The 70737-nt window shown below is 32.4% G+C and overlaps 4 protein-coding genes and 1 pseudogene across 5 annotated transcripts; all 5 read right to left on the bottom strand.

The window, feature by feature from the left end:
* Positions 1-10424: 10424 nt before the first annotated feature.
* Positions 10425-19040, bottom strand: LOC112014230 (nucleoside hydrolase 3). Its single transcript, XM_024046614.2, has 12 exons — positions 18727-19040; positions 16568-16747; positions 16257-16367; positions 14725-15003; positions 14343-14522; positions 13861-14145; positions 13469-13591; positions 13050-13247; positions 12527-12780; positions 11708-11891; positions 11204-11509; positions 10425-10894 (listed from the first exon to the last, which is right to left on the bottom strand). Exons 1-12 carry the CDS (start codon positions 18949-18951, stop codon positions 10589-10591), a joined length of 2631 nt encoding a protein of 876 aa, XP_023902382.1. The 5' UTR covers positions 18952-19040; the 3' UTR covers positions 10425-10588.
* Positions 19041-28192: 9152 nt separating this feature from the next.
* On the bottom strand, positions 28193-35993 carry LOC112014231 (nucleoside hydrolase 3-like; annotated as a pseudogene).
* A 10975-nt stretch (positions 35994-46968) lies between these two features.
* Positions 46969-48543, bottom strand: LOC112008717 (peroxidase 5). Its single transcript, XM_024041047.2, has 4 exons — positions 48331-48543; positions 47823-48014; positions 47564-47729; positions 46969-47336 (listed from the first exon to the last, which is right to left on the bottom strand). Exons 1-4 carry the CDS (start codon positions 48541-48543, stop codon positions 46969-46971), a joined length of 939 nt encoding a protein of 312 aa, XP_023896815.2.
* A 2538-nt stretch (positions 48544-51081) lies between these two features.
* LOC112004216 (peroxidase 5) lies at positions 51082-53224 on the bottom strand. The gene is given in 5 exon segments (XM_065771113.1): positions 51082-51675; positions 51760-51920; positions 52013-52134; positions 52137-52203; positions 52775-53224. Coding segments are annotated over 5 exon segments (981 nt in total). The 5' UTR covers positions 52988-53224; the 3' UTR covers positions 51082-51257.
* A 6789-nt stretch (positions 53225-60013) lies between these two features.
* LOC136061293 (disease resistance protein RUN1-like) lies at positions 60014-61629 on the bottom strand. 2 transcript variants are annotated; one of them, XR_010628076.1, is made up of 4 exons: positions 61467-61629; positions 61065-61337; positions 60589-60963; positions 60014-60491 (listed from the first exon to the last, which is right to left on the bottom strand). XR_010628076.1 is itself a non-coding variant. In XM_065771112.1 (3 exons), exons 1-3 carry the CDS (start codon positions 61587-61589, stop codon positions 60649-60651), a joined length of 711 nt encoding a protein of 236 aa, XP_065627184.1. In that variant the 5' UTR covers positions 61590-61629; the 3' UTR covers positions 60014-60648. The 2 variants fall into 2 exon arrangements, 1 of the variants encoding a protein (XP_065627184.1); XM_065771112.1 differs by having other exon boundaries at positions 60014-60963.
* Positions 61630-70737: the final 9108 nt, after the last annotated feature.

Genomic DNA, 70737 nt, shown 5'->3' with positions numbered 1-70737 from the left:
AATCATATATATAATTTTGCATGTAACGCTAGCTGACATGCAAAACTCGGTAAGTAATGAAAGAAAGTAACACCAATCGAAAATGGGAATACTTAGCTGCATGTGTTATACATTCAAAAGATTCATATATATGAACTTACTTCCACCTTAAACTCTGATCTGTTTTGCTTCAAGAGGTACAACAGAGCTAAGAAATCATCAGTATCAACATCTGTATCCAAAAGAATTCGATGTGGGATTGGGAGGCACTCCACGTTGTACAAATTATAAGCTGCAACAACTCCTATAATTAATAATACTACAACCCAGAAATTCCCATGCACCACCATTAATCTCATGATTTCAAATTAAAGCCCAGAATTCTCTTCCCTGCAAAAAAAGAAATCGAGAAAATGCTCCTCGTTCCTGAAGCATAAACCAAAGAATAACAAAACACACAAAAAATAATGTGAATAACAGAGTGTGAAGATATTTGTACAAGAAGGACTTTGTTTGTTGTGTGTGGCTTGACTTTGTCTTATACAACTATTGATTGGGCTTTAAGCCATAGCCGACCTATGCCATTATATATGAAGTTAGTGTGCGGCAATAGTTTATTATAATGAGAAAGAGAGACAGCCGCATATTAGTACTTGCAAATTAATATAACCATGGTTTTTAAATGCAGACCGAACCGTACGATCCAACCGAGAAAACCTCGAACCGCTCAGAATTACGGTCCGTTTAACATCAAAAACTGCTCCATGCAGCAAAAAACAGGAACCCATACGAACCGCTGTCCAACCGCCCGGTTTTGTGAACCGTGAGCGGTTCTAGCGGTTCAAATCACAGCTATTTTTATTATAAAAAAAAAAAAACATTACAGACTCAAAGCACCAAATCACCATTGTTGAAGCTTCAACCATAACATTCTGTCAAACATTGAACTCGCATCAATGTTCTAGATATTTTGAGGCGAAAATTTCTTTTCGGCAATGAGAACTTCTGCGAAATTTTTTTTAAAAAAAAAAAAAAAAAAGAAAAGAAGAAGAAAGGAGCAGCCACTGCATGGTAACAATGTAATGCTTTGCAAGAGTTTTTGACAAAAAAAAAAAAAAAAAAAAACCATGATTGTTTCTGTGAGTGAAACTGCGAAGGAGGCAGAGGAAGAGTTTTTTTAATTTTTTTTGACCAAAAAAAAGAAAAAAGAAAAGAAGAAGAAAGGAACAGCCACTGCACAATGACAATGTAATGCTCTGCAAGAGTTTTTGACAAAGAAAAAAAAAACCATGATTGTTTCCGTGAGTGAAATTGAGAAGGAGGCAGAGGAAGAGTTTTTGTGAAGAAGAAAGAGTAAAGAGGGCTCATCAAAAATGAGAAAGTTAGAAAGATGGCATACTGAAGAAACGTCAAACGTGTAGGCAACTCTAGGCATTGGGAAGGTAAAAGAGCATTGGGAAGGCAAAATTTTTAAATGGGTGGATGGGAAAAATTGAAGATATTAGTAAAAAAATAAAAGAAAAAAGAAATAGATAAAGATGTAGAATTATAAACGGTGGAGGAGACAAATCAATCAATCAAACGGTTGAGAAAAAGGAAGAAAAAATAAAAGAAACAGAAAAAAGAAAAATAGATTGTACTTAGGCAATTTGAAAAGGGGAAGCGCTACGTTCACAATATTTTTACAACAAATTATAGGTAGTTAGTTATTATTGGTTCAAATTTAAATTTAGCACTGAAATTACTTTTTTTAACTCAACAATAACAACCAGTAACAACCTGCCATTTAGGATTTGTTGTAAAAATATTATAAAAATGTTCTGGACATATCATTTCTCTTTGAAAAGTAAAAGAAATTTAAAAAGAAATGAAATGTCCACAATATTTTCATATCAATATTAAAGTGGATGATATAATGAGTATAAAACTTTTATACTTATTATATCATCCACTATAACATTGTTATATACTTATTTATTTGTTTATTTATTAGGTTTGCTTAAGATTTAATATTTTTTATGTATCTTATGAAAATTATGATATGAAAAATATATTTGAAAGATAAATCTCATATTTATTTGGAGACTATTTTAGCTAATTTTTCTATTTTTACTAATTTAATGTATTTATTTATATTTGAAATAATTATTAAATTAATCATGACGTCATCACGGTTTGACCCCGGTTCGACCTCGACTCAACCTTAAAAACCTTGAACCTCTCCCTTTTACGGTTCAATAAACGGTCCGGATTTCAAAACCATGAATATAACTAGTCACTAATCCGTGTGATACACGGAAAAATTACTGATACAAATTAATATAACTGGTTACTAATCCGTGTGATGCATGGAAAAATTATTGAAAATGAAATCTAATGAATGCTAAGCAATTATGCAAAATACCATTTAAATTAAAAGATAAATATTAGTGGATGTTGTTATCCTTAGCTGTTTGTGTTACATCTAGAGTTTCATATCAAGTTACTACAATACTACTTGTAGCAACTGAAGCTAACAATATAAGTATATTACATAAGGCCAAAACTTATATTATCTTTAAGCTCCCCTTGGCCTTATAGAGTCCCCAACAAAATTTCTTTTGTATTGAATTTGATTTCAGAGGACTTATTCAAAATTATTTGAATTAAACCTCACAAATTAGAAAGAAAAAATAAATAACATTACAACATTATAGCTAATTAATATACAAATAAACTACCAATTTAACATGATAAATCACAATTAGTAATTTAGAAAGCAAAAATTAACAAAATTAAAGTTGTTACCCATTTAGCCTAAAACTTTTGTTCATGCTGTAAAAAATTTGAGAGAATAACACAACAAGCATCTTAAACTCTTTCTTGCTTGGATCCTACAAAACAATATATATATATATATATAACAATGGAAACAGAACATGCCATCAAAGAGACAACCAATTATGATAGTGTTGAAGGAAAAGTAAAAGATTTAAAAAAACTGAAGAAGCAAGCGGTTTGGCTAGCATACCAGCTAGTTAATTTATATCAAAAGACATAAAAATCCTACAATCAACTAGAATCCATCTTAAAAGTAAATAAATACATGCAGTACAATCAGATAAATAAAAGGTTTGTCAAGATGATCAAGTCTGACAATGAAGAAGACATAACAGCTATTGATGAGGGTAATCTCTATCTTATACTTGTGATGGTGATGAAGATGCAACAACTACTAATTATGCAGATCTAGCATAATCTTATTTTGATTTAATTACAACAAAAATGATGATAATTACCATAAAAAATTATTAAAAAAAAAAAAAACAGCCCTTTATGATATAGCACATCAAGGGGAATAAATAATAAAAAAACCTATGAAGTAAACAAATTGCAGAAACATATAAACATAAGTAGAACACCCACTAAAGTGTTTCATTTCCTTAGACAATGTGGCTCAAGTGACAGTAAGCCCTGAAATGAAAAATTATGAAGATAAAAAAGACATTGGATGGAGACTGTTCCATTAGACGTTAATGCATTTTTATTTGCTGATTTTCTAGCTTCTTAATCAAATTTCAAGCGTAGTCTTTTTCCTCAAAAAAAAAAAAAAACACTAAACACATAAAGAAACAAAAAAATTTGTGTCTTGTGACTTCTTTTGTTATTCTTTTAATGATAAAATGATAAACTTACCCTAATAAAGACGTGAAACACTATGAACATCATATCATCAAGAATATATCCTATTTACTTTGTTTCACTTGAGCTGGATTAATACAAAATATTGCATACTAAACCAAATTAAACAACTTCAAGACCACCAAAATAAATAAGGATAATGAAGTGCTAAAATTTTGTTTTCTATTTCTTTGTTGTATATCTGATGCTCTGCACAAAATCCGATATTTCTCTTTTGCTACAAAGGACATAAGTTTCTGTTCTACATAGACACTTGTAGCAAAGGATATTCATCCTAGCTAGTTCATGAGAATAACATCAACCCCCAATTATTATTAGTATTTGAGAATACCAACAGTTCTTCAAATTCAATTTCTATTAGAAATTAGGACAATTTAATTTCCATCAGACTATATATTCATGTTGAATCATATATTAAGTTCATAAAAATTGAGCAAATCCACCTTAAATAGAGGCCCAAGAAGGCCAACATCAAGAACTTCTGATATGTAACTACCAATTTTTGTGGGATTCACCACGCTAAAGAAAAAATCTTTTTCCTCAAAAAAAAAAAAAAACACTAAACACATAAAGAAACAAAAAAATTTGTGTCTTGTGACTTCTTTTGTTATTCTTTTAATGATAAAATGATAAACTTACCCTAATAAAGATGTGAAACACCATGAACATCATATCATCAAGAATATATCCTATTTACTTTGTTTCACTTGAGCTGGATTAATACAAAATATTGCATACTAAACCAAATTAAACAACTTCAAGACCACCAAAATAAATAAGGATAATGAAGTGCTAAAATTTTGTTTTCTATTTCTTTGTTGTATATCTGATGCTCTGCACAAAATCCGATATTTCTCTTTTGCTACAAAGGACATAAGTTTCTGTTCTACATAGACACTTGTAGCAAAGGATATTCGTCCTAGCTAGTTCATGAGAATAACATCAACCCCCAATTATTATTAGTATTTGAGAATACCAACAGTTCTTCAAATTCAATTTCTATTAGAAATTAGGACAATTTAATTTCCATCAGACTATATATTCATGTTGAATCATATATTAAGTTCATAAAAATTGAGCAAATCCACCTTAAATAGAGGCCCAAGAAGGCCAACATCAAGAACTTCTGATATGTAACTACCAATTTTTGTGGGATTCACCACGCTAAAGTACTTAATATCATATCACCGATAAATTTTAATTATTTCAACCAACCCAAACAAGTAAAGAAAGCAATAAAAATTCTCACCAACAACTGTGAGTTGCAATACAAATTCTAGTCACCAACTGCAGTGAGTTGCAATACAAGTTTCTGGTAATTCATGCCATGCTTGAGTTATACTAATGCAGCAACAATACAAATTCCCAATGTCAACAATACTCTACATGAACTGTTTAGCCTCTCTCATTAAACAATATCTACATAAACTGTTCAGCCTCTCTCACTTGTAGTTTCTACTTCAGTAGACAATTCTTTTTCAATGTCAAGGATACTCTACATATCATCCACTTCGGAGCCAAATATTCTTTTGGTTACCTTAATTATTTGTCCAACAATGGAATCTCCTTCCAAAGCAATAGGTGTGTAATCGCTTCGTTTATATCCATGTGATGGCCAATAGTACAATCAAAGACAATCAAATCTAACAAAAGGAATTTTAAATCGATTCCAATGATGAAGGAGGGATTCACTTAAATGAGGAGACCGAGAGAAAATGAGAAATATCATGATCTGAGTATAGTATTGAATTTTAAACTTTATAATTCAATTAATTCAATTTGCTAACTACTAAAACACCTTATCAAATTGAATTTCTACAGGCACGGATTACACCATTCAATTGAATTTTTGTAGGCACGAATACTTGTTAGGTTCTAAAAGTTTAGAACAATTGGCAAATCGTGAACACAAACTTGTCTAGATATAGATCTTAGAGTCTATAGGTATTATTAGACAATGCTCAAGGTGATTCAAGTTAAGATTCAAGAACAAGTAAGCTGCAAAAAGAAGATTTCAGAATTTGCCTAGTTCGACCGATCGAAGAACAGGCTCGACTGAGCAAAATATGGGCCTACAGAATTTTAAGTTCGGCCCAACAGCAATTCAAGCCTAAAAAGGATTAGGGTTTCAGATCTACTTCTCCTAGTATATAAATGAAACCCTAAGCATGTTTTTATAAGGCTTTTTAAAGAGAGAAGAGTATGCCTCTTTTGTATATAGGGTTTTGTACCCAAAAAGCTCTCTCATATCTTCTACAGGTGTTATTCCTTAAAGAATCTCAAGATTCGGTGTTGTAGAAGTTGCTTTCTTCTCTAGTCATCAAAGGTGTTGATGATCTAAACCTTCAAGGGTGGTATGGAGTTACAAACAGGAGAGTTTGTGTTGATAGTCACAAGTGTGGGTGCTTGTGTTGCAAATGCCAAGGAAAGAAGTAGTCCGTGAACTCGGAGGTATCATGGGGTTGTGGTAGTAAGTTCTATATGTGATAGTAATAGGATGTTAGTGGTCTAAGTCTTATTGTAAACTTCAATTCTTTCTAGTGAATTTGATTTTTACCTTAAGGATAGTTAGGTTAAATCCTCCCTAGGTTTTTTACCGGTTTGGTTTTCCTAGGTGATCATATCATTGTGTTCTTTATTTTCCACTGCTTTATATGATATGACTTTATTGTTTTAACCTAGATCTGAATAATAAATCTAAGTATTCACTTGATTAATTAATTAGGTTAAACAATCTAGTTTACAGGGATCTAAAAACCTAACAATACTACTAAAACTTTATCATTCAATTTTCTAACTAATAAAACTTTATCACACGAATACTGCTAAAACTCTATCATACGGATTACACAATATAAACCAATAATGTTACCATCTCAAACATTTAAAAAAAAAAAAAACACACACATCACTTTTACACACACACACAAATCAATTTTAAACCTAGAAACAAACAATCATATATCAGTACAAAAACCCAACCTAAATACATAAAAATCCATTTATGACCCACAACACAAAAGAGGGAGTAAAAAATTAAAAAAGAAAAAGAAAGCTGCAATAATAAATAACAATACTATTAATCTAATCCTGACATTGAACTATTATGCAGGACAGTCACAAGAATAAAGGTCAAGAGCAACTGGGATTTAGAGATACTTGAATTGAGTCATCTAGCTTTTCAGTATTAATACAATGTGAGGAGAGGAAGAGGTGAAGGAGTTAGAAGTCCAAAGTCTAGCATTAGAAAGCTAAAGGGTTGCTATTTGGGATTGTAACCATGGAACACAAAGGGTTGCCGTTTGAAATTATAACTGTGGAACACAAAGGGTTGTCATCTAAAATTGTAACCGTGAAAGAGATAGGGTTGGGAATTATATTCTTTTTATTAGTATTTTTAAATTTAGGAAAACTATTTTTAAGTAGTAAGACAAATTTAGGAAAAAGAATGGTAATGACATGGCTACTGATTTGGCTCAACCAGCTAAGTGTAACAACATTAAATGCTATGCTTTAGATACTACTAAAACTCTATCACACAGATTACACAATATAAATCAATAATGTTACTGTCTCAAATATTTAAAAAAAAAATCAACTTTAAACATAGAAACAAACAATTATATATCAATACAAATGCCCAACCTAAATACATTAAAACCCATATATGACCCACAATACAAAAGAGTTAGTAACCAAAAAAAAAAAAAAAAAGCAATAAAAAAGAACAATACTATTAATCTAATCCTTACATTGAACTATTATGCAGGGCAGTCACAAGTATAGACGTCAAAAGCAACTGAGATTTAGAAATACCTGAATTGAATCATCAAGCTTTTCAGTATTAATATAGTGTGAGGAGAGGAAGAGATGAAAGAGTTAGAAAGCCGAAGTCTGGCATTAGGAAGTGGAAGGGTTGGGGAACACAAAGGTTTGCCATTTGAAATTGTAATCGTGGAATACAAAGGGTTGCCGTCTAAAATTGTAACCATGGAAGAGATAGGGTTGTGAATTATTTTCTTTTCTTTTTTAAAGTATTTTTAAATTTAGGAAAACTATTTTTAAATTATAAGACAAATTCAAGAAAAAAGGTGGTAATAAAATAGCTTTTGATGTGGCATAACCTAAGTGTAGCAACATTAAATGCTACGCTTCAAATACTACTAAAACTCTATCACACAGATTACATAATATAAAACTCTAGCACGTTAATTCCATAAAAACTAGTAATTCTTTTTCAAGAAAGAGTTCTTCTATGGCCATAAGAAAATCTCACAACAATTTTACAATAATCTAATGTGTCAACTCATCACAAAAGTCAAACTAAAAAAAGATTATACCTGGATCAACCGCAACTTAAAAAAAAGGTTGTCGTAAAAATATAGAGATTTAATTGTGCCCAAGACTTTCAAGAAATGACAACTCTCCATCTTAAAGCTAATGGAGCAAATCTTAATGGGGGTAGGGTGTAGGTACTATTTTTGTAAATTTTAACCATTAAAACCCTCTCCATTAAATTCTCAAAAAAAAAGAAAAAAAAAATTGAAGAGAACTCAAAATTTAAATATAACAGCAAAAATATAAGTTATTTTAATTAGTACTTTTTTAATTTTTTATATTAAAAAATTTAATAATTAGAAGAGATTTGAACCCTTGATGTCTCCGTTAGAAAAACTAGAAAGTGCCAATGAGTACGCTACAATGCTCTTGTGGAGCACGTTAATTCCATAAAAACTAGTAATTCTTTTTCAAGAAAGAGTTCTTCTACGGCCATAAGAAAATCTCACAATAATTTTACAATAATCTAAGGTGTCAACTATTCACAAAAGTCAAACTAAAAAAAGATTATACCTGGATTAACTACAGCTTAAAAAAAAGGTTGTAAAAATATAGAGATTTAATTGTGCCCAAGACTTTCAAGAAATGACAACTCTCCATCTTAAAGCAACTGGAGCAAATCTTAATAGGGGTAGGGTTTAGGTACTATTTTTGTAAATTTTAACCATTAAAACCCACTCCATTAAATTCTCAAAAAAAAAAAAATTGAGAGAACTCAAAATTTAAATATAACAGCAAAAATATAAGTTATTTTAATTAGTACTTTTTTAGTTTTTTAAACTAAAAAATTTAATAATTAGAGTAGAAGAGTTTTGAACCCTTGATGTCTCCATGAGAAATACTAGAAAGTGCTAACGAGTATGCCACAATGCTCTTGGGGAGCACATTAATTCCATAAAAACTAGTAATTCTTTTTCAAGAAAGAGTTCATCTACAGCCATAAGAAAATCTCACAACAATTTTACAATAATCTAAGGCATCAACTCATCACAAAAGTCAAACTAAAAAAAAATTATACTCAGATCAACCGCAACTTTAGAAAAAAAAAGGTTGTCGTAAAAATATAGAGATTTAATTGTGCCCAAGACTTTCAAGAAATGACAACTCTCCATCTTAAAGCAAATGGAGCAAATCTTAATGGTGGTAGGGTTTAGGTACTATCTTTGTAAATTTTAACCATTAAAACCCACTCCAGTAAATTCTCCAAAACAAAAAATTGGAGAGAACTCAAAATTTAAATATAACAACAAAAAAATAAGTTATTTTAATTAGTACTTTTTTATTTTTTAAATTAAAAAATTTAATAATTAGAGGAGAAGAGATTTGAGCCCTTGATGTCTCCGTTAGAAACACTAGAAAGTGCCGACGAGTATGCTACAATGCTTTTGGGGAGCACGTTAATTCCATAAAAACTAGTAATTCTTTTTCAAGAAAGAGTTCTTCTACGGCCATAAGAAAATCTCACAACAATTTTACAATAATCTACGGTGTCAACTCATCACAAAAGTCAAACTGAAAAAAGATTATACCCGGATCAACCGCAACTTAAAAAAAGGGTAGTCGTAAAAATATAGAGATTTAATTGTGCCCAGGACTTTCAAGAAATGACAACTCTCCATCTTAAAGCAACTGGAGCAAATCTTAATGGGGGTAGGGTTTAGGTACTATCTTTGTAAATTTTAACCATTAAAACCCACTCCAGTAAATTCTCAACAAAAAAAAAAATGGAAAGAACTCAAAATTTAAATATAACAGCAAAAAATAAGTTATTTTAATTAGTACTTTTTTAGTTTTTTAAATTAAAAAATTTAATAATTAGAGGAGAAAAGATTTGAACCTTTGATGTCTATATTAAAAACACTAGAAAGTGCCGATGAGTATGCTACAATGCTCTTGGGGAGCACGTTAAGTCCATAAAAACTAGTAATTCTTTTTCAAGAAAGAGTTCTTCTATGGCCATAAGAAAATCTCACAACAATTTTACAATAATCTAAGGTGTCAACTCATCACAAAAGTCAAATTCAAAAAAGATTATACTCGGATCAACCGCAACTTAAAAAAAGGTTGTCGTAAAAATAAAAAGATTTAATTGTGCCCAAGACTTTCAAGAAATGACAACTCTCCATCTTAAAGCAAATGGAGCAAATCTTAATGGGGGTAGGGTTTAGGTACTATTTTTGTAAATTTTATCCATTAAAACCCACTCCATTATATTCAAAAAAAAAAAAAAAAAATTTGGAGAGAACTCAAAATTTAAATATAACGGCAAAAATATAAGTTATTTTATATTTAGAAGCTGAGTGCTTGACTGTCGTTGCTCATATTGAGATTGACTGCCGTTTCAGATGTTATCATCTTCTCTATGGAAATCTTTAACTTCAATCAATCTTTTTCGATGGCCAACTTGCAAATATTTTTGCCGAATCACAACCAATTGCATTCACACATCTCTCAAGTCAAGCTCATCTTTTATATGCCATCTTGAGTTGAGTTGAATTCTTTATTGTTTTTTTATTTTATAGATTGTTTATGCTTTTATTGAGAAAAATACAAAGCAGAGTGACCACTTCCTTCATGAAACGTGGTCTTACTAAAATTTCTCTGTCAAAGTTACTAATTTGGGCTGTCTAACCCACAGCCTTCTCTGTTCATCAGAACTTCCCATCACAGCCGACTGCTTCAGGTCGTTGAGCCTGTTTGCAAATAGATCATAATAAGCTGTATAATTCACATCTTCCAATATTTTGACTAGTTTTCCATCTTTTTCATCAATCATAGTTTGTCCATCTGTGGACTCAACACCTTCAGCTAAGACTTTGACAGGTTTTACTTGCATGGTTGGCTTCAGATCACCAGTAAGTACAAGTGCACCAAGGATTTCCTGGGAGAATATATCCTGCAGAATATCATTCAGTCAAGCAGCTAAGCAGTGGAAACAAGAAGTGGGGCACAACCAAGATTTTTCAATTCAGGGAGATCCAAAATACCCATGTATCCAATTTGTAACCATCTGCTAAAGTATAGTTTGTTAATAAAATTTCTGTGAGAAAAAAAAAATGTTGAAATTGGGTTGGATCTCTCTGCAGGGATGCCAGCAGCACTATAATTGTATTGTGTGTGGATGAGAATGCTACTCTTAGCATGAGAATCATGGAAAGTGTAGGAGTAGCAGTAAGTACTTCAATTCACAGATTAAAATATTTACCACATGATGATATAAAACGTGACTTTGTTGCAAGCCATATAGCATTGACAGTAATCTGCTGGCGAACTTAGCTTCAGGTGTCCTTTTTGTCTCCTGCAACTTTTCTAAGATCCTTGGTAATGAACCAAATCTACGCTGGATTCCAAGTGGGATGAGGGTGATGTTAAGGTTCGAATCAAAGACTGTCTTTGCAGCCAAAGGGTCAAGAAACATATTGAATTCTGCCAATTCATTGGAGTGAATAGTAAAGACATTTCCTTTGTCCCAGTCACCACGGCTGATGTGTCCTCCAACTATATACACATCCTGCAATGAGATTTGAATATCATCAACTAGCCTATCCTCAGATACTTGATTTATTTTAACATAATTTCAAGGAAAATGTTGAGCTAAAACTCATGTATAAAGAATTTAGGAGCATAACATTCAAAATCTTTAGCTTGCTCATGTACTTTTCAAATTTAATTTACATAAGAGATTAAGAAGTATATGAAATTCACTTACTTGATAAATAGAGGTGGTATTTTTCTCTGATAGAATAATCTTTGCCAGATTAGTAAGGGGTCCATTGGTCAGTATGGTAATCTTAGATCCTGGATCAAGTGTTTTCACTACTGACTTCCAAACTTCCAATGCTAGAGGCTGCTTCTGAGGTGTTCCATCCCTTAAAGAGTTCGCTTGTGTGTACCTGGTACAGTAGTCCAGATTTTGGGTTCATGCTCAGACTATTCAACCCACAAATAGGTCAGACAACATAAAAACACTACATCATTACTAAACTGACCATGACCAAGTTAGATATACACATGCACATGATGCAAGAGCCAGAAATTATTCTGATGGGCGAGGGAAATACCGAACAAGTATAATATCACGCCAATGTATTAAGGAACTTATGTGAATTACTTTATATTAATCACTGAATAATCAATCTTATATTAAGCTCCTAATGCTCTGTTGCATGAGCATGTTGACTTATCATCTGCTTATATACTGGCATATAATATATTGATATGTCTCCTTAAAGACACATAAAAAGAGATGGATATTTTCCTGTTAAGTATTTAGGAGGGAATGTTTCCTTAATGGGAAAAAAATCTCATAACAGTGGCAACCCAAGAGATCATAATTCCTACTGGTTGTCATGCCCTTTGAAATAAAGCAGACAGTTCAATTCACATTGCATATTCCATTTAAAAATATTTTAAAAAGAAAAAAAGAAAAAAGAGAGAGACTAAGAAGTAGAAATGTAACAAATTAATGCACCATGTATTAAACAATAGCCTTTGTGTGTACTTCTTATAGGAACATAATTTTAAGTACCTCCTAGGGCTTCGTGGCAAATCTCGCGCCAGACCATAGAGAGTGTCAGAGTCAATAAGTCCACCACTCCCATGTGGGATAGCCTTAATGTATTTGCAGTCTCCAACACTTGAGAAGATTGCATCAGATTGGTTCATTGCAAATATATCTCCAAGACCAACTGGAATGTCATCACGACCCATCATATGAAGTAAATCATAAATGATGTCTATTGTTGCAGCATTTGCCCAACCGGTTGGACTTACTATTATTGCCTAGATGAAAGAAGAAATATAATGCACATAAAAACTGTTGCTTTTGTTATGAATTGAAATCTCACAACCAAAATAGTTGCGATCTTAATTAGGATCAAACCTATGTTGTGCAATATTTTAAGCATGAGCTGTAGTATTTAAGCTGAAAGAAACTTGTACAAAGTGCTCAAATTATAGATTGTTAGAAAGGTGTGACAACTAAACGGTAAACATAAAAAAAGAACCTAAAATAGGAAGCCAGGTGAAACATGAAATAAAGAACACTCTACCTTGAGATTGATCACTTCCACAGGTACTTTAAGGATATAAAACAGAGTTAGAAAATCTCCAGCACTCATATCCATGTCAAAAACAACAGATTTTCCGAGTTTGTTTGATCCAAAATCTGGTTTGTAAAGAGCTTCTTTGTAATAAGGAAATTCTGTTGTAAAATTAAATCTTCCCGTATGTTGCGGGCAGTTTATAACCTGCACGTAAGTGCATTACAATTTCATCAACATATACCTCAACGTAGGATGTAAAACAATTTCAATGAGTTATGAGAGCATGACAGTACTTCATGATACAGGTAAATATCACTGCATGGAAATTGTGTGAGTGTGTTAATTTGTTTCAAGCATAAAATAACAAATCTCCCTTGAATTAAATTCAAGAATTTATAAACAAAAAGAAACACAGGAAAACTTACATCCAAGAAACTTCGATAAAATTGTCTGTTTAGTGTGCTGTCATTGTTCTGATTAGGTTTTGCATAAGTGGCAACTAGCATGTGAACTGCTTCTGGACCAGTTACCTCTGCCGTATAACCATCCTATTGGATTATTGCATGGTGCATGAATTTTAAACAAGACAAAATATAAGTCCAAGTAATATTATTACTTATCTACAAATGAAGAAAACTACAATTCAGCTTGAGCATAAGTATTATATATACATATATTTATGCACCTACCAAAGCAGAATTATGGAGGAAGAGAAGGAGAGCTTTGGTGGGTGAGAGATAAAAAATGAGTCCAATTTGGGGTAAGTGGTAACTATAAAGAGGTTGTCTATGGAATGTTACAAGACTAAAGCTACTACCTGACATTTTCCCTTCCCATTCTTCACAATGCAGAATGGATCTCTAAGTCCAGTCTGAACATGACCACTATGTACTCCACCCTTTGTTAAATTGAATCTTGGAATGTCACGGCCATCGAAGAATAGATTGGAGCCATCATTCACCCCATAAGGTTCGTTTGAAGTAACTACAGTTATATTCATATACTCCATTTCAGCAAATTCATTTTCCCCATTTGGCTTGTTTGATTTACTCATGATTGAAGTTGCCACACCAGATGCAAAGGAATCCCACATAAAAAATTTCTGCAACAAGTTAAATTTTATTACCTTAACTTAGATAATCCTTGAAATTGATGAAAATAATATGTTTAATAACTTTGCAAGTACGTATTTATATATCATACTCATAATTCACAGTCAAAGGAAAAGTCTTGAATAGAGTAAGATCATGTTAACATAAATTGACTAGAAGTCAACATCAAGCACCTTTAAGAAATTACCGTATAAAATTTGTCGCCAAGCTGCGATGCATCACGAGCTGCTTTCAATGACTGGAAGCAGTATTGTGCCTCATATGTATTCTGACTCTGCTCAAATGTGTTAAAGAAATTCTTACTTATTGGGATGGAGTTTGTTGCATCCAGAGGAATAAGGGTGATGGGAATACCAGAATGAAAAACCTGAGAGGAAAGTAGTCATTATCAAAGGCAGTCACTTTTAGCTTCAAGAGATACTTTAATAATAAAAAAAGCATATACTATGCTGATGTAGTGAATTTTCTTTTGTCAAAAAAATAAAACTATATGTTAATCTGTCAACAAAATCATTGATTACATAAAGAAATAATGATTGGTTATTAGTTAGTCCTAAGAACTGCCTTACCTGGTATGCAGCAAAGGGATCACCAAATATATTAGACTCTGCATAAGGATTACTAGCAAAATCTGTGAACAAATTACCAGTCGGGTTCTTTGTCCTCACACCACCACCCATGATATAAATATGCTTGATGTTTTTCATTAGATGTGGATTACTCATAAGGAAAATGGCAAAATTTGTACATGTTCCAATAAGAAGTACAGTTATGGGACCTGCTGATATTCTGTCAATCATCACTTGCTGAGCAGTTGGTTGCCAAAGAGGATTATAATTCCTTCTCCCCTAATTACATGACAAATAATCTGAGACATGTAATAAATGATATGACCATGTAGAATCAAGAAATGAACAAACCTTTATTCTCATGTGAACTAATAGAACCGTTATTGAAGTTCAGATATGATATTTACAAACCCATTGTATAAAGATCTGGTTTGGGTTTCAATATCAAGGAACAGGACAGTTGAATATGGTTTGTAAATAATAATGATGGGGGCTCAAAAGACCATTTACTTTTACCTTATGTAAAATACAAGAAACAATCTCTCTACTTATTAATATAATTTTTTTTGCTGAATTCTCTGTTTTGGACAAAATAGTAAATATACATTTAGTGAAAGTACATTTGACATATGAACAAACCATGAACCAGCATCAATTTCAGAAAAGCAAATATTTTTCCTAGCAGTAAACAGAACAGTACGGCTAAAATTATTTTCATTTCCTGGTAAGAATGAATTTACTAACCCTAGCAAAATTTACCAATTAGAGGTTGGGCCTTGGTGCAATGCCAATTTCCTTCCACCAAAAGTAACAAGTTACAAGTTTGAGCCTGAGAATTAGCCTCTAAAAAAAATTAAGGACTGTCTAGCAGTCACCTCTCCCTGAAATTGCAAAAATGAAAGCTTTGTGCACCGCAATTTACTAATAAACACAAGACAAACTCAGTGGGAAAGACATCTTTATGTGTCTGTCTTATACCAGTTCACCATGATTTCAATTGAGAACTTCAACTTATGGGAGTGATCCTTTGGTAAGTTTCTACTTTGAACAAATTAATCATGTCAAAATTGAAAACTCACACGAAACCGTATTGACATAAGACAAAAAGTCAGCATTTTCATTTTTCAAGAAGCACAACATAAGGTCAAAGACTAAAATTTCACTGTTGGAATATTCACGCGTGAGTGGTGTGTTTTGCTAAGCAGTGAAATCCCATTTTGAATACTAATGACATAAATGAGTAGTTAATATAAAATAATTGGGACTAAACTATTGGCTTAAGCTTTTATATTGTTATTTCATCAGCATGCCGTAATTTATGGAGTGGTGTGTTTTGCTAAGCAGTGAAATCCCATTTTGAATACTAATGACATGAATGAGTAGTTAATATAAAATAATTGGGACTAAACTATTGGCTTAAGCTTTTATATTGTTATTTCATCAGCATGCCGTAATTTATGGAATGCAGATCCACAACAGGCACAAGCAATAAAGATTTCATCCAAAATAGAAATAACTGTACAAATTCATACCTGTGGCAGGAAAGCTTTTCGGATTCCAAAGTTGGCATCAAGATCTAACCGCCCTCCTCGACCAACAGGATTAGCTTGTCTATATCTACAATGTCCTGCAGTTGTATATCCCTGATAAATTAAACTCAGTTAGAACCATACACATAATAACACATTAATTTATGTATTCATTATGATTTTTTAAGCCAAACATTCACAGTTGAGGCTTTAAAAATTATTAAAAAAGATGTAGTTTAGTATGTCAATGTACATGCATACGACCTTTCTAGTAAATTGTACATATAAAATTATTACAGAACACTTGTTCACACCTGTTCAATAAGAGGAAGATAGCCTCCAACATTTGGCAGTATTGTACCATTTTCAAGTATCCCACCATTGCCTCCAACTCCAACCGCAATATCATCACGGTCCATCATGTAAAGAATGTCATAGATTTGATTCACAGCATGACCAGCATCTGACCATCCATTTGCATTGATAGTGATTGCCTGCACCAAGTTAATACCAGAGTCACTATCTTCCCATTGAGGGGAAAAGAAAAGGTCACTATATTCTTTAATCACAAAAATAGTAGGTGCTTTTGGATGTGAAATGGATAAATTGTAGCTGACATCAGAGCAAATATGGCTGGTGATATTGATCACAAACTTCTAGTGTGTGCTTGATTTTTTGGTAGTGGTAAATTCATACTTAATGTGCTTACACTTTACAATCACAAATATGGTTGATGATGTTGATTCTAGAAAGCCTACTTTAGATAAGATAACAAAATCGTTGCCTATGAGGAAGCTTCAGACTTGTAGAAGAAAATAGGCATGGTGGAGCACCTAACATAATCAGATAGTGAGATTTGTTAAAAATATTTGGTATTTGTTTTGGAAATGATTGTTCTATACCTATTATTTCATAGTGGAAGTTTTGATTGGACTAAGTCCTGCGGTTTTTTCTTGCTTATTGGAGGTTTTTCCATTAAAAACTTCAAAATTTTGTTTGTGATATTGTGTTAGGTTTTAGATCATTGAGAGTGTTGGCAAATTGGGACTGGGTCTCCAATGGTTTTACCATTTTACTATTAAAGAGTTTCTTAATTGGTTTTCCACTTTGTTACGAAATTTGTGTCTTTTTCTATTTTATTATTATTATTTAGATTTGTAACTTTACTATGGTTGATAAATTTGCAATTATGTGGAACTAAAAATAAACTTGTTGAATTAATTTGTTTATTTCAATACATAAATTGATTGGGGGTCTAAATAGAATCTTTTCAATTTGCATCAGATAAATTAGAACACATAGGGGGCCAACACAATATTTTTCAAATTGTAGTTGATTTTTCCGTTAATGTAGATTATTGTGTTTGGTTAATTTATTTGAAGTACTTATTAAATTTGTAAAAAGAGAATAAAAGGAAAATATATATGTTTTGCTTTGTTTTTATTATTGCCTCTTTTCTCACAAAAAACAAAAACATTTTCCACTGTTTTTGACTCACGAAAAGTGTTTAAGATATAAAGTAGGTGCGGTAATGCTAAAGGTGGTGATGGTGGCAGAAACAGTGGTGTGGTAACAGCAATAGTGCAGATGGTTTGACATTGGTGCAATATAGTGATAGTGGTGACACTAGGGGTGATTGTCAGCACTCAGCAGAGATAGTGGTCATGATTATAAGGAACACATTTAGGGTTAGTGTTCTTTGATGAGGAAACTCTGTTCTTGATGATTTTGTAGTTGTATTTTATGTGTTTAAAGGTCTGGAATTTCAATTATGTAAGGTTTAAAATGGTTCCTGATGAGGAAATATCACTAGGAATATTGATGGATGATGGAAATGCTTGTGACTTCTTGGAGAGAGTCATGTTCTCTATTATGATATTGCTTCCAAGGAATATCTACCTTCAAGAGAAAGAAAAGACAAGAGAGGAACACAAACAAAACGCAACAACTTGACTAAATTTCATTCAAGATTACTGAAATAAGAGTTAAAAGCATACATTTAAGGATGATTAGCCTAGTACAACAAGTGATCATAAGGATTTACATGTGTTTATACCCTAACTAACTCAAGCTAGTCTATCTCGAAATAACTAATTTGTAACTGACTGAGGTCTTAATTGTCAACCAACTGAGCTCTGAACCACAGGTGTCAATAGGCACTAGGGATCAGAAACTCAAATCTTGAGTTTCCGCCTTCGTTTGCAATTCGATCAAGCTGGCTTGAACTTGAAGCTGTGACAACGTTTATGGCAGCAATGGTGGTAGTTTTGGAAGCAAAAATGAATGAAAGAGGATGAGGACACAAGGGAACAGTAGAAGATATTTCAAAAGCGGAAAACATTTTCCATTGCACCAGATATATATGGGGGAGGTGGGAAACATCTTTCGAAAAAATAAAATTTGCCTAAACAAACTAGCTTAAAAGGCAAGAAATTTAACGTTGAAATAGTTTATGAGTTTCATCTGAACTTACTTCCACGTTAAACTCTGATCTGTTTAGCTTCAAGAGGTACAAGAGACCAAGCAAATCATCAGTATCAACATCTGTATCCAAAAGAATTCGATACGGGAGACCCTCAATACTGTACAGATTAGCTCCAGCTGAAGAATAAAATAAAAAGTAATAGAGATTAGCTCCAACAACTCCTATAATTATTAGTACTACAACCCAGAATTTCCCTTGCAGCAACATTCTCATGCTTTCAAATCAAACCCCAGAATTCTCTTCCCTGCAAACGACAAAAATATAAGCATCAAACATTAAAAGCATAGTATAACAAAAACATATATACAACAAATAATATCCAACACAAGCTGTACATTAGAGGTATTCATATATCACAGAATGAGAAGTTAGCACAAGAAGGACTAGATTGAATAATGGATCAAGATTGTCTGAAGTTCATATAGTAACTCTACCATATATAGAATGAAACAAGACTAGATTTCTATGGATTTATTAAATCACTCATTTAGTAAAAGTGGTTGGAATTTTAAGAACTTTATGAGATAGAGTTACCCTAAAACTCTGAAGGATCTTAATCCAATGAATCAGGTGAAAATGCCTGGAACATGAGTCATAACACAACTGCATAATAACTGTCACTAGCAGTCTAGCAAGACTTCATTTTATTGTTAAGATTTAGTTTTCAATAATACATGATGTGGCAAATAAATAATGGTAACTGATTTTAAATTTTTAAAGATATATCGACAGCCACTTCCTGACTCAACTTAAATGTTGTGTCATCATGTACTCTCCATTTTAAAAGTAAATGAAGAAAATCCTTTTCACATCAAAAGACACCTAAGCAGTTCAGTTTTCTGTCTTCAAAGGCTAATAGTCACTACTAAATTGTGTCTTTATTTGCTTACCTAAAAGAGTGTGGCTTGCATCCAATGCAAGTCTTGCCCTACATTAAAAAATAAAAAAATAAAAAAAAAAAAAATAAAAAACAAAACAAAATATCTTTTTATCTCTACAAATATATCTTTTATTATTATTATTATTATTTTATGTTTGATTAATATTTTTTTAAGGTGAACCATATTCTTCTAATTTCTGTCGTATTGTATTATATTTGCTTAATATACAACTAAACTTTATAAGTTTCAAATTTATTATGCAAATTTCTCACATCTTAAGGAATAAAGAAATTATCATAATAATCAAAACTCATTACAAAATTACATTGTTATCTTAACCAAAATTAAAATGAAACTAAAGGAATAAATAATAGGCTTTATAATAATTTATTACTCAAACAATTGGTAAGCATATTCAAATTTATGTTTCCAAAAAAACTAAATATGAACCCAAACTAAAATTTAACCAAAGCTATAAGAGAGAAAGAGAAGGCTTTATGATACGATATTAAAACACACACACGCGCGCGCACACACACACACAAACACACAATACCAAAACACATATTAAAAAAAAAACATAAACCTTAATTAGAGTTATAAGAAAGAATAAAAATTTAGAGAGAGAGAGAGAGAGAGAGAGAATCACAGTTTTATATGGGAAAAATATGGATTGAATGGGAAAACGATATCAAATTTATACAAAATAGAATAGGTAGAAGAAGAGTTAAAATATAAAAAAGATGAAGAAAGTATAACGGTAAAGTAGTGGGAAAAAAGGAAAGAGAAATGTTGGAAAAAGTGTGACAGTAGCTATATGAACTAATAGGGAGAATAAGATTTACGCAGCCCGTGGTGCAGTCAGATTTACGCAGGAAGTTGGCATTACTGAGTCAACTTTAGAGGAAGATTCTCTTTCCATAATCTCGGCTCTAAAAAATGGGAATAGGTTGAATTCTGCTATAGGTCATTTGATCAAAGATACATTATCTTTTGTAACCTCCAATAGGAGTTTGTCTTTCTCCCACGTTCGTAGGCAAGGGAATAGGGTAGCTCATGCCTTAGCTAGAAGAGCTAAATTTTGTAGTGATTATGAAGTTTGGATGGAGAATGTTCCTCCAGACATTTCACATTTGTTACTAGCTGATTCACTAGCCAACTGAATAAAAAGCAAAAGTTTGATTCTCAAAAAAAAAAAAAAAAAAAGGGAGAATAAGATTTTTTTTTTTTTGTTGAAAATAGGGGGAAGAAAAGTTTAAATAGAGAAAAGCAAATATAAATAATAAATGAATGACGTCGTTATTGATGTGACTCAACAGGAGCGTAGCAACAATAAATATTAAATTTCAACTTTTATTAATATATATATATATATATATGTAGATATCTTATAGTGGCATTGTCGTAATGCAAAAATTCAAAAGCTTATGAACGAATTCCAATTACATAGTACAATATGATAATATCAATCTGAAAAAACAAACAACTGATAGATGATAGATCACAAAAGATTCACAGAATACCAATTGCATAGTACAATATGATAAGATCAATCTGACAAAGCAAAACAAACAAGTGATAGATGATAGATCACAAAAGATTCACAGAATACCAATTACATAGTACAATATGATAAGATCAATCTGACAAACAACTGATAGATGATAGATCACAAAAGATTCACAGAATACCAATTACATAGTACAATATGATAAGATCAATCTGAAAAAACAAACAACTGATAGATGATAGATCACAAAAATTCACAGGTCCTTCCTATATTAAAAAAAAAAAAATATATATATATATATAACAAATATATATTAGAAGCGTGGAGAACAGCCTCGTCGTCCATTTCGACAAAGACATATTTCCTTAAGTTTTGTTTGATAGCCATCCCATGTTCCCCACACGGTTTTCTACATTTATGAAGAAATTGACACTCGATTATTTTTGGTTTATGTTCAAGATTTCTGGGCTTAGTTTTTGGTTTGGGTTTATGAGTTTAAACCAAAAATTAAACCCATAAATTTTCAACATAAACCCACAATCATTGCAACAAAAAGTTAAAACTAAATCAAACACACCATAAATTTCTTTCGTAGTCTGTTGGTGCAAATACAATGATAATGGAAATAACACAACAAGAAACTGAATAATACTTTTGAATATTATTAATGTAAAAAAAGGAATTACATAACACTATTTGGACTGAGGCGCGACACTCGCTCTCTTTAAGAAGATTTAATCCTTTGGTTGGCTAAACTTTGTAACTAGTGTAGATCTTCTCTGACTTGTCTCTCCCAAGATACAACAGCCTAACAAGTGTCGTATGGCTAGAACAATCTCTGCACAAAGCGTTCAAGCCCAAAGCGTTCAACACCCTTCCTTGTCAAAAATCTCTCTATTTTTATTTATTTATTTTATGTGTTGTAGTAACATGGATTGGGTCTGAAGGAGTCTATTTATAGGCTCAATGGGCCTCATGAAATTACTATCCAATTTATTCTAATTAATTAGGTCCATTATTTTAATTAAGTGGGTGTTACAAGTTTAATTATTTAATATTAAAATGCTCCAACAATCCCCACTCATTTTAATATTAAATTTTTTAGTTAAAGAGAGATTACTAGGCAAAGACAGGTCACTATGCATCATGAAGGTGTGCTCTGCATTGAACCTTCACTTAGTAAAACAGAGATCTCAACTCCAAAGTCGTAGTGGTTTTCGACTTGAACTAGGACTACTTTAGGGAAATTAAGTGTCATTGCTTACACATAATAACCCATGTGTTGACATGAGCTTTTATAGTTAGCACTTTACGGTTGTGTGCTGATCCTAGTTTCATGAGTGTATTTGAGATTAAGTCCAAATCTCATAGGGAGCGGCCCCACCCCACACTTAAGGGTGGTCCTGTAATTTTGACACCCAACTCATACAAGCTACAAATTTCATTAAGAGTTTTTTACTCAACCTCTCCACATTGCAGGATAAATGCACTTACATCATAGGGATGAACAATTAAAAAATTATTTACAAAATAAATAATTAAAAATAAATAAATTGTACATTTCTTACGACTATCGTATGATTCGTTTTTCCCATTGAACCCAATTCTTAGGATCTCTGGTCCTTGGGTTAGGTATCCTCATACATGGCTCATGATTCTATGGACTTTAGTCCCATCTCCCTTGATGTATTCCAGACTCTATCTTTTGCCAAGGCCTTGGTAAATGGATCCGCAAGATTATCATTAGATTTAATATAATCCACAGTTATGATGCCACTACTTAAATAAGATCGCACGGTATTGTACTTTCTTCTTATAGGTCTGGATTTATCGTTGTAGTAACAGTTTTTAACTCTACCAGTTGCGGCAGTGCTATCAGAATAAATTAATATAGGTGGAATTGGCTTTTCCCACAGTGGAATTTCATATAACAAATCTCTAAGCCAATTTGTCTCTTCACTAACTGAAGCTAATGCTATTAATTCAGCTTCCATTGTTGAATTAGCAATTATTGTTTACTTTTTAGATTTCCAGCAAATAGCACCACTACCTAAGGTAAAAATATAACCAGTGGTAGAGAGAAAATCACCTGACAAAGTATTCCAATCGGCATCACTAAAAGCTTCAATCACAGCAGGGTACTTTTTATAAAATAAGCCATAATTTTTTGGTACCAATTAAATATCTCATGACTCGCTCAATAGCTAGCCAATGATCTTTACTAGGCTTGTTAGTAAATCTGCTAAGCACTTCTACTGCATATGCAATGTCAGGTCTAGTACAATCAGTAGCAAAACGCAAACTACCAATGATACTAGCATAATCATTTTGATTAAAAATCTCATCATCATTATTCACCGAAAATAAATGAACACTAGAATAAAAAAGAGTAGCTACACTTTTGTGATCATGAAAATTATATTTTCTCAATATTTTCTCAACATAATGTGATTGATCAAGATATATTTCATCACATGTTTTTGTAATTTTCATGCCCAAAAAAAAATTAGCCTCACCAAGATCTTTCATATCAAAATGGTTTTTAAGCATATTTTTTGTCTCATTTATAACATGCATATTTGAGCCAAAAATCAACATATCATCCACATAGAGGCTAATAATAACATGTAAATTATCCCATGATTTAGAATAAATACATTTATCACATTCATTTGATTTATAACCATTCTCAATCATGCAGGAATCAAACTTTTCATGCCACTGCTTAGGTGCTTGTTTTAAGCCATATAGGGATTTAATTAGTTTACATACCTTGCTTTCTTGTCCAGGCTCTACAAAGCCTTTGGGTTGATTCATATAAATCTCTTCCTCTAGGTCTCCATTTAGAAAAGCAGTTTTTACATCCATTTGATGAATTTTCAAATAAAAAATTGCAGCAATAGCAATTAACAATCTAATAGATGTAATTCTTGTTACCAGAGAAAAAGTATCAAAGAAATCAAGAACAGCTTTTTGTTTAAAGCCTTTTGCAACAAGTATAGTTTTAAACTTATCTATTGACCCATCTGGTTTCAACTTTTTTCTAAGGACCCATTTACAACCTATGGTCTTACAACCTGATGGAAGATCTACAAACTTCCAAGTTATATTAGAAATTAGAGATTACATCTCATCATTTACAGCCTCTTTCCAAAATATAGCATCAGGTGATGTTAAAGCCTCTTTTAAATTTTGGAAATTTTCCTCAATGTTAAAAACATAATAATCAAGATCAAAATCCTTTTCAACTCTAGCTCTTTTACTCCTTCTAGGTTCGATTTCAAAATTTTCTTTATTTTGTAAATGTGAAGTAGAAGAACTAGGTTGTGACAAAATATTTTCTTCACCTCCACTATTTTTCAATTTAAAAGGAAATTTTTCTTCATGAAAAATTGCATCATCAGATTCAAAAATTATTTTGTTTTCAAGATCAAAAAATTTATAGGCTACACTATTAATTGCATAACAAAAAAAAGCACAGGTAGTAGCTCTTATTCCTAATTTAGGCATTTTGGGGTCAGTAAGCCTTACATAAGCAAGACAACCTCATACTCTCAAATATCCCAAATTTGGCTTATATCCTTTCCACATCTCAAAAGGTGTGGTGTGTGACTTTTTATATGGCACCCTATTCAAAACATGACATGCAGTTACAATAGCTTCACCCAAAAATGTAAAGGTGCACCAGATTCAATTTACATGGCATTTGTTAACTTAATTAAAGTTCTATTTTTTCTTTCAGCCACACCATTAGAAGCAGGTGAATATAGTGCAGTAGTTTCATGGATAATTCCCAAAGACTGAACAAATGAGTTGAATACACCTGATTTATACTCACGGCTTCTATCACTTCTTATTCTTTTTATTTTTCTACCGAATTGATTTTCAACTTCTTTTAAAAATTCTTGAAATTTTTCAAAAGCATCATTTTTATTTTTCAACAAATAAATAGTTGTATATTTTGAGAAATCATCAATAAAAGTGATAATATATCTATTTTCTCCATGAGTTAAAATTCTCTCAAATTCACATAAATCAGAGTGAATTAACTCAAGCAATTCAGTATTTGTTACAACACTTTTATGAGGCTTTTTTGTAATCTTAGCTTGACTACAAGTTTCACATTTTTCAAAATCTTTTGACAGTCTTGGAATTAATCCTAAACTACTCATGATTCCCACATATCTACTATTTATATGACATAAACGAGCATGCCAAAAATTAATAGAAGAAAGCATATAAACTGAACTGGTAGATGCTTTATTATTCTCAACATTCAATTTAAACATTCCATCACAAGCATAACCCTTGCCTACAAATAATCTATTTTTAGTGATTACATAATTATCAAATTCCATAGTTTGCTTGAAGCTAGCCTTGTTTAGCAAAAAACTTAACATCAAATTCTTCCTCATAGACGAAGTATAAAAAACATCTTTCAATGTTAGCACGCGTCCAGAAGTGAATTTCAATTCAACCTCACTACTTCCAAGAACCTTGGTTTTGCTAGAGTCACCAAGCATAACAGTTTTTTCTTCTTCAAAAGGAGTGTACAATTTGAACCAATTTTTGTCATAGTAGACGTGCCTATTAGCACCAGAAACTACCCACCACCCTTCAACATATTGCACCATATTGATGTCTGTAATCATAGCCACTAAAGGCTCTTCAGTAATGTTAGCCTGTGGGACAGATTCACGTTTCCAAAATTTGTAAAATCGAGCAATATGCCTACTCTTGCCACAAACAAAACAAGATCTATTAAATTGATCTTGTGAAAGGGGTCCTTGGTTCTTATTGTAATTTTTATTTGGGTTTCCCCTTCCTTGAGGTCTATTATTATTTTTAAAGGCTCTCTTTTTGGACTTCAATTGACTATTTCTAGGAAAATGATTTTTGGGCATATTATTATTGACTGAAATAAGGTTTACTTTTGTGGTGGAATTACCATTGCTCTCTTGTGTTATGAGTGCATCTTGTCCTCTAGCCTCCTCCTTCACACGGATGCGTGTGATCAAAGTCTCCAAGGATGTATCCTTTTTGTCCCGCAAAGTCTTTTGGAACTCCCTCCAAGATTGTGGTAGTTTATTAATTATGCCAGCTACCACCGTCTCCAATCTTTATGCTTTCGGATCTCAATTCTGCCACAATCATTTGGAAGTCTTGTGCTTGATCCACCACCGATTTTCCATCCACCATTTGGTAACGAAAAAATCTACTAGCAGCATACTTCTTTGCACCTGCCTCCTCGGTATCATACTTGCTTTGTAAAGCTTTCCAAATTTTCTTAGCAGAATTTTAAGTTGTATCATAATAATCATAGAAATGATCGGCAAGACAATTCAATAGATAAGAGTGGCAATTATATTCATCTTTTGTATACTTATCTGTTTTTATTTATTTATGGAGAATATATTCTTTTTCACTCATCTCATCGGTAGGAACTTTTGATGGATTTTTGTCAGTGAGGATGTAGGAGACTTTGAGAAAACTCAAGTAGAAAAGGACATTTCCTTTCCATCTCTTGAAGTAGACTCCCTTAAAGCGAAAGAGCTTGTTAAGATCTCCAATAGGCTCATTTGGTTTCTCTTGTGTAGGCTCTATGTGTTGAATCTCTCATTTGGTTTCTCTTGTGTAGGCTCTATGTGTTGAATCTCTTTAAAATTGTTAGTGCAAATACAATGACAATGGAAATAATACAACAAGAAACTGAATAATACTTATGAATATTATTAATGTAAAGAAAGGAATTACACAACATTATTTGGACTGAGGCGCAGCATTAAGTGGGTTAATGGCTCTTCTTAAGTGGGTTAATACCNTATAAAAAAAAAATGCTTGTAGAAATCTTTTTTTTTTTTTTTTAATAGACAATACTTGAAGTAATGGTTACTTTTTATATACTACACCTCATTACATATTATTTATATTCCCACGCATCACGTAGGTCTGTGGCTAGTTTATTTAAAATTTAAAATATTAAAAAAAAAAAAAAAGAGGAAAAATGCCCCTTATTGTATCAAATAGTCATATGTCCCCAAGCCATGTACTTTTTCTCTAATTCTTATCCAAAAATCTTCCATTTCTAGACCTTCAAATAGTTGGGACTTTTATTTATGCAGTATTGCTACTATTGCATTAGATTGTATTTACTATTTATGTTTCTAGAATTTTTGAACATAAACCCAAAACAAAAACTAAACCCAGAAATGTTGAACATAAACCAAAAATTAAACCCATAAATTTTGAACATAAACCCACAACCACTGCAATCAAAAACTAAAACCAAATCATATACACCACAAGTTTCTTTCTCAATGTTTTCTATCCCCTTGACAGTTTTGTTTGGACTGATAGGCTTTAGAATGTTCAGGAAGAATGTTCACAATTTTATAAATAAATAAAAAGCTTTTAGATCTTGATTTTTATGTTTTTGTTATGTCTTTTGTGTTTTTAATGATGAAAGTACAAGGGTGGGTTATAGATGCCTAATGGAGTGAGGTAAGGAAGCCTAACAAAGTGATAGGTGAGTTAAACCACAAGTAGGCAATTTAAATTTTGACCAATCCACAAATAAGTAAAGTTGTAATTTGACAAAAGTGTGGGAAAATTGAAGTATATACTGGCTGCTAATACAGCCAGCAGCGCATGCTCATGATATATATCCAGCTATATATTAATAGTAGGATTCTGTTGCCTTCATAGAATTTATCTAAAGCTAATAATGCATCGTAGATGGGAAGGGTTTCATCACTCTTTGTGTCAATATGGTTTGTGATTTGCTTTCTCCTTCTAACTAAATTCGCTTTGTTTTTCTTGTACTCCTATATTGCTATCTTCTGTGCGTTTCTGTATGAATTTATTGATCTTCTTTCTTATTTTATAGATTAGTTGTGCATAAACATGGAAATATTGTAGCTGGTCTCATGGCTCTCAAGAAAATAACACGTTTAGACCCCAAATTACGGCTTATATCAATTTCAAGTTAATTACTAATTTAAGTCCAATTTTTAATATGCTTAGCCAATTAACATATTCATTGATACACAAATGCAATAGCAAAAAATCAATTCCTGTTATCACAGAATTTTTAACCAATTGACTTAAAGCCAAAGTTGTTTTGGTGGTGTACTCTACTCCACAGCCTTTTCTGTTCATCAAAACTTCCTATTATTGCAGACTGCATCATATCGCCAAGCCTATTTGCAAATAGATCATAATAAGCTGTAGGTTTCACATTTTCCAATATTTTGACCAATTTACCATCTTTTTCATCAATAACAGTTTGTCCGTCTTTAGATTCAATCCCTTCAGCATAGATTTTGACGGGCTTTACTTGCACAGTTGGCTTCAAATCGCCAGCAAGTGCAACTGCACCAAGGATTTCCCCAGAGAATATATCCTGCAACCAAAAATCATGAATGCTAATATGAAAATCATGGAAAGGGGAAGAGGGTCCGGGCAGTAAGTGCTTCAATTAAAATATTAAAATTTTGGCTAAATCTTGTTACACACTCCTTATTGCTCACTCCCGTACACACTTCCAGTGAAATTATTTTTTCAAAACATGATTCCAGCCAACGTGTGTACATTGAATGTGCAATAGCTAGTGTGGGATAATCATCATCCTAAAATTTTTACCATATGATTATATAAATGGTGCAATTGTTGCAAGTGGTGTAGCCATGACAGTAATCGGCTCGCAAACTTAGCTTCAGGTGTCCTCTTTTTCTCCTGCAACCTTGCTAAGATCCTTGGTAATGAACTGACACTACGCTGGATGCCAAGTGGAATAAGTGTGATGTTAAGCTTTGAATCAAAGACTGTCTTTGCAGCCATAGGGTCAAGAAACATATTGAATTCTGCATATTTGTTGGAGCGAACAGTAAAGACATTTTCTTTGTCCCAGTGACCACGACTGATGTGCCCTCCAACTATATACACATCCTGCAATGAGATTTAAAATCATAGGATAATGTTAATATCATAAATATGTGTTTTATCCAATACCTGATTTATTTTAACATAATTTCAAGGGAAATGTTGAGCTATTTCTTCCAGCTTGGCAATACAGCACTTTGTGTAACGAGAAAAGAACAGCATGCTTCTCCTAGACATCTCTATATATATTTCTGCAAAGATTTTGGGTGGTAATTTTACTTAACTCTTAAGAGAAGATTAACATCCATCATAATAGTTGGATCATAATCTTAGATTGCCCATCCACTTTCAATTCCTTCTCAAATTTAATTTACCTAACAGATTAACAAGTACAGTTACCTGGATAAAAGAGGTAGTATTTTTCTTCGATAGAATTATATTTGCTAGATTAGTAAGGGGTCCATTGGTCAGTATGGTAATCTTAGATCCTGGATCAAGTGTTTCCACAACAGACTCCCAAACTTCCAATGCAAGAGGCTGTCTGAGTTCAGGGTGATCAGTGTTTCGAGGGGCTCCATACATTACAGAGTTCTCTGCTGTATACCTGGTACAGAACTCTAGATTTCAGCCATTTTCAAGACTCTTCACACCCAAATATATAGACAACAGCAAGAAAACACTAGCAACATGACTATGACTGAGATAAGATATAAACATGTGCAAGATGATAGGGCCAAAAGTTATTCTGATGTTGACAAAAAACTGAACAAGTATAGGATCATGACAATGCACAAACGTATAAATCTTGTGGATTACTTTATATATAAAGTTCCTAATGCTTTGTTGCATGAAGACATAATCATCTGCATCTTTAATTTATACCGGATATCGATTTGTCTCCTCAAAGACACCTAGAAAAAAATGTATTTTTTCCTATTAAGTATATAGGAGGGAAATGTTTCCTTATTCAAAATGAAAAAAATATTTATTAAAATGATGACAAAAAGGTTGTGCAAGTGAAATGAATACTGAAACAAAATAAATTGACCAATGACACTATAATAGATATATGTTGTGAAGCAAAAACTGGAAAACAACAAAACATTATTAAGTGTCAAGACTCAAGCAGTCAAGGAAAACAAAAAATAAAGACTTAGGCATCGTTCAGTCAGTCTGGAAGGAATCTATTTGACATAATTTAGAGAGTTTGCTATCTTACTCAACAGTACAATGAGTCACCTCTAAATATTCGAGCTCACTCACCCAAGTTTAACCTTAGTGTTTCCTAGTCAATCAAGGGTAAATTCTTGCTCTCATTGATTACATGGGTTCCTTTAGTACAGAACATTTTTCATAGGAGATATTAAATTAAATTCTTTACTTATCCTAGCAGTATTCACCATGACAAATTGCATCTTCTTCAACTAATAAAGTACATCAATAATAAGTCTCTGCCTTTTATCAACTCTAAATGTGCAACAAAATGCTTATATATACAATAATGGAACATTAGAGTTATTGAGCAAAGTGTTAACAAAATATTAATGATTTATGGCAAAGAAGGAAGTAACTGTACAAGAGTGGCTACACAAGATAAAATAATTATTGCAGATTGTCATACTTTTTAAAAAAGAAAAAAGCAAACAATTTCTTTCAAATTATATGTCCCTAAAGATCTAAAAACTAACAAATTAATGCACCATATATAAGAGTAGCCTTCATATGCAGTTGTTATAGGAACATAAGTACCTTCTGGGGCTTCGTGGCAATTCTCATGCCAAACCATAGAGAGTGTCAGAGTCGATAAGTCCACCACTCCCATGTAGGATGGCCTCAATGTATTTGCAGTCTCCAACAGCTGAGAAGATTGGATCAGATTGGTTCATTGCAAAAACATCTCCAAGAACAACCGAAATATCATCACGGCCCATCATATGAAGCAAATCATAAATGATATCTATCGTTGCAGCATCTGCCCAACCAGTTGTGCTTACTATTATTGCCTGGATGAAAGAAAAAAGATAATGCACATTAAAACTGCTGCAATTGATATAATTGAATTTTAACAACCAAAATAGTTTCCATTTTTAGTCACACATATTTTGTGCAATATGTTAAGAATGAGTCAATGTGTTGTAGTATTTAAGCAGAAAGAAACTTGTACAAAGTACTCAGAATTACAAATTGTTAGAATGGTGTGGAAACCAAAAGCTAATAGTCATAAAAGAACCTAAAACATGGAGTCAGTGAAAGATGAAAAATAAAAGACCACTCTACCTTGAGGTTGATCACTTCCACAGGAACCTTAAGCAGGTAAAACAGAGCTAGAAAATCTCCAGCACTCATATCCATGTCAAAAACAACAAGTTTCCCAAATTGTTTACTTCCAAAATCTGGCTTGTGGAAAACTTCTTTGTAATGAGGAAACTGTGTTGTAAAATTAAATCTGCCAGAATGTTGAGGGCGGTTTAGAGTCTGCAAAAAAAGTGTAATATAAATTGATCATATACATGTCATTGTAAGGATGAAAAACAACCATAATGAGTGCACAAGTGTACTCCAGGGTACAGTTACACATGAATTGTGCACGGAAATCTTGTGTGCGTGTGTTCAAGAGTATCATTTGTAAAATATTAAATCAGAGATGAACGAAAAATATTCAAGAATATATGAAAAAAATGAAACATAGATAAACTTACATCCAAGAAACTTACAAAAAATTCTGTGTCTAGTGGGCTGGCAATGTTCTGATTAGGTTTTGCTTTTGTAGCAACTAGCACGTGAACAGCTTCTGGACCAGTTACCTCTGCTGTATAGCCATCCTATTGAATTGTTGCAATAGATAGCACATGAACATTTGAACAAGACAAAATAAGTCTGAGCAATATTATTAATTCTCAACAATAGAAGAACACTACAGCACAGCCTGCATTTAAGTGTTACATATGTATTTATATATGTATCAATGTATGTATATTTGTATTCCCCCAACCAAAGCAAAATCATGCAAAAGAGAAGCAATAGCTTTGGTGGGTAAGATGGAACAAAAATGAGGCCAATTGGTGGCAACATCTAAAAGGTTTCTATGAAATGTTACAAGACTAAGCAAGAGATACTACCTGGCACTTTCCCTTCCCATTCTTAACAATGCAAAATGGATCTCGAAGTCCAGTCTGAACACGAACTCCACCCTTCTTTAACTTGAATTTTGGAACCTCACAGCAATCAAAGAATGGATTGGAGCCATCATACACCCCATAAGGTTTGTTTGAAGTAACTACAGTTATATTCATATACTCCATTTCAGCAAATTCATTTTCCCCATTATGGTTGTTTGAGTTACCCATGATTGAAGTTGCGATACCAGATAAAAAAGAGTCCCACACAAAATAGCTCTGCAATAAGTTAAATTGTATTACAATAACTTGATCCATTAAATTGATGCAAATCATATGTTTTGCAACTTTGTATGTATGTATCATATAGATAACTTGTAGTCAAAGGTCTTGAAAAGAGCAAGATCATGTCAACATACATTCACTGAAAGTTAAGCTTAAGCGATTTTAAGAAATTACCTTATAGAATTGGTCATCAAACCATGTATCACGAGCTATTTTCAGTGACTGGAAGCAGTATTGTGCCTCATATGTATTTTGATTCTTTTCAAATGTGTCAAAGAAATCCTTATTGATGGGGATGGTGTTTGTTGCATCCAAAGGAACAAGGGTGATGGGAATACCAGAATGAAAAACCTAAAAGAAAAGGAAACATTGTCAAAATGCTGGCATTTTAACTTCTAGAGATACACCAATAAAAGAGATATACTATATTGATGTAATGCCATTTAAAAAAAAAAAAAAAAAAAGGAAAAAAGAAAAAGGAAAACCTGTATGCTGTGTTACTCTGTCAACTAAATGAATATACTAAGGACAATGGTTGGTTAATAGTAAGTTTTACAAAATTCATTACCTGGTATGCAGCAAAAGGATCTCCAAATATATTGAACTCTGCATATGGGTTACTAGTATAATCTGTAAACATATTACAACGGTCACCACACTGCTGAGGCATGCAAGATGAACTTGAGTTTTGAGGGCAACAACCAGTTGGGTTCTTTGACCTCACTCCACCACCCATGACATAGATATGCTTGATATGTTTCTATAGATGTGGATTATTCATAAGGAAAATAGCAAAATTTGTATGTGTTCCTATAAGAAAAACAGTTATGGAACCTGCTGATATTTTGTCAATCATCACTTGTTGTGCCGTTGGTTGCCAAAGAGGAGTATATTTCCTTCTCCCCTGATTACATGACTAATTATGTGAGCCAGAAATATAAATGACATGACCATCATGAATCAAGAAATTAAAAAAATTTTAGTTTTCTCATGTGTATTAATAGAACAGTTATTGAGGTTTAGATACAATATTTGCAAACAAAAAGCATACAGATGGTTTAGGGTCCTTGGCTACTACTATAACACCTTTCCAAAATCAAGCAATAAAACATCAACTTATGATTTGTATAATAATGATGGGAACTAAAAACTATTTACTTTTTTTATATAAGTAAGGGGACTAAAAACTATTTACTTTTGCCTTATGTAAAATACAATAAACCTAATTTATACAAAAAAAATTGTTGAATGCTTTGTTTCATACTTAAATAGTAAATATTATTGTAGAGGAAGTACATTTACTATATGAACAAACCATAACATCAATTCTACAAAGGCAGAGATTTGCCCTGTTTAGGTGTCTACATTATTCCATGACCTTATTTTGCCACTCTGGTCACCATGATTTCAAGTCAGAATTTCAACTTATGGGAGTAATCCTTTGGTCAGTCTGTTTTTTCTTTTTTCTTTTTTCTTTTTTGGAGAATGTTCTTTTTCATGTTTCATTGGTACTTTATGTTAGGATTTTTCATTTCTGTTTAACAGAAATATCCTTGCCACTTCCTTCCTCGGACCATTTCATTTGCACACTTCCAACTCCCACATCATAATCAATCTGGCAACCTACAAGAATTTGGGGCCTGGACTCAGCTTGCTCAATCAATCACAATGTCAATCTATAAATAACTTTTGCTAGACATTTTTATTTTTTTGATCATGTACTTTTTTTTAAGCGAAAAAAAAATAACTCCATTAAAAAAACAGGGAGGAAGCTTAAATAATATGGAAACATTTACTGTATCTTATGCTCAAGGTATCCAACTCTAGCTGACTTCTACATATAAAATGGTTTCAACTAAATACAAATTGAACATGAGTCCTGAATCCTAATAGAGCATACAGAAGGAGGATAACCATTTACAGAACATTCAATGAAAGTTCTATACTTACAAATGCAAAGTTAAAAGGATAAATACAAAGAAGTAAAGCATGATACTGAGACAAACTTCCCCAGCCAAAGCAAAGCCGTATCCACAAAATGCAAAGTATCAGCCAACATGTTTCAAGTAAATTATTAAAACAAGACTGCTGGGTCAATGCGCAAGTAAGCCTATCAGTTCTAGTTGCTATGGAAAATCAGACAATGAGTTGAGCATTTCAATTGCTCATGTGATACCTTATTTTTTTCTAAACCATTGTCAACTGAGGACGCAAAGAGTCCATGGAGAGTATCATTATGCAAGTAGATCAACATGCTGTAATTTATAGGGATGCATATCCACAAGAAGCACAAGCAACAAAGATTTCATGCAATATTGAAATTACTGTACAAATTCATACCTGTGGGAGGAAAGCCTTTCGGATTCCATAATTGGAATCAATATCCAATCGCCCTCCTTGACCAATAGCAATAGCTTGTCTATATCTACAATATCCTAAAGTTGTAATTCCCTAGTACATTAAGCTCACGGTTAGACCATGCACATAAGAACATGGGTAAAATTAAACCATTACATTGTGGATTCATTATGGCTTTTAAGCTAAGCATCCAGAATTATGGATTTTAAACTCAATATAGTGTAAGGATGCTTTCAGACTCATTAAAGATTTATTTTAGGATGTCAAGGTAAACGTACATGATCTTGCTTGTAAATATTACATACAATTCACACCTGATCAATAATAGGAAGATAGCCTCCAACATTTGGCAGTATTGTACCATCTTCTAGCATCCCACCGTCACCCCCAACTCCAACAGCAATGTCATCATGGCCCATCATGTAAAGAATGTCATAGATTTGATTCACAGAATGTCCAGCATCGGTCCATGAATTTGCATTGATAGTGACTGCCTGCAGCAATATAATACAGGATTCACTACTTCTCTCTCTGAAATAATAAATATAGTTGGTCCATTTAAAACTTGAAGCAGATAAGTTGGTAAAATATACCATTGAAAACAACAGCAGATAAAGGCACATTATGTAAGTAAATGATGAATGGAACAGTCTATCTATTACCAAAAGCAACTTATTAGTTATCTAATCTGACTTTAGCTCGAGAATAAATTCTAAATTCACATGCACTGAATCCTAGAGATGCTTAACATGGCAAGTCAGGCCAAATTATGTGAATTATCTGATTCACACATCATTCAGCAAGGAGTAAGAGAAGCATGAACCATAACTTCCAACAAACATCATATAACACAAAATTCTGATTCTTCAACTTCTGAGGCAAGATATACTTATGAAAGTTTCTTGAAAATTTTTCAACAGTTTGCTACCGATTAAAATGCTAAAAATTTAATGATGAACTGACTTACTTCCACGTCAAACTGTGATCTGTTTTGCTTCAAGAGGTACAAAAGGGCAAAGAAATCGTCAGTATCAACATCTGTATCTAAAAGAATTCGATGTGGGAGACCATCCACAGTGTACAGTTTAGCTCCAATAACAACAACTCCTATAATCCATAACACTACAACCCAGAAATTTCTCTGCAATAACATTCTCATGGTTTCACTCAAAACCCAGAATTCTTCTCCCTCCAATACCACAAAACAATAAACACAGCTCCTTCTCGGTCCTGAAACATACAACACAAAACAAAGTATTACAAAAAAATACAAACAAAAAAAGATAGTCCTTACACTTGTCCATCATGCACACACCTAGTTACATGCACGTAAATGACCATAAATGACACAAGTTCAAAATACAGGAAAGAAACAACTACTTACTTCTTGCCACGTCAAAACATTATATATTTTTCTCTCTCAACTAAATGTTTCAGCAAAGCACGTTCTTGACAAACCCACCAGCAACCTCCCTCCCTCAACATTTCTCTAAGGAATTGAAACTTTTATCTCTTGGAAGAGCATTGGTGAAGATGTCTGATACTTGTTCTTCAGTGTTACGTGCAAAAGAAGTGGTGCTTCTGTTACCGATGTTAAAGAAGTGCATAATATTTGGATGTTCTGCATAATATTAGGAGTAATTGCATTGCATATGTATTTGCATCTTAGTAGGATAAGGGAATCTGTTAATCATTTGATTGGATTGTAACGGCTAGTGGAGCTAGTTTTTGAGTTTTATTAGGATAGGTTGTTCCTAAAATGCAGGGGTTATCTTGTATAAAAGGAGCAGTAGTTTATTTGAATAAAATCATCAGAAAAATTATTTAAGCAGAGTAATCTGTTGAGGTCAAGGATTCCTCAGTCATTCAGTCTTGCAATATTTGAGTTGAATTTCATCATCTTCCAAAACCTCTCTAATGAAGTGATGCTTGATGGCAATATGCGTAGTATGACTATGGTATTTGTTTCATTTTGTTCATAAATTCTGGAGTATTTTTCATTCAACTCTCTGATTTTAATATTATACTCATGATACTCTTGAACACATGCACAAGATTTCCATGCACAATTCATGTGTAACTGTATCCTGAAGTACACTTGCGCACTCACCATGGTTGTCTTTCATCCTTACAATGACATATATATTGATGAATTAATATCACATTTTTTTGCAGGATCTAAACGGCCCTCAATATTCTGGCAGATTTAATTTTACAATACAGCTTCCTCATTACAAAGAAGTTCTTCACAAACCAGATTTTGGATGTATGCAATTTGGGAAACCTGTTGTTTTTTACATGCATATGCCTATGAGTGTCGGAGATTTTATAGCTGTCTTACCTACTTAAGGTGCCTGTGGAAGTGATCAACCTCAATGTAGAGTGGCCTTTTATTTTTTATCTTTCACTGGCTCCATATTTTAGGTTCTTTATGACTATTTCCTTTCGGATTTCACACCATTCTATCAATTTGTAATTCTGAGTACTTTGTACAAGTTGCTTTACTACGATACAGCGACTCATTCTTAACATATATATTGCACAAAATAGGTGCGAATGTGATCCATGTAAAAAATGGAAGCTATTTTGGCTGTAAAAAGTCAATTATATCAATAGCAGCAGTTTTGAATTTTGATGTGCATTATCTCTGTTCTTTCATCCAGGCAATGATAGTAAGCCCAACCGGTTGGGCAAATGCTGCAACGATTACTTCATATGATGGGCCATGATGACATTCCGGTTGGTCTTGGAGACGTTTTTGCAATGAACTAATCTGATCCAATCTTCTCAGCTGTTGGAGACTGCAGATACATTAATGCCATCCCACATGGTAGTGGTGGACTTACCGAGTCAGACACTCCCCATGTTTGGCACGAGAATTTTCAATTAGCCCCAGAAGGTAATTACGTTACATAACAACCGTAGAAAGTACAACAACCGTAGAAATTATTTTATCTTTTGTAGCTACCCTTGTACAGTTCCTTATTTATTTTATACAACAATGACAAAATTAGTCATTATCATGTGTAATACACATGACTTACTTAACACAACTAACCAATAAATCATATGTGCATTGCACACGACAAGATACGTCATCTTTTTATTAGTGGTTGAAGCTCAAGGCCCCAAACATGTTTAGAATCAAACATTTTCCTATCATTAATATTTCATTAACTCATTGCCCATTAAAGCTAATGTTCCATCATTGTATATAAGTATTTCATTGAGACCATGAGTCAATGAAAGGCAAAGACTTTATTCTTTGAGCTACTTTATTAGCTAAAGAAGACCTAATTTAATATAGGCGAATGCTGCCAGGGAGAAGTAAAGGACTTATCTCCTAGGAAACAACTACACAGCAATCTAAGCGCCTCGTCAGGCCTCTTCCACTTACACAACCCAGCAGAATAATAAGTTATTTCATTTGGGCAAATATCCCCTTTGAGTCATTTCATCAAACAATTGGAGTGCATCCTTAGATCTGCCACTTTTACACAACCCATCAATTAAAATGCTAAAGACCACATTGGGAGGACAATTTAACTTCAACATGTGATTACAAACAGCTAAAGATAACAACAACAACTGCTGTTGAACTATAACATGTAAAACAGAGTTGTAAGTAGTGAAAAAAACAGGCTTACAGTCGCCAAAACTTTAATAGTAGAAAAAGACTTCCACGGCCTTTTCAGCAATACCCATTTGAGCATACCCTGAAATGAAGCATCAGGAGGGATTGGAAATGCAAAGGCAGAGTTTTTGAGTGTGTTTCAGTACAAGTCAAAGGAATGGGGATGGTTGGTTTGGGGGGGCTGTGCTGAGGAATGAGGATGGAGAGAACTACATTTGGAAATAGTGGTAGTCACCAGACATGGAATTTAATTATAGTGTCTAAATCTATATCTTTATAATAAATATTAAAAATTGAGAAGTAGCATCTAATGTTGCTACGCTCATGTTGAGTCACATCAGTAATTATGTCATTTTTATCATATTTTTTTTGTATTTATTCAACAATTTAAAAATAATTTCTATCAATTTTAAAATTCTAAAAAATATGAAATAAATCTCACCCCTATTTCCACCATAAGACTCACTTTTTATCTATATCTCTCTCTCAACTCATCATCTTCCTCTTCTAAAATTTAAAAAAAAAAAAATTAAAAAAAAAAACACATCATCTTCCCACCAAACAAATTGCTAATGTTTCTCCTATTAATGACTTCACCATTAAACCTCAATTGCCTTAAATTCAACAATCAATCCTCTCTCTTTCTCTCTTTCTTTTTGACTTATCATCTCCTTATCTCCACCATAAAGCCCATTTCTTATCTAAGAATCCGTTTAGATACCGCTTATTTTGTTGAAAACTAAAAACTGAAAACACTATATAATTTTTAAATAGGTTAGATTCAAGTTACACCTGGTGTAACTCTAAGTAATGTTACACCAACCAATAGTTTTTAATTGGATGCAAATTTTGACAAATCCACCGTTAGATTACATTATTTTTGTATATTTTCCATACTTATAAAATTTCAAGGTGATCAAAGATTAATAATTATGTCATCAATCAATTATTTAAATTCAAGTTTTTGTAGTTTGAAATAGTGCATAAAAGATTAGTTTGTGGATTGAATGGTATAAATGAAATTTGGTATGCATGTTAAGAACATATAAAACATGTAATTCAATAGTTGGATTTTCAAAATATGAATTCAATAATAAATTATTGAGTGGTGTAATATTGCTTAGAGTTACACTAGGTGTAACTTGAACCCAACCCTTTTTAAATATGTAAATAGTGTCGTAGGATCCATTTTTAATGAAAAAGTTGTTGAAAAAAGAGGTTTATGGGTCCCGTGAACAATGCATGGGACCCACTGAACAGTACCTTTTCAATGCAAATTTAGTTGAAAAACGATGTGGTGGGTCTTGTGCACAATGAACATGACCCACTGGCAAGTCTGTGTTCACGTGCTTCTCAATTTATTAAAAAAAAAAACACATTATCTTCCCACCAAACAAATTGCTAATGTTTCTCCTATTAATGACTTCACCATTAAATCTCAATTGCCTTAAATTCAACAATCAATCCTCTCTCTCTCTCTCTCTCTCTCTCTCTCTCTTTGTCTTTCTCTCTCTCTCTCTCTCTCTCTCTGGTTTGTGCTAGATTTTTTTTTTACGATGTTGTAATACTGTTTTTTTTTTTTATTTATTTCCACTTTTCAACTTTTAGTCTTTTTCTTTATATTCATGTTTACAATTTTTCTATACATAATTACATTTTAACCATTAAAATTGTTTGTGTCTAAAAATTGGAATGCATTTTATTGATTTAGTACATGTGAAACAATTAAGCTCTGTTTTTTCTTTTTTGGTTTGGTAATGTTTTGTTTTGTATTGTCTGTTTATTATGTCTGGATTCCATAGATAGAAAATAAAGAGTATAGCTTTAATGGTTTCGTTTTTTTTTTTTTTTTTTTTAATCTATGACAAACTAACCTTTCTCCTACCACCGCATACCTTTGGTGTGTTGGTCACTCCACAAGTATAACCTTTTTTTTATATATATACAAGATAGAATTTCTACTCTAACCTAATCTAAAAAGTATATATGTGTGTAAAACTCTCTCTTGGAGACTTGAACCCCGGCCCTTACCCCCCACACCCCACAAGTACTTATTCTTGTGAAGTGACCACCACACCAAGGGTGCGCGGTGGTCATATCTACTACATATCAAAGGTACCTCTCTCTCTCCCTCTCATTTAGATTTCTCTGTAATCTTGACATTCTATTTGTTTTAATGCTTTATGATAGGCATTTTACAAGTTCTAGAAATTCTTGGATTAATTAGAGTGGAGAAAGTTAATATATGAAGATTGATAAGTATTGTCAAGATAATAACAATAGTTTTTTATGTCAATAAAGCAATTTGAATAACATAGCTTAAATGATAAATGGTTGTTAGGTTGTCTATATGTTGGTATTACTAATCAAATTCTCTTACATTATTTCACTTTTTGTATTACTAAAAAATTGTTTACTTTCACATAGGTCACACTTTTTAGCAAGTTTTCCTAACCATATATATATATAGTCATCTACTTAGATGATTTCCTTAACAATTCTACAATCATCAATGCATTACTCTTGCAATATAATTATAGATTATTGCATTGTTTGTTGACACATGATAATTTATTATTCAAGATCTTTTCCTACTATTTTCTTGCCTAATTTGTTGAAATTTAGAAATTGTGTTTGGCTTCATCTTGCTAAGTTCTTTTTTCATGATCATTGGTTTATACGCTGTGAGTTGGGCTAAAGTTAAAGACTTGGGAGAGATCAAACAAGATACAGTTGTACTACATGAATCTTTTAGAGAACATGAGTATTAAATGTTTAAATTTCTCAGTAGCATAACATAATGAGGTGATTTCATGGTATAAAAAAACAAATATGGACATGTATAAACAATTATATCATGAATAAGTTTGCTTTATCTACCCCTTTCATGTTTTTTATTGATTGACTAAAATCAACTGCACATTTAGCTTCTTCTCAAAAGAAAAAAAAAATACTACACATTTAGCTTCCTTAGTTTTTCAAAAATTTTAAATTGTGTGTAAAGGAAAAATATAAATCAATATATTTTTTGGGGAGAAATTTTTTTGTAATAGTTGATTCTCATATATAAGTTTAGTGATTATCGGAATATAAATTGTTATAACTTTTTTTAATAGTTCTTATGTGAAAAAATGAAAACAAAGTTTGGATATGTAACGCCCCAAAATCATAAATAATAAAAGTTTATTCAATCTAAATAATCCATAAAAAAAAAATATTAAATAAAGGCAACCAACAACTTAAAATTTCATCACAAATGTCAGAGCTCTAATCCACCAAAGGTAAAACATCTTCAAAATAATTCTCCAATACAATATTTAATGCCATAAAAATAATAATAAAATCCTCAGTTCCACAAAATAATTTGTAACTATTGTCTTCCAAGAATCTCTACACCAATAATCCCTCTAATGTATCTGTAAGGGGAAATAAAAAGGGATAAGATAACTCAATAAGTGGAATTCACTAACATTGGAGTGTGTGGACAAATCTTTCAAATAAATAATTCTTACAACAAATTCATAACTTGTAACTCATCAATATTTTATCATCAAATACTTCTTATAAAAAAAATATCTTTATATTGTGTGCCATCATAATATATATAAATATCATCATATAAACAATTTTCTAGACTTTTCTCAAGGTTAACATTTATGCCCTGTTGACAAGGTTGTGCTGTTTCCTTTTAGGACTAGAACCTCATTTTCATCCATTTTCTTAAGGATGGCTCCTTTGGAACCTAAAGGTGCACTCTCTTACTAAGGAACTTCCTTTTTGGATCCTCAATAGCATACTCCCTTGCTAAAGAGCTATCAAATGTGCACTGTCCCCTTTTCTAGTACCATGTCTTACTAAGGACTAGCTGCAGTATGATTATCCCTTGTTAAGGACTAAACACAATACTGAGTTTTTAATCACGACTTGCCATAGGTTTTCAAAACATATTCAATATGCTCACAAAAATAATCCATTCATAATTCTAAAAAATATAAAGATATATTTACACATACAAGTTTAAATAAATTCAGGTTGTCCCACAAATTTTTCATAAAACGAATAGTCAATGTGCACGTCAAGCATTTATAAAATATCAATTTATATATAAAATATCAACATATTTTTTGATATGAGAATAGTTTGATAATCAACACTGTTTTGGAAAAACCCCCAAAATTAGTAAACACCACTTACCTCTTATTTGTAAAAATAAAAGAAATCAACCACCCTTGAGTCACAATAAATCAGTAGAATTAGAACCTAGCAACACCAAAAGTAGGTCCATCAATACACAATTTCCCACTTAACAATCTGTTTTCACATTTAAATGGTTTAATCTATCAACATTAAAGCCTACAGAGGTTTCTTTTGAATACTCTTCAGCTGTGTCAGATTTTGGACTTACAATTATTGCTGCATAATCATATCTTTTTGGCTCTACCTAATTGGATTTTGGCTTAAAAATATTGCGACACAATCAGATTTTTGGGCTTAAAAGTTGCTGCGTATTGTAGTGGCTTAGAGATGATAATTAGTGTCACTAGAATGATGCAAAGGTAGGTATCTAATAACATAATGCAGCATTTTTCCATTAATATAATCCTAGCTATGGGGTGTGTAGAAAACCCACCGACCCGCCAAACCCGACTCGACTCAACCTGACCCGCTAGGTTGGGTCGGTTTTAAGTTTATATATATATATATATATATATATATAGACACACACACACACACACACACACACACACACACACACACAAACACCCATATATGCAACTTAGCAGTTACAAATACAATTTTTAATTACCAAAATATACAAGGTCTCTTCCTCTTCTCTAACCTTTCCCCTCTCACGACACTTATATATCATTTATACCTTTTCCCTTTCCCCTACATAAATAAATAAATAAATAAATATCTCTCTATATATATATACATTTATTTTCTTTTTATCTCTTTTAAAACCAATAAGCTTAGTATTTGTGATGGAAAAATTTCAATTATTAATACATGTTTTTTTTATTATATCTACTACATATCAAAGGTACCTCTCTCTCTCTCTCATTTAGATTTCTCTATAATCTTGACATTCTATTTGTTTTAATGCTTTATGATAGGTATTTTACAAGTTCTAGAAGTTCTTGGATTAATTAGAATGGAGAAAGTTAATATATGAAGATTGATAAGTATTGTCAAGATAATAATAATAGTTTTTTATGTCAGTAAAGCAATTTGAATAACATAGCTTAAATGATAAATGGTTGTTAGGTTGTCTGTATGCTGGTATTACTAATCAAATTCTCTTACATTATTTCACTTTTTGTATTACTAATTTTTTTTTTTTTTTTTTACTTTCACATAGGTCACACTTTTTAGCAAGTTTTCCTGACCATATATATATATATATAGTCATCTACTTGGATGATTTCCTTAGCAATTCTACAATCATCAATGCATTACACTTGTAGTATAATTATAGATTATTGCATTGTTTGTTGACACATGATAATTTATAATTCAAGATCTTTTCCTACTATTTTCTTGGCTAATTTGTTAAAATTTAGAAATTGTGTTTGGCTTCATCTTGCTAGGTTCTTTTTTCATGATCATTGGTTTATATGCTATGAGTTGGGCTAAAGTTAAAGACCTGGGAGAGATCAAACAAGACACTGTTGTACAACTACGACATTAATATTTTAGATAACATGAGTATTAAATGTTTAAATTTCTTAGTAGCTTAACATAATGAGGTGATTCCATGGTATAAAAAAACAAATATGGACATGTATAAACAATTATATCATGAATACGTTTGTTTTTATCTACCCCTTTTATATTTTTTATTGATTGACTAAAATCAACTACAAATTTAGCTTCTTCTCCAAAGGAAAATAAAAATAAAAATTACTACACGTTTAGCTTCCTTAGTTTTTCAAAAATTTTAATTTTTGTGTAAAGGAAAAATATAAATCAATATATGTTTTGGGGAGAAATTTTTTTTGTAATAGTTGATTCTCATATATGAGTTTAGTGATTATCGAAATATAAATTGTTATAACTTTGTTTAATAGTTCTTATGCAAAAAAATGAAAACAAAGTTTGGATAAATTGCTCATTAACATCTCCAAAAATGCAAAATAATGTTAGCTTTCATATGAAATCATCAAGATTCATTTTCATGTTCTAATAAAAATTATACACTCTCTTTTTTATTTTATTTTTTATTGTGTTGCATTTTGGTGCATATCTCACTATATTATAACGTATTACAAAATATTTTGTCATATATAATAATTAAAAATAAAATGCAACATGTTTCCTTGGTAAAAATATATATATATATATATATACACAAAAAATCAAGATATAGACTTCTTTAGTTACATAATATATATTATATACTATAGTGTAATCACATTATTGTGAGATGGGTTTGGGACTATTATTTATAAGTCTTAACCACTATTTTCATTTTTTACTTAACATAAAAGAATATGATGTCAAATTTTTCTGCTTATTGCGCGGGTCTGCAACTAGTACATATAATATTAAAGTCCCTCACGTGCAATTAATATTTGTTATATGTTAGTTAAAATTAAGAGTAATTAAAGTTTATTCACATAATCACATGTGTTTAGTCCAATTTCATATTATTTACTCGTGGTTTGAAATGTATCATTTTACCTGCTCAAGGTTGGTTCTATTATGTAGTTGTTACATACTTCATTACTTTCACAGTTAAGAACCTAAAAATCATTAAAAAAAAAAAGGAGAAATCAGGATCTAAATGGGATATTTATAAAAATTGTAGAAGTTACCTATACTCTGGCTCAAGCACACTACTAGTAAAAAACCTTGGCCAAAATCTAGAAACCCTGTTCATTGAACGGTACAAATTCAAATTAAAAGGATTCAACTTGTGTCCAGTGCTTTTTTGCACTGAATACAACATGTACCCGAATCGTATCGTGTTCAATGCAAAAAGGCGACACAAGCTCCACCCAAACTAAAATTCCCCTAATCTTCATAATCAACCTCCATCCACACTACTGGCAAAGCATAAGTAAAAAGCATATGCCATTAATACTCGATCAAAGGAGTTAAAAAAATGTTTTTAGCAAAGTTGGAAGAAAAGGACAACGAGAGTGGGTTTTGATGACAATTGCACTCGTATAGTTATTGTTGTTAGATCTATCTATATGAATATATAAAAAGCATAATCTAGGAGAAAGTGTAACCTAACATTCCAAAAATTGTTCATTATATATTTATATGTCACATGTCTATGCTAATTTTTTAAAATTATGCCACCTAAATAGCATGTTTATGTGATATAATAAATATTAAAGGTATAAATGGCAAAAAAGAAAAAGAAAATGAAACAATATTAGTCTTAAGTTTAATTACAATTAATATATAATGAACTTTTCGGAAATCATATGTAAAAAAAAAATCTGCATGTCCCAAATTGCCATTACAAATCGGGGTCATTGTATGGTATCTTAATTGTTTTTTAGGACTTGAATACATGATACTTATAGTGGAGTTATTCTTCAATGTAACATGAGTTACAAGCTAATGCTACAAATTTTTTATTATATATGACCATGCTATTGCAAATCTAAAATCACTTCAAAGAAAGAAAGAAGAAAAGAAACATAGGTTATCATATGACGTGACAACATTTATCATGAAATTTGATATAAACACAATCTTATTTAACCTTATCACAACCCAACATGAAAAAAAAAATGACCATATAGCATTACTACTTGGTATGATGTGAGTAAGCAAAAGATGTGACAAAGTTATTGTCACATGTAGCTTATTATCATTAGAATAAGAAGTGAAGTGATTTCATAGGTACAAAAAATCTTGCAAGTTGGGTTGACCCATGAGTCATATGTGTTGACTTTTTTTTTCTTCCTTTAGAGGGTTTTATTTTTGCTTTTGTTTTTGTGTTTGTGTGTAGCATATCTTTTTTACTCTTTTCTAGGTTTTTTCCCCTCATAAACACTTGTAGATTTTTTTCCTAATGAGTTTGAGATTTGAATGCTTCAATTAGGTGAACCTTAAATTGTGTAAACTTAAGTGTTTATGATTTATATTTAGCTTTTTTTTTTTTTTTTTTTTTTTTGAGTGGTTTTGTTTATTTATTCTCTTATTTGTATTGAAAAGAAGACAAACAATTTTTTGCATGTGAAAAAATATGGGTCATATTAGGTTGATGCAACTGAAAAGACAATAAGGTTATAGGTTTGGCAACCGTGTAGGACAACTTGTTATGACCCAAACTCAATCAACCTAATCCCAAGCCCAATTGACAAACCCATTTTCCAGGTCTAAGAAAGACATGACCTTTTAGGCCATCTGTTTCCTAAAAGTTGGGCCGAAATACATGGGGTAGTTTTTATGTAGTTGATAAAAACGGTTGCCCTTTAAATCGGCTATTAATTTTAAATTCATTATTACATGATTTTTTTTAGATTTGACTTTATACATAATACCATATAATTTAAAAGGTTAGATAACTTAGTATTAAATACACTTTTTGATTTATAATATTTAGCATGGATTATGAAATGAATCAATTTTAAAATTGTTGGATGTGATATTTTTNCCCCAAAGCAGGGGGTTCCTCTTACTTTGATTCACCTGGTTTGCTGTTGCTGTATTTGTCATGAGTGTTTGGTCTGATGTGAACAACCCTCGGTTAGCTAAAACGTTAACATAGTAGCCTGTATCTGTGCTGCCAGGGCTAGAGGGGTCCATTGGAACCACCAAATTAGGATTTGTGTTGCCTTGTGGACACAGCCTCTTCAACCAAGATGCATATATGAAATCTAAGCTTGGGTCCTGACCTTTGGTTCCATTGAAATTGTACAATCTGTTGCTGAAAGAGGTGCAATGAGAGCGGCCAATGGTGTGTGCTCCTGTTTATAACATAATCTTTTCATGTCATTCAAGTATAATTCGATTTCCATATCATGAAACATCAAATCAAGACATTAATTGTTAGAGAAAATCATGGTATTAGTTAATAAGGGATTGATTTCTCTGACAATCAATATCTTGATTTGATATTCAATGACATGGAAAGTCGATTTGGAATGAAGTTGCAAAAAGCTTCGAAATTTATACAAGTGGATGAAGTTCTAACCGGAAAGTGTAACCATTTCTTCTTGTGTGAAGCCCTTCTTAGCAAAGATTTGAGTGAGTTGGTCAACATTGAAAGAAGGGATAGGTAAGTTTGTGAATGTATCTGAAGCTAGAGAAATTTTGCCATCTCTTCTTCCAGAAGGAACATCGTAGCCGAGCCCTCCAGTCTACATGAAGAAAATAAAGGTCATATACATGTTCAACCAAATTTACCAATATATAATGTTTCAAGAATGTTAAGCAAACTAAGAATCTCTTACTATCTCTATGCTATCCCTTGCTGCAAATGCAACTATATCAGCGCACGAAACAACTCCCTTGCATATGTCTTCAAGTTTAGCTTTGACATTATCGATGACTGCAAACCCTCGTAGACTCTGATTATTTGCAGGAGAATCTTTCTCTGCCTTGTTTGATGGAGTGGAATCAATGAGCACTGATGCATCACAACCCTGAAAGTAGCTAGTCAACACTACGTTTTAGCGACTCTTACCAAATATATAGCTTAAAACTAATAGATTGGCACCCATCACTCTATGTTAGCCACCAAAGCACACTGGTTAAAGAGGATCCTAATATGTCTCTAGTGATAGGTCACTTAAAATTTTAAATAATGAAGCATATGTCGTCACATTAAAAAATGTAAATTTTAACGGTGAAATAGACTCTCTCTCCAATATTTCAAGTAAAATGTAAAAGAGATCCTACCAGAGAAAACCTTGAAACCAAAGCGAGAAGTATAAGGGAAATAGCAGCATGTTTACTTACTCTAACAAAGCAGTCACTGAAGTGTAGTTTTACAAGACCAGCAGCTACTCCATGATCCCTAATGAAGCTGTCTCTGACCACATCTTTGACAATTAATTCGACTAAGCTACATGAATTTCTATAAAACCCTATTTGAAGCTGAGAATGCATGCTTTGGCATAACAAAACCACAATAAAAGTAATAGAAACAAAATTTAGCTTCCTTGACCTCATTTCTTTTAGATGCTAATAAAACTTGAAAGCATCTAACATCTAATCTAATCTAATTATATATTAAAAAAAATTGGATCCAAACAATTGATTGATGCATAGAATGATGACACATGTTAGAACTCGTCTATTTCTTCTTATTTTCTTTTGAGTTATTGCCAATTACTTCCTATTAGAGCCCATTATGAGCACAATAAATTTCTTCCATCAATGTTTAAAAAAAATAAGGGGCTATTTGGCAGTGGATTTTAAACAATAGTTTTCAGTGTTTAAACATTGAACATGTATTTCCATAAGGCTTTTTACCCCACACGTATTCCTACAACATTTAAACAATAATACTAGAAATATCTAACCAAACAGGCCCTAAATTTCTCCACAAAAACTTTCCATAAACGTTTAGATAGCTATAAAGCGGAAAAAAAATAAATAAAGAAATCTAAGGTTATGTTTAGTAACTGTTTCTATTTTTAAAACTAAAAAACTTGTTTGGCAATATAAAATAGACAAAAAACAAAAACTGTTCTCAAAACTCAATTTTTGAAGGAAACTTAAAAATGTAAAATGATATTTTTAGTTTTTAATTTTCAAAAGTCAACAAAAACAACCATTTAATTTAATGAATCTATCACATTTAATGAGTTAGCATTAGAGTTTAAATTTTAATAACAACATATTTTAGTATTTTCTAGTTTTTTAATTCAAAAAACTATTTTTTTTTTTAATTTCAACTAATCAAACGTGTTTTTGGTTTCAAAACTACAAGAAAATTATTTTTTCTTTATATTCCCCAAAACAAGTTTTTGAAAATAGAAAACAAAAACTATTACCAAACATGACCTAAATATCTTCTCTTGCACCTTTTTTTTTCCTTCTATTTTGATTCTTATTCTCATTTGAGCTACATATCAATGAAAGAGAAATGACATGTTCATAACATTGTCACAATAAATTCAAAGTAGCAAGCTGTTAGTAGCTATTATGAGTGAGCAAAAAAGCAATTTAAGATGTTGATTTAAATTAAAACCAATAACAACTTACCATATAAATTTTTTTGTGAAAGTGTTATGAAAAGAGTAATGCTAAAGATACAAACTCTTTTACAATTTTTTTTACAAATTGCTGATATGGTAAGTGGTTATTGGTAAATAAAAAAGTGATATTTATAGTGGGCCTAGATGAAAATCAATAAAAATTTTGCTACATCAACCATTTGTAAAAATGTTATAAAATAGTTTGTGACTATAACATTACTTTTATTTATAAAAATATTATGGACATAACATTTCTCACTAATGAAAACAATAATAATTATTACCTATTATTTTCTATTAAAGCTCATTATGAGGATAATAAATTTCTATGGTCAAAGTTTTAATGAGAAATTTCCCATAAACGTTGTGGTAGCTAAAGTGGTAAAAAAAATAAAAAGTTCAGGGCCTATTTGGTAAAATAGTTTGAGTAATATTGTTTGTATTTTTTTTTTTTAAATATGTGTTGATGAAAAAATGTGTAGAAATGCATGTAATATTATTTAAAAACTGAAAACATGTTGCTAAAATGTTCTAACAAGTGGCCCTACTTCTCTTGCACCTTTTGACTTTTTTTCTTCTATTTTAATTATCATTCTCATTTGAGTTACCTATTATTAATGACAATAAATTTCTCTCCGCAAATTTTTTGGTAGCTATAGTGAAAGGAAAAAAAAAAAAAAAAAATTTAAATGCCTTTTCTTACACCTTTTCATCTTTTGTCCCGAAAAAGATTTAAATGCCTAAACTTTGCTTCTTATCTATTGTGTTTGGAGTTCTCTCTCACTCATTCCATAATCACCATTCACTTTTTCTTTACATCTAATCTATAGTTTGTTCTTATTCGTTTTTATATTTGTAATACCAATTCATTGTCCAATAATCCTATTTGGCCAATCCCAGAAGGAAAGTATAGCGCTAATTGCTCATATTTTCTATTCAGATTACTTGGCTGAATTTTTTAGATGGAGTATGTTATGATGAAAAGGTTCTTTCTTTTTTTTTTTTAGAATCTTCCATTTTTTTTTTTTTTTTTTGAGAATCTAGAAAAGGTTCTTTCTAATCGTTCAAGGATGGATTTGTCAAACTATTTAAAGATTTTATTTATTTTTCAAAGTTTATATTTTTTTTCAACATTTTCATTAGATGAATTTTTACTGTATATAATGTCATTTTTGGCCTTGTAAGGCTATTTGCAGATCTAACAAAGAAGTGGTCAAGAAGATTTTTTTTTTCTTAAATCATGAGAAGGACATAAAGAATTCAGGTAATTTAATACATAATTAATTTACATTGAAATATTTAGAATTTTTTTTACTTGTTGCACCTTACCGCTTTCATATATATATATATATATATATATATATATTTTTTTTTTTTAATTTTTTAATTTTTTTTGAAATTCTACCTTACCGCTTTCATGATGCAATACTTTGAATTATTTTAATTTTATGAAAGTTTTAATTTAATTTGTCGATTAATCCACTATAACTTTGTTAACCAAAAAACAAATCTTGAAATATGTTTGTTCAATTAGTGTTAGGAAATGGATGGGTGACCCAATAGATAGGAGAGCCTTTGAAACATTATTGCTTGCTTTGTGATTAAACAAATACAGCAATAAGAGTCCAGCTTTTAGCTTAAATAGAGTACTATGAAGCTTTCCTTTCCTCTCCTCTCTAGTCTCTAGCTATTTATCATCCTGCAATTTGAACGTATCTCACCACCATTACCCGTTAAGACATCAAGTTGACCCATCTTCACCATTGCAGCAGCAAATTTGCTCCTCCAAAGCATGGTGCTCCTCGCATTTTGATTCACTTGGTTTGCGGTTGCTGCGTTTGTCATGAGTGTTTGGTCTGATGTGAACAACCCTCGGTTAGCCAGAATATTCGTGTAGTAGCCTGCATCTGTGATAGCAGGGCTAGATGGGTCCATTGGAACCACCAAATTTGGATTTGTGTTGCCTTGTGGACACTGCTGCTTCAACCGAGATGCATACATGGGATCTAAGCTTGGGTCTTGACCCGTGGTTCCATTGAAATTGTACAATCTGTTGCTGAAAGAGGTGCAATGAGAGCGGCCAATGGTGTGTGCTCCTGTTTATCACATATATTTTTCATGTCATTCAGTTGTTTCTTTCGATTTGTATGGTCTTACAAAGAGATTGAAGTTCTAGCTTACCGGAAGTGTTACCATTTCTTCTTGTGTGAAGCCCTTGTTAGAAAAGAATTTAGTGAGTTGGTCAACATTGAAAGAAGGGGGAGGTAAATTTGTCAATGTGTCAGAAGCTAGAGAAATTTTGCCATCTCTTCTTCCAGCAGGAACATCATAGCCGAGCCCTCCTGTCTGCGTGAAGAAAATAAGGGTCATAGACTCGTATATATGTTCAACCAAATTTACCAATATGTTTTCAGAACGTTCAGCATAGTGTCTCTTACTAACTCTACGCTATCCCTTGCTGCAAATGCAACTATATCAGCACAAGAAACAACTCCCTTGCATATGGCTTCAAGTCTAGCCTTGGCATTATCAATGACTTCAAACCCTCGTAGACTTGGTTATTTGCAGGAGAATCTTTCTCTGCCTTGTTTGATGGAGTGGAATCAATGAGCACTGATGCATCACAACCCTGAAATAGTAACATGTACTTGTTAGCTACTCCTATAAAATATATAGCCTATAACTTATATATTGGCACCCATCACTCCTGCAGGTACTACTGAACTCCTCTATGTTAGCCACCAAATCCCACAAGTTGATGATCAAGTCCACAGTCTCAATTATTGAAAATGAACATACATACTGTCCTAATAATGCAGTGTGCAGTGGTTGGTCATTTGAGGACTTTGAAATGGGTTCCATTTTATAGTTAGCTTAGACATTAAAAATATGATCCTCTCAATTTTATAAATGACGTGATATTGGATATGGAACAACATATACCTTTATATTTGTATTATATCATAGGAACTATGGAATGATTCCATTTGAAATGAAGAAGATTCTAATATGCATATAGTGCTATGTTATTCAAAATTTTAAATGATGTGATGCTAAATATGTTGTTAGACGCAAAAAATTAGATCTTAATAGTAAACTATTGTCTCTCCAATATATTTCAAGTGAAATGGAGAAGATCCAATTGGAGCTAATCCTGAAACCAAAGTGACAAGAATAAGTAATTTTAGCTGTTCACTTACTCTAACAAAGCAGTCATGAAAGTGTAGTCTAACAAGACCCACAGCCACTCCCTGATCCCTAAAGAAGCTATTTCTAACCTCATCTTTGACTATGAATTCGGCTAGGCTACATGAATTTCCATAAAACCCTACTTGAAGCTGAGAATGCACGCTTTAACTTAACAAAACCACAATAAAATTTATAGAAGCACAAGTTAGCTTCCTTGACCTCATTTCGTTTTAGGTGCTAATAAAACTTGAAGGCATCTAGCATCCTAATAAATTATCTATGCTTGTAAAAGTAATACTTGGTCGGTTTATAATTCAGAGTAAAATATTCTTCTAGTGTCATGTGAGAAGGAAAAAGGCTGGAAAAGTTATTGTTGTTTGATTGGTGAAATGAAAGAAAATAAAACTGTTTAGAGAAAAAGTAGAAGAGAGGACAACTGGAGTGGGTTTTGATTGATGACAATGGCACTCCTATTGTTGTTGTATTAGTTTAAAGGCCATATCATGGTTTAAGCAGGATTGAATTTAAAATAAGTGAATAAATCAATCTCATTTGACTTGAGCGCAACAAAAATCCAAAGGTGGTTGTAGAAGATCAGATTTTGTTGTATTTTTATTGAGTATTGCTAACGATATTGAAAAAAATTATTGAATACTTCATATTCATTCACAATCATTCAACTCACCTAGACAACTCGACCCTGCTACGATACAAAAACAATAGAAAGGAAAAAAAAAAATACATAGCTAAGCAATATATGATTGTTGATAAATGGCGCAAATCCTCTTGTAATATTTTTATTTACATGAGATATGATCAACTTGTATTTATACCGTTATTGTACTTTTTTCAAGATTATGTGACACAAACATGAAGAACTTGTTTCAGGGTTAACTCATTATAACCATGAATCCTTATTGCAGTTGGGTCCCAGACGAAAACCAAATATCCTTCTGATGAATAAAAGGTCAACTTAAGGCTTAAAAAGTCTCTTTAACGATCTCTTTAGCAACAAAAAACACAAAGCTAACTTTCACGGATTGTGATCTCGTGCATTAACTAGGCACTATGAATTAAATTTCAGCATTTAGTTTCCTCCTATATTTTACCCTTATTTTTGTCCTTACAGTAAATGGATGAAGAGAGCTTTGTTCTTTTTATTGGGAGAATCGGGCAATAGCACTTAAATTCAAGACTATTGACATCTCTTATATGGCTATTGTAAAAGGTGAAATTCAACATGTTGTGTAAGTGGAAGCTCTAATATCAATTTTTGTGATTGGGACTAATGTAAGCACATTCATATAAAAAGAAAATAAAACGTTCACAAGAGATAACAATATTTAACATGGTTTGGTCAACTCCATGCCTATATCCATAGACAACGTCAACCAAAAATATCCACTATTAACAATAAGGATTACAATGACATTAATCAACATCATAAATTTACCAATATTAACAAAGAAAATCCAAACCAAAATTAATTAAGAATTTGAGGCAAAATTCAGATGGGAATATTTATTACAAATCCACTCTACCTCTAATTTGATTTGTTTTCCAACTAAAATATATAGGAATTACATGCATAAGTCATGATAATGGATATATTAAGCATGAGCAAGGGTATCCATCTTAAAATACATGTGATATAGGAGTATACATCTAAAAATGGTTCAATTCTCATACAAGTTTAAAAAGTAAGATCAGTTCAAAATCCAACAACTGCAATAACGAGTAAAACATATCTATTCTTCCCCTATTAAGCCACATCAATGTAGCATTTTGGTCTACTTTAGTCAATTTAAGTTCATTTCAATTGTAAGGTCTATTAGAATAACTAACTGAGTTAATTTGATTATTTGTCCATATCTATTACTACATGAAGTTATTTAAGCATTTTTAAATTAATATTAGTTAAACAATAAGATCGATTAAATAATACATCTTAAGAATGTTTTGATTAAAATTTTTAATAGAAAAAAATATTTAAACAATATTGTTTACTATAATTTTTTTTTTTTTACAAAATGACATGATTTTTTAAAATCAAAAATATATAGGAATTACATGCATAATTCATGATAATGGATATATTAAGCATGAGCAAGGGTATCCATCTTAAAATACATGTGATATAGGAGTATACATCTAAAAATGGTTCAATTCTCATACAAGTTTAAAAAGTAAGATCAGTTCAAAATCTAACAACTGCAATAACGAGTAAAACATATCTATTCTTCCCCTATTAAGCCACATCAATGTAGCATTTTGGTCTACTTTAGTCAATTTAAGTTCATTTCAATTGTAAGGTCTATTAGAATAACTAAATGAGTTAATTTGATTATTTGTCCATATCTATTACTACATGAAGTTATTTAAGCATTTTTAAATTAATATTAGTTAAACAATAAGATCGATTAAATAATACATCTTATGAATGTTTTGATTAAAATTTTTAATAGAAAAAAATATTTAAACAATATTGTTTACTATAATTTTTTTTTTTTACAAAATGACATGATTTTTTAAAATCAACAAACATAATAAACAAATTCCTAATTATATTTTTAATGATATTGTACTTAATACACATAAGTCTTAAAAATTTATATATCTATATAGTATATAAATTTTAAGTGTAATATTTATTATTGCTACACTTCTTTTGAGTCACATCAGCGAAACATTTTGGTCCATTCGGTCTAATTTGGACCAATTCAGTCCAATTGGTCAATTCGGTCTAATATGGTCCAGTTTAGTCCAACTGGGCACACTTCGGTCCAGCTGATCTACTTTAGTTCATTTTGGACTAAGTGAACCTTAAATTGATTTTTTTAAGTTTCCTTTCTGTTTTCAGCTCAAAATTCTTTTTTTTTTTCTTCTTAATTTTTGGATTGTAAAGGATGAAATTTTATTCTATTTGAGTCAAACTCTTTAGTTTTTGGCTAAAAAATACAAAAAAAAGTCATTAGAAATTAGAGATATGAGCCCTAAAAAAGCAATAGACATGATAAATATTCAAAAAATTGACTTAAAATTCAAGTTTCAATAACATAGACATTATATTTATATTTGGAAGGAAAGAAAAAGCTTTAATTCTAAACTTATATAATAATTTAAACTTAATGTAACATGTTACATGTGTTCCATGGAATGAGGGTGTACATTTATAAAAAAAAAAAAAAAAAAATCTTGGATGTCTTCTCTATTTATATAAAATAATATTATAATTAAGTAAGTTAAATCTAAATAAAGAGAACATAGTTTCATATCTCTTTTCACCCACTTATTGTAAGAAAAAAGAGAGAGTAAAATATAGGAGTAAACTAAATGTTGAAAAATAATTTTAACTATACTTTCAAAGGATTTTGTTAGTCGTAATCGTCTTAATGCAAAAAATCCTATCCATATGTTGGGAAACAATCCTATCCATATGTTGGGAAAGTATTTCTTACATAATGCCCATTTGGGCAAGGGAGAAACATATCAGAGAACATTCTACTAGCTAATGAGATGGTTGAGCAATACCATAGGAACATGGACCTAGCTAGATGTACTATAGAAATTGAACTAAAGAAGGGATTATGATTCCATTAAGCATGGAACTTCATTTTTATGTGCTTAGTGGCTGTAGGTGATGTGAGAGATAAGGACACTTTTATTTATTTTTGAAATAAGGCAATTAAGATTTTCTTGTCAATTAGAAGTAGGATTTAATTTTCCTATATAACTATTGTACTACTTTTGGAGACTATTTTAACTTGCACAAGATTGAAATAACACCTCTTGATATAACTTAGAGATATACTTAATGATATTTTAGAATTCACTTAGAACTACCTAAATACAAGTAAAGTGCATTTTGTTTAAGAATGTCAAAAGATGAAAAATATGACCCTAACAATTTGGATGTTTATAAAGGTGAATTATCAAATCACTATGAAATGTAATAAGGGGAAACAAAAAACAAAAAATAAAGAAAAAAAAAATCTAACAAAATGCAGAGGAAAAAGATGTTTATGGGAGAAATGAAATTCAAATAATATTAAGGCCTCACCCATGCCTCTGCACGAGCATCACAAGTGATGATCAGGTGTAAGACGTTTTCATATTACTCGTTGATTTCCATTAATAAAATTAGAACTTTTGAACATTGACTTCAATCAAAATCATAAATTCATGGTGCCTGCCTCTTGCATCTTCACCTAATTTGTTGATTACTATAAGTGACATTATTAACTTTCAAAACTTTGTCTTCAATTGCAATTACAAATTCATAGAATTCTAGTTTATTCATTTTGAACTTGCCCAAGCAAGAATTGGCTTATTGTACTTGTGGACTTCTAAAATGAGGACAACCCAAAAACATAAGAAGAAAACAACATGAGATAATCAAGAGAAAAAAAAAATACTGTGAACTCGAATTAAGAAGAAAGACAGTGACATTGACTTACAGGTTATCAAGAGAAAAAATAGTTGATTTCTACCAATTGCTTAGCTCTTCACCACATTCCTTGTACTGACTTGACTCCTCACAATCAGGTTTACCATGGGCCATAAATTTAGTGACTCTTTCAATCCTTTTGGTTACCTTCCACTACCTTTGCTGAATTGTCGAAATAATGACGGGGAATATCCAAGCCCTTGTAAGGAATGATGTTGTTGTTGCTACACTGAGCCATAGTCTTGTTAAGATCTTTAATGTCTTTCTTGTATACCACACGCAACCCGCATTTCTTCACCAAGCTTGAACTTATGCCATCAATTTGAATTCCAATCTTATAGAATCCATTTGCATCACATTCCCACAATGATTTTCTATACTTCTTCTTGTAGAATTGAGGAAGAAAATAATTTAGGCAAATATGATCTAATACAACATTTTCGAGAAAGCCTAATTCACAAGATACTATTTCTCCATTGACTGTCAAATTGCACAAAACTGAATAGCCACTATTAATTTGGCGATGTGGATAAGAACAAAATACAACGCAAACAGCAATTCCTATCCATTCATTACACAAATGAGAAGAAGGTTCCATTATATTCACTTCATTCCCCATACATTGATGGCTAAACCACTCCAAAATTTCACTTCCAGGAAAAACAATCTCATATCTATTATCTTGAAAATTAGGAGAGAGTCCCTGAAACATATAAAGCAATAAGCTTAGAACCATATATGAGAGAGAGAGAGAGAGAGAGAGAGAGAGAGAGAGAGAGAGAGAGAGAGAGAGAGAGATTTCATCAAAGGATACCCACTCCAATCAAGAAATCCTAAGTCATTAGGAAGATGTTTGGGATCATGGCAGAGCTGAACATTTTTAATTATGAGGAACTTCAAACAATGCATCTTTGAAAAGGATTCACAATTCCAATGTACCTCTTTTGGTTGGGTAACTTTAAGACTATGCCTTGAATTGCTTTTGTTCCCTAATAATCATGAACAAAAGGGATTAGTGAATTGTAAAATGTATAATTACCAAAACTACTTTATGTTAAACTATGTTGAATAATATAATTACTAAGGTATATTCTTGGGGTTCTTTCAATATGCTCTTACCGTATTATTTGTCAACACATTGTCAATATCTTTATACAACCACAATCTACTACGCTCCCCAGGCACTTTGGGAGACTCTTTTCGAACTATATCCCGACCCATTTCTTGAAGTAAATTATGCATCCACAATTGATTCCTTGAAATTTGATGAGAGATTTTTCAATAAGAACCTTAATCCAATTTCAGGGTAAAGCCTAAGACAATCTAATATTGCTTAATAGTTTCCTGTTTTATATGATTAAAGAAGCACGCAATATTCAAGAAAATTTCCTTCTCTGTTTCATGTAGTCCATCAAAACTTATTTGAAGCACATTGAGAATTTTGCTTTCAGGAAATTCTCTAAGCCTATCTAATCCACTTCTCCATTCGGAAGTACTTCTTCCGTTCAAAAAGGAACCCAAAACCTCAATGGCTAAAGGAAGGCCATCAGCATAATGTACAAAGCCTTGGGATAGCTCTAAATAATTTTTAGTATGATGCTCTTTGTCAAAGGCTTTCAGATTAAAAAGATGAAAAGCTTCATCATTATTCAATATTTCAACCTCATATATTCCATCTACTTTATGTGTATTTAGCAACTTCTTATCTCTTGTTGTTATGATAACTCTACTACCAGGACCTAACCAATCTTGCTTCGCACCTAATTTGTTCAACTGGTCTAATTCATTTACATCATCAAGAACGATAAGAATCTTTTTTTAAGTAACCTATTTTTGATCATGAAAACTCCATTATCAACATCTTTTACATTCATATCTCTTAGAATCAAAAGATCATTCAAGAGTTTTTGTTGTAATTGAAGTATGCCAAATTCATCATAAACTTCCCTGACATCAGCAACAAAACTACATGCTTCAAATTGATTGGAAATCATACTGTAAACAACCCTTGCTAGGTTTTTTACCCATTCCTCCTGTTCCCCAAATTCCTATAATGCGAACACCATTTGAATCTATAGCCAAATGTGACATCAATTTCTCAACTCTAGAATTTATTCCTACTAGTCCCTCGGTCGCTTCAAAGAATGTATAACTTCTTTTATTTATTATTACTTTCACAATATCATCAATAACTTCTGCCTTGCCCTGCAATGAAGAAAGAATAATAAGTAGTGAGTTTGAACCTCCCATGACAAGACCCAAATTAGAAAATTTTGTAGATATCATATATTTGCAAAATTTTCTAATTTGGGACCTGTATAGCATTTAATATAGTTGATTAAAATGAAATCCCAACAAATAAATGTATATACAACCTATAATGAAAAATCTGAATGTATCGTTAGTTTAGTTTCATTCCTTAAGAAACCTAGGTTTGATTTGAGACAGATGCAATATATACTCTATATTAAAAATCTGAATATTAGTTGGATAAAAAAAAAAAAAAAAACCATGTTTCCATGTTCGGGAGGGTTTTGAATTTGATAAGTTTTCGACCTAGAATAGTATAAGCAACATCAGGATTTTTTCCCCTTTGTTAACTAAAAAAAAAGAAGAAGAAGATTTTTGAATGTAATATTTGCTTTTATAACAAAAGTTACTTCGATAAGAGATTTAGGGTTCGATCTTGTTTTTCTTAAANAGAGAGAGAGAGAGAGAGAGAGAGAGACCTGGGGAGACTTTTCTATCACTGCAAAAAACAAGTCAATGAAGTCTTGATTGTCAGCCAGTTTACTGCAATTTGAAAGATTAAGTTCTGGCTCACATGAAGAATTTGGTTTCAATAGATTTGGTACTGTTTCCAGTGAGGAACAACCATTTGCCCATATATAAGCTATACTTAATGGAAGTTTCGGAAGTGATCGAAGCTCGTGCAATTCCTCACATCCAACATTTCAGAATAGATAGTTGAGCAATGCTTTCCGGAAGGCCAGCAAAATTATTTTTGCTTAGATCTAAATATTGTAAAGAGAATAAGCAACCAATATCATTGGCGATTCCTGGAGATTGCAACTACTTAACTCCAATGGTCAAAGAAGACAAACTAAATAGAGACGACGATAGCAAGCTCATGGGATCGGAAATTCTCGACGTTGAATAAAAACGGACAAGCTGAAGTCCACCAAAAGCCATTTTTCTAAATTTTTTGAAAAGAGCATTAGAAGAGGGCACTTGTCCGTTCAAATCAAGCTCCTCAGCACTTGCTGCATTTCCCAAGTTCTCTAGTAGTTTTGAGCATCCGGAAAGATTGAGATATTTAAGTGACTTCATATTTAAAAAAATGCTAGGAAGAGACATAAGATTTTTGCAATCTCTTACATTCAATGAAGAAAGGCCAGTCAAATTTCCAATTGATGTGGGTAGTTTGTAATAGCAGTGTTATCCAAGTAAAGTTTTGATACATGTTCCATGTTCTCCCCGAATTCTGGAATTCTTTTTAATTTGAGCATTCAGAAAGAATAAGGATCTCAAGAGACTCCATTTCAAACTTTCTTGGAAGTTTCTAAGGTTTTTGCAACCTTTTAGATTAAGAAGAGTAAGCTTTTTGTGAACTCCAATTGATGGATGTATCTCTCGTAAATTTATACAGTCTTCAAGAGTCAATTTCTCAAGAATTGGGATTTTGGTGAAGTCAGGGGTTTCAAAAAATTTTAGAGATCTATTCAATTCAATGAATTTCAACATCTCACAAGACTGTAAAAATTCAAAAAGACATAAAACAATTTTTAGCTTCCTAAAAATCTTATAGTTTAATGAAACTATTAAAAGAAAAGTTGTAGAATGGTATCTATTACCTTTGTTCCTTTCCAAAGTCGTTCAATGTTGCTACAACACATATGAAGTTCAATCAACTCATTTGGTTGGAAACTTGTTGGCAAAGATTTTAAAGGATACCCACTCCAATCAAGAAATCCTAAGTCATTAGGAAGATGTTTGGGATCATGGCAGAGCTGAACATTTTTAATTATGAGGAACTTCAAACAATGCATCTTTGAAAAGGATTCACATCCAATGTACCTCTTTTGGTTGGGTAACTTTAAGACTATGCCTTGAATTGCTTTTGTTCCCTAATAATCAGAACAAAAGGGATTAGTGAATTGTAAAATGTATAATTACCAAAACTACTTTATGTTAAACTATGTTGAATAATATAATTACTAAGGTATATTCTTGGGGTTCTTTCAATATGCTCTTACCGTATTATTTGTCAACACATTGTCAATATCTTTATACAACCACAATCTACTACGCTCCCCAGGCACTTTGGGAGACTCTTTTCGAACTATATCCCGACCCATTTCTTGAAGTAAATTATGCATCCACAATTGATTCCTTGAAATTTGATGAGAGATTTTTCAATAAGAAAACCAATTGGTATCTTAGTTTGATGATTAAAAAAAAAAAAAAAAATCGTTAGGAGTAGACATCATATGTTATAACTATATATATATATATATATAAACAAAGGTCACTTTGTGTTCTATTGCATTTAATTTAGTTAAATATTGCCCAAAAATGATGAAATTAAGGTAAAGAACACCTTTGGTTGAAATGATAACTTGTATTGTTTTATCTTTATGACAGCCGGGACTTAGGAGTGTAGTTATTTTTTCTCACCATTGTTAGTGGTTTTTTGTGAGTAATGTTATGTTTACAATATTTTCATAACAAATTCTAAATAGGAAGTTATTACTCGTTCTAATCTGAGCTCACCATTAAAATAAGGCAACCAGTTATAACTTACTACCTATGATTTATTCTGAAATTGATGTTGTGGATATAACATTTCATTTTGTTTGGTTAGTGTTGCCATTGAATGTAGGCATAGAGTTTGTCAAATTATGTTAACATTTGTGTCTAGTATGGCTTACCTTTTTCTTTACATGTTTTTCACAACAAATTAGTATTAGAACTTCTACTGTTACAACGAATGACTTATAATGAGTTTACCAGAATTTTTTTGACAGCTCTGTTTCTACGTACATATAAGTTTGACAATTCTCTCAATCTCTCTCTCTTCTTTTTCCTTTCTTCGAAAGAACAAAGAGTATACGATATTAAGTAGAACGGCCACGAGAATTTGTAATTGCTTGAGCTACTGTACATTTCAAATTATTCACGCAATAAAAAATTGTACATGAAGCAAGTATTTTGGTTGGTCTTTTCATGGTTAATGTTTTCAGGGCTCCACAAAGTCCAAGTGCATCTCAAATTATTGATGCATAAAATATATTCTATATTATATATATATATATATTATTGGTGCGCACTAGCAGAAGTTCATTAAAATTAAGTTCTAAATGTTATCAAGGAAAATATTTCACTTATATGTTAAAGAGCTTTGTAGCTCAATTAGCACTTTTTGATATTTTCTATAGAGATGTTTAGGATTCATATCTCCTCTCTACCACAGTAACTTCTAAACAATCAAAACATAAACATTTCAATTTTATCATTAAATTGAATAATAAATAGGTAATAAAAATAAAAATGAAATAAAAAGTAATTTAAATTACATTCTGAAAAATGATTATCCAAGACTAAGCCCTCGATTTGGATAGTGCTGAAAAGCACCGTGTCTACGTTTCACTTTTTTTTTTTTAGAAGAGCGTTTCACATGCACTTTGGGTCCCGTGCAGAAAGAGAAAGCAAAATTATGCTTTTCTAGTGGGTCCCGTGCACTGTTCACATGATCTGCAAATACTTTATTAAAAAAAAAAAAAACTTTAAAACTAGGTTCTACAGTACTATTCATGTTAAAGAGAGCATTGAAACTTAGAGGCACAGTTTGAAAATAGAAGAACAAGAGACATAATGGCTAGTTTAGTCTAACGTCTCTTTAGACTAAACGGTGTCGTCTTTTTTGAGTGAACCTAACTTGATATGAAAACGATGTTGTTCAAGTTATTAGAACGATGTCGTTTTAAGTCCATCTCTTCCAGAAGTACTTTGTGCAGTGTGTATGCGAGGTTCATGGTGCTCTTCAGTGTTGCAGTTAAGATTCCAGCAATAACTGTCAACCAGGCCAGGCTGTCACTCTTGAATTCACAGAGCAAAGATTGCAATTAGTTATGAATCTGTTAAGAGCAATTGTAATTCTGGAATGCTCTAGTTGTGTTGTACTTAAGCTATATAAACAGAGTAGGTGCTAATGTATTTGGTTAAGCTTGATGAAATAGAATTCACTTTTCATTTTTCATTTTTCTCTCAGTGTTTTTCTATCTCTCTCTGTTATTTGTTCATCCGCCATTGTTAACCATCTCTCAAGCTTCAAATTCTTTCATGGCATCAGAGCCTTGATCCATGGCTTCAACACCACAAATAGATACTGCTTAATCCACACACACAATTCCTATCCATACAATTTCTACTCCTTCAACCTCCATACAGTCATCATTATTATTACTCTCCAACATGTCCAATCTCATGTCAATCAAGCTTGACTACACTAGCTACATTCCATGGAAGCATCAACTACTCACCATACTCGAGGCTTATTCCCTAGTTGAACATATTGATGGCGCAACACCAAAGCCATCACCTTTTGTGCTTGATGCATTAGGAAATACAACTTTAGTTGTTAATCCATATTTTCAATCTTGGAAGATCAGGGACAAGGCACTCCTTTCCTTGATAAATTCAACTCTCACTCCATAAGTGTTTTCACTTGTTGTTGGCATTACTAGCTAAAGAGAAGTTAGGAACACTCTTGAATAGAGGTTCTGTAGTGACCTAAAAGGGGGGTCTTGCATTTCATGAAATCCCACATCACTTAGGGAAGCACATGGGAATGTGTTTATAAGGAATGATCTCCCTTTAATGTGTAGAGGCCTTTTCCCCCACTGCTGTGTGCTTTGGGGGAGAACAAAACCGTGAGGGGCATAGGCCCCAAAGTGGACAATATCTACACAGTTGGGGCGGAGTTGTTACAGATGGTATCAGAGCCATGCCCTAGCTGGAAGTGTGGGCCCCACACGCGAGGACGCGTGTGCCTGTAAAGGGGATGGATTGTAGTGACCCAAAAGGGGGGGTCTTGCATTCCATGGAATCCTACATCACCTAGAGAAGCACATGAAAATGTGTTTATAAGGAATGACCTCCCTTTAATGTGTAGAGGCCTTTTCCCCCCACTGCTGTGTGCTTTGGGGGAGAACAAAACTGTAAGGGACATGGGTCCTAAAGTGGATAATATTTACATTGTTGGGGCAGGGTTGTTATAGGTTCACTTCAACATTAAAAGCCAATATCTTGAACCTTAAGCTTGAACTTCGAAGTATCAAGAAAGGAAATGAATATGTTAATTCTTTCCTACAGAAGATAAAAATTGCACGTGACAAGCTCCTAGTTATGAGAGTGGCTATAGACAATGAAAAGCTGATTTGCATTGTACTCAGAGGACTTCTTAGAGAATTTGCACATTTTTTCTCAGCAATTCGAACTAGGAGTGATCCTATTTACTATGAGCAACTTGCCATTATGCTACAGAGTGAAGAACAAGCTATGACTGATCATCTAGACTTAGTCTCGCATTCGCTATGTTTGCCTCTAATAACAAAGCCAGTAGCAGCATAAAAAATCAGGCAATTAAGAGCCAATATCTTAAACCTTAAGCTTGAACTTCAAGGTATCAAGAAAGGAAATGAATCTGTGAATTCCATCTTGCAGAAGATAAAAATTACATGTGACAAGCTTCTAGCTGTGGGAGTGGTTGTAGACAATGAAGAGCTGATTTGCATTGTACTCAGAGGACTTCCTAGAGAATTTGCACATTTTTTCTCAGCAATTTGAACTAGGAGTGATCCTATTTCCTATGAGCAACTTGCCATTATGCTACAGAGTGAAGAATAAGCTATGACTGATCATCTTGACTTAGTCTCTCACTCGCTATGTTTGCCTCTAATAACAAAGCTAGTAGCAGCACACAGAATCAGGCACAGAATCATGGATCTGGTAGAGGAAGAGGGAGAAACAACTCTAATAGAGGAAGAGGAGGTGGCAGATACAATGACTTTGGTGGTGGACAACAACACTTTGGTGGTAGACAGCAACATTTCTCACCACAAGCACCTCGTTTCTCTCCACAAGCATCTCCACATTTCACTCCTCAGAACTTTTCTCCTCAAAGTTCCTCTCAGGGCTTCAAGCATGAGCGTCCAAGTTGTCAGATTTGTGGCACATCTGGACATGGAGCACTGGATTGTTATCATAGGATGGATTTTTCTTATCAAGGAAAAAATCCTCCTACAAAGCTTGATGCCATGGCAAGTGCATCTAATGTAGTGATTACCAGTAATCAAGATCCTTGGCTTGCTAATTCTGGTACATCAGATCACCTCACTACAAATCTTAACAATCTCTCTAATCAATCTCAGTATAAGGGACTTGAGCAAGTCACTGTGGGAAATGGTTAGTCTTTGCTTATTAACCATATAGGTAACACTACCTTACACACTAAATACCATAATTTCATCCTTAAAAATGTCCTTCATGTGCCAAGAATTGCAATGAATTTACTTTCAGTTCATAAATTTTGCCTACATAATCACTATTGCTATTTCGATTCAAATCAAATTAAAATTTCGGATATTCCTATGGGGAGACTCCTTAACAAGGGCTTGAGTGAGAATGGGGTTTACCCTATCTACTCCAAGAACTTCATCAGTTCCCCTCCACATGTCAGTTCTGAGTCATCTTTAAAATAGCCTCATGTTTCAGCTGAGTCTCTTTTTCCTACTTCTTTTCTTGTAAATAAAACCAATAAATGGTTGTTGTGGCACCATAGAATGGGCCATCCAAGTAATAAAGTCCTTGATGTAGCTTTATCTTCCTTGAATATCTCTTGTCCATCACACAGTGATAATGGACTCACTTATTGTAAACATTGTTTGAGTGGTAAAATGCAACAGTTCTCTTTTCTTGTTTCTAATTTTCATTCTTTAAAACCTCTTGAATTGGTGCACTCTGATGTTTGGGGTCCAGCACCTGTTACATCAACTAATGATTTTCAATATTATCTCCTATTTGTTGATGAGTATTCTAAATTCAGTTGGCTTTACTTGCTTAAACATAAGTTTGATGTTCTTGAAATCTTCAAATTTTTTAAAGCAACTATTGAGACTCAACTTGATTCCAAAATCAAGGTCTTAAGAACTGATAATGGTGGGGAATACACCTCTAATGCTTTCAAACTGTTTTGTTCCACACAAGGTCTTATTCACCAGTTTTCTTGTCCATACACACCCCAACAAAATGGGGTGGCTGAGAGGAAGCATAGGCACATCATTGAGTGTACTCTTACCATGCTTTCTCATTCTCAATTACCACCCTCTTACTGGTCATATGCTGTCTCTACAACTGTTCATGTCATAAATAGGCTTCCTACTCCTATACTCAAAAATTTAACCCCTTGGGAATTGTTGTTTAAATCCAAACCTGATATCACACATCTAAGATCTTTTGGTTGTCCCTGTTTTCCCTTACTAAAGCCCTATAATTCCCACAGGTTACAGCCACACACCACACTTGTCTTCCTTGGTTATCCAGCACATACCAAGGGTTATATCTGTCAAGACCTAAAACTTCTCGGATTTACATCTCAAGACATGTACATTTCAATGAACTTGAGTTCTTTACACCCTAGTCATTAACCCCTGGTCCACTCACTACTCCTTCTGCTCAGTCATCCACACAATGTCCTGTCATTTTCCATTATCCTTTTTTTGACTCCCAGCCACATAATTTTACCTCCACCCCATCACAATCTACTTCTACTTAGTCTAATCCCACTCCTATACCTGCTTCCTCACCTCAATCCCCTTTTCCTACACCTATTGATCAGTCATTGTCAAGTCATGTCCCTCTCTCATCTACCTCACCTCCTCACCCTATACTTACTACCATTCCCATAGTTGATCCATAGGTTCCTACTACTGTCAATGCTTATCCTATGATCACTAGGTCCAAGGATGGCATTTACAAGCCTAAAGCTCTTCATGCTAAGGCTGCTGCTACACCATTTGCTCCACCTGTTGCTACTCCCACATTTGCTCCTAGTCCCATACATTCTGCTGTTGCTAAGTGTGCTAAGCCTAGTTCAATGTAGTGCTCAAAGCCCACAAAATTAGGTTCCTCTCCTAAATCTGATTACACCACTACAGAACCACCAACTTATAAGATAGTAGCTTAGTATCCCCAATGGTGTTCTACCATGGATGATGAATTTGCTGCTCTCTAGAGGTTAGGTACTTGGGTTTTGGTGCCACCCTCTCTTTCCCAATATTTAGTTAGGTGTAAGTGGGTATATAGGCTCAAACACAACAGTGATGGGACCATCAGTAGATATAAGACCAGATTAATGGCCAAGGGGTTTCATCCCAAATTTGGGGTTGATATTGAGGAGACTTTCAGTCCAATCATCAAACCTCCTACTGTGAGGATTATTCTCTCTCTTGTTGTACAATTCAATTGGCTTCTAAGATAGCTTGATGTGAGTAATGCATTTCTTCATGGTTTTTTGAGGGAGGAAGTTTATATGATTTAGCCACCTGGCTATGTCATCCTAATCATGTTTGTAAACTTTTTAAGTCTCTCTATGGACTCAAGCAAGCCCCTAGAGCTTGGTTTGAGAGGTTCTCCACACAATTACTCCATATGGGTTTTCAAGCTTCTCTTTCAGATTCTTCCTTGTTCATTCTCAGACATGGTAACCTGGTGGCATTCCTTCTTGTCTATGTTAATGACATAGTCCTGACTAGCAACAATCCTCAGTTTTTAACATCTCTAATTGCCCAACTTAGTGCAGTTTTTGAGCTTAAGGATCTAGGTCCTCTAAATTACTTTCTGGGTCTTCAAATCACCAGAACTTCTAAAGAGTTACTTGTGACTCAGACTAAGTATGCTTAGGATTTTCTTCTTAGGGTCAATATGCACACTTTTAAACCTACTCGTACACCATGTGCATACTAGATTATCTCCTACTAATGGTTCCTTGCTCTCTAACCCTCATGAGTTTAGAAGCTTGGTTTGTTCTCTACACTATTTAACCTTCACTAGGCCAGATCTCAGTTTTGCAGTGCAACAATTTTGTCAGTTTATGTCTAATCCTATTGATATACATTTAATTGTTGCCAAGAGAATTCTGAGATATGTGAATGGTGCCTTGCATCATGGTGTTTTTCTTCAACCTGGCCCTCTCTCCATTTCAGTCTTTTTTGATTCAGATTGGGTAAGAGATCCATATGATAGACACTCCATCACTGGTTACATTGTATATTTGGGTCACAATCCTATCACTTGGAGTGCAAAGGAGTAGGACACCATCTCTAGATCCTCCACTAAGTTTGAGTAAAGAGCTTTGGTCACCACTGCTGTTGAGCTTTATTGGCTTCGCTAGGTTTTAAGAGACCTTGGGGTTTTTCTTCCTGTTCCTCCTAAGCTCTGGTGTGACAATGTGTCTACCCTTGCCATTGCTTCAAATCCTGTATTTCATGCACGCACTAAACATATAGAGGTGGACTACCATTTTGTTCGTGAAAAAGTGTTGCGCAAGGATCTTCAGGTCAAGTTCATTGCCATGGGTGATCAGCTTATTGATGTGTTTACCAAGAGCCTCTCTTCTTCACAATTTGCCTTTCTTCGATCAAAAATCATGGTGTCTATTGACCCCATGGTTTTGAGGGGGGATGTTAAAGAGAGCACTGAAACTCAGAGGCACAATTTGAAAATAGAAGAAGAAGAGACATAACGGCTAGTTTAGTCTAACGTCTCTTTAGACTAAATTGTGTCGTCTTATTTAAGTGAACCTGACTTGATATGAAAATGGTGTCGTTCAAGTTATTAGAACAATGTCGTTTTAAGTCCATCTCTTCCAGAAGTACTCTATGCAGTGTGTATGCGAGGTTCATGGTGCTCTTCAGTGTTGCAGTTAAGATTCTAGCAATAACTGTCAACCAGGCCAGGTTGTCACTCTTGAATTCGTGGAGCAACGATTGCAATTAGTTATGAATCTGTTAAGAGCAGTTGTAAATTTGGAATGCTCTAGTTGTGTTGTACTTAAGCTATATAAACAAAGTAGGTGCTAATGTATTTGGTTAAGCTTGATGAAATGGAATTCACTTTTCATCTCTCTCTCTCTCTCTGTTGTTTGTTCATCCGCCATTGTTAACCATCTCTCAAGCTTCAAATTCTTTCAATTCACACATTTAAAAATTATTTTGCTATAGTGTTTTCAGTTTTCAGCAAAATAAGTGGTATCCAAATACACCCTAAGTTTACGACATAAACTTTTTTTTTTTTTTTAGAGAAAGTTTACAACATAAACTTAAAAACTATTAAAATAGTATATAGACGTATTGAAGATTTTTTTTTTTTTTTTTTTTTTTTGAGCTACGACGTCTTGAAGATTTGATAATAAAGTTTAGTTTAAACCAATTTTTATAGTAAGTCATATAACATAAGCACTTTGTGCGACATATAAAGCTCTTATGCATATACAACGTGTATAACACAACTTAAAAAAAAAAAAAAAAAAAAAAATCTGTGGCTATTTTCTTTTTTAAAAAGAAATTTTATTTGGCTAAATTAAGGTCCTCACCACTATGTATATAATTTTACATAACTCAATTTTAAAGCTCTTTTTTAAATATATATGTTTTTTTGCCTAATTATAATAACAGTCTTTAATTCTATTGCTACTTTATTTGTAATTTTTAGGTTTTACATTTGTGTAGGCTAATTCCTATTTTAAGTTTAATAAGTGTTAGAGAGGGTTGTATTTAAATAGTTTGCTTAGTGTCAAGTCAAGGAATAACATTGAAGAAATCAAGCTTGAGAAGACCCGTCCATGCAAACTACATACAAAAAGTTTATGAACCCTCGCTTTGACATTCTATTGACCCAAACTTAAACAAGTTTGCTCAATTGTGGTTTTAGTAAGAAGTTAACTATCTTTTCTAGTCTATCGACTTAACCTAAATTTTCAATGTTACTCCTTGACTCGATACCAAGCAAACTATTTAAAGAGAGCCTTCTTTCATTGAGCCTATACAAAAAATCCTTCTCCATGCATTTACAACCTTGAGCCTAATTTGATTTATTGCAAAACCACAAAAGTTTTTAAGCATACTAGTGTGTTCATTAATTTTTCCATCCAAAAGGTTCTTTAGAGCATCAAAGTTCTGACTTCTGGTAATTAGAAACAAGTACTTGTTCGTTCGTTGAGGAGATTTTTTTAGAAGAATATTGGAGTTTTGCAGCAACTACAATGGGCGGTGAATTAGCTGTTTTATTTTTTATTTTTTACTTCATCACCAAATCTGTGTGTTCTTTACCATTTTCATTAATTGCTTTTAGATTTTGGTGATACTTGTAGTGATTGTACAATAGATCAAATTTTTGACTCTGAACTTATATGAAATTTGATCACGGTCAACATGTTAATCCATTGTCTACGCGGTTGGGTTCTAAATC

The sequence above is a fragment of the Quercus suber genome, unplaced genomic scaffold (assembly GCF_002906115.3).
Source record: "Quercus suber isolate HL8 unplaced genomic scaffold, Cork oak 2.0 scaffold_39, whole genome shotgun sequence".
In the NCBI taxonomy this organism is placed as follows: Eukaryota; Viridiplantae; Streptophyta; class Magnoliopsida; order Fagales; family Fagaceae; genus Quercus; species Quercus suber.
The sequence above is the reverse complement of the archived record's forward strand: the minus strand, read 5'-3'. Positions and strand labels throughout refer to the sequence as shown.

What these genes read in the sequence shown, in the direction of transcription:
- LOC112014230 (XM_024046614.2), bottom strand. Translation starts at nt 18,951, where the DNA reads ATGAGAATGTTGCTGCAAGGGAAATTCTGGGTTGTAGTACTAATAATT. An exon ending in GAAAAGCTTTCCTGCCACAG is followed by an intron (nt 15,004 to 16,256) that starts GTATGAATTTGT and finishes TCATGTAATTAG; the next exon opens with GGGAGAAGGAATTATAATCC. An exon ending in ATACCACCTCTATTTATCAA is followed by an intron (nt 11,510 to 11,707) that starts GTAAGTGAATTT and finishes ATCTCATTGCAG; the next exon opens with GATGTGTATATAGTTGGAGG.
- LOC136061293 (XM_065771112.1), bottom strand. Translation starts at nt 61,589, where the DNA reads ATGCATAATTTACTTCAAGAAATGGGTCGGGATATAGTTCGAAAAGAG. An exon ending in ATGTGTTGACAAATAATACG is followed by an intron (nt 61,338 to 61,466) that starts GTAAGAGCATAT and finishes TCTGATTATTAG; the next exon opens with GGAACAAAAGCAATTCAAGG. An exon ending in GACTTTGGAAAGGAACAAAG is followed by an intron (nt 60,964 to 61,064) that starts GTAATAGATACC and finishes GAATTTTTACAG; the next exon opens with TCTTGTGAGATGTTGAAATT.